Below are 71,784 nucleotides of genomic sequence, written 5' to 3' on the forward strand. Positions count from 1 at the left end.
CTATAAAAGGAATTCCAATGTCTCTATCTGGGTTGCCATTCTGAACAACGGTAACCCTTGCATGCTAGAAATTTCTGAAGAATAAATGCTCTTTGTCTTTGCATACTATCTGAGTCTGGGGTCTTCCTAAAATGATGTTCAGGCCATTACAATGGTGTCTGCAGTCTGTGGTAGGACCAATAAGTGATCCCCAGCAAAGAGCTTTTTAAATTTAGAGGAAATTCCTATGATCATCTTTAGAAAACTCCTCTACTCTGAAGAATCTTTGGCCTACTATGGGGCCTTCAGGGAAAATGAATATTTGACAATGAACCTCCTAATTATCATGTGATCTGAACTGTGTTCATAATCTGTCTTTTATGAGACTTTTGTTCAGTTTATATATTTTCACTTATTTTTAGATAGATGCTCTTTATCAACTATTTATATAAATTAGTTATTTGTAGAGTATATAAATAAATATAAAACAATTAAATAATAAATATTATTTCTAATTAGTTTATTGACAATAATTCATGAGTCATAGCAGAAATGTGCTGTTCACAAAGCAGTTAAAAAGTGTCTTACGTCGGGCAGTGGTGGCTCACGCCTTTAATCCCAGCACTTGGGAGGCAGAGGTAGGCATATTTCTGAGTCTGAGGCCAGCCTGGTCTACAGAGTCAGTTCCAGGAAAACCATGGCTACACAGAGAAACGCTGTTTTGAAAAACCAAAGAAAACAAACAAAACAAAACAAAACAAAACAAAACAAAATAAAAAGTGTCTTACATCTCACAAGACTTGCAATTCCCTTAATCTGTGTTTCAGGTTTGATAAGAAACACTAGAAAGTTTGTTTGTTTGTTTGTTTTTTTAATGTGGTCTCAGTTCCACTGATACAAATCCTGAGCCAACTATGTCTTAAGCCCTTAGTGAGAGCTATATTATTTGAAGCCATAGGTACAGAAGACCCATGTGATACCTGAAACTTATCCTGCTCAGTCTCCATCCCTAGTCCTCAGAGCAGCAGCTAGTCACATGTAGTCTGTTGTAGTCAGGGTTTGTATTCTGGTACAAAACGCTATGACCAGGAAGCAAGTTGGGGAGGAAAGGGTTTATTCAGCTTACACTTTCAGATTGCTGTTCATCACCAAAGAAGTCAGGACAGAAACTCACACAGGAAAGGAATTTGGAGGCAGGAGCTGAGGGAGAGTCCATGGAGGGTGCTGCTTACTGTATTGATTCCCTGCCTTGCTCAGCCTGCTTTCTTATAGAACCCAGGGCTACCAGTCCAGGGATGGCACCACCCACAATGGTCCCTCCCTCCCTGGATCACTAATTGAGTAAACACCTTACTGCTGGATCTCATGGAGGCATTTCCTCAAGGGAGGCTCCTTTCTCTGTGATAACTCCAGCTTGTGTCAAGTTGACACAAAACCAGCCAGTACATAGACTAATACACGTTCTAAGTACTTGCTTCAGACACTGCAGCCTTAACTTCTTCCTCATTTTCTTTCTTCTTTACTTTGAGTTTAGAAATCAGTTTATTGTATCTCTGGGACTGACAAATTAGGAGGAAAAACTTGAACAAGGTGAACCCAAGCACAAATTAGAATAGATATTCTACCGATAGAACTGTTCCTCATGTGGAAAAGTGCATGTACACAACCTGGTAGATTACATTACAAGACAAAATATGTTTTCTTTGTTTCCAATTTATTGGAGATAGATTTTTTTCTACATAATATATACTGACTTTGGTTACCCCTCCCTCTTTACCTCCCAATTCTTCCCCGCTTCCCCTCCCATCCATATCCACTCCCTTTCCTTCTCTCATGAGAAAACAAACATGCTTCTAAGGGATTAATATAATATAATAAATATAAGTAGTATAATATAAATATATTAATGTAATATAAAAAGTACCATGTTGGAGTTGGACAAGACAAACAAAAAAGGAAAATGATCAATAAAAGATAAAAGAAGTAGAGACCCACTCATGAACACTCAAGAATTCCATAAAAACACTAAAGTGGAGGCCATTACATATGTGCAAAGGCTTGGTGTGGTGTAGACCATGCAAGCCCTATAAATGCCGCCTCAGTCTCTGTGAGTTCATATGAGCTTTGATCAGGTTAGAGGGTTTAGTTTTCTTGGTTTCCTCCATTACTATATTTCTGTGCCTCCTTTTTTTGCAGGGTTTCCTGATCCCTGAGGGAAGGGATTGAGGGAAGGGACATTCCACTTAGGAGTGAGTGTTCTAAGATTTCTCACTCTCTTCATAATGTCTGGTTATAGCTTCTTTCTTTACATTCTTTACATAAATATTTGGAATAATAGTTCAAATTGTCTCACCCTGACACAACTGTCTTCATTTCTCAGGAGGAAATAAGAAAAAAATATTTTCCCTATGCATACAGCTTTTATTGTTTACATAACAAAATAGAGTACCAATACTGAGTAGAGTTGTGAGATACATAAATTATGTATGAAATACATAAATAGGAACAATCAGTGTACATGCAAAAATCTACCTCATAACTAAGATACAAAAAAACCTGGATACTTTAACAAAGAAAGACCTCAAAATAAACAGTGCAAGAAATCAGAAGTAGTGCCTCCTGCACATCCTCAGATATCAACAGGAGAACAGGCATTGCCAAACACTAATCTAACTGTATAATGTATAAAAATCACTATTTTCATGCACCACCAAAGGCCCTCCAATATAACACAGAAGTGATATTACCAGACATGCATCAAAGAATTTGTAAAACCAAAACAGGGACCTTCCATACCTTTAAAAACATTAAGTTTCTGTTTCCTAAACCTACTATATTCGGCAAACAATGTTTTTCTGCTTATGTTGAGCTTGTGACCCCACGATGTATGCGGGCCCCTTTGCCTTGCTGAACTCCTGAGTCTTCGATATATGATTGCCCCTTTGCCTTACAGAAATGAGTCTTTTAAGATGCCTTGGTTGTTCCCCTTCCATGTGACATATCCTTGCACTTCCTTTTATTGCATCCTTTCTAACAACCAAGTATCCCAACAGTTGATTTCTATCATACTTATTTACCCCACATGGAGTCTTGAGTCCCGAGTCCCCCCACTCTTTTGTCCTGGAGCTGACAACCAATTACCTCAACAATTTTTTTGTTTATTGTTTTCTTGGGGGGCCCACCTTTTTTTTTTAATCAACCCTATCCCTTCCCCCTAAAAGAGACATCAAAAGCCAGTGATAGGTTGCTTTCTGAAAATCCGACCTTGGGGGAGACAACTGGCTGGCCAGTTCTAAATAAAGCCTGCTTTAATCAAACAGTCCTGGAATTGATTTTTCTAAGTTTCTTACAAATTACATTGCCTTAAGCACTTGTTTTTGTACAAAGCTGCAGAGTATGTAGTTTTTGAAATGCACCCAGGAACAGTGATGTCCCATAACCATCCCCTGCAAGCAGAACAGTCTACCACTACTAAGTCCACTGCAGCCATATTGATGATGACTATCCATAGAAAGCATCACAAGTGTTTTAATACCTGTAAACATCCTTTCCTGACCAAAACTTTCAAAAATAATGTACATGAAGTGAGTTCATCATGTGTTTTTTTTTTCTCTGAGTTTGTTTGTGTAGTGGATCACATTGATGGATTTCTATATATTGAGCCATACCTGCATCCCTGGGATGAAGCCTACACGATCACTGTGAATGATTGTATTGATGGGTTCTTGGATTCAATTTGCAAGAATTTTATTGATTATTTTTGCATCGATATTCATGAGGGAAAATTGGTCTGAAGTGTTTTAGGTTTCAGTGTAACTATTGCTTCATAGAATACACTGGGTAGTGTTCCTTCTGTTTCTATCTTATAGGATAGTTTAAGAAGTATTGATATTATGTTTTCTTTGAAGGTCTGATAGAATTCTGAACTAAAGCCATCTATCTGGTCCCGGGCATTTTTTGGTTGGGAGACTTTTAATGACTGCTTCTATTTCTTTAGGGGTTATGGTACTGTTTAGATGGTTTATCTGATCCTGATTTAACTTTTGTGCCTGGTGTCTGAAAACTCATCTATTTCATCTAGATTTTCCGTTTTTGTTGAGTTGAGGCTTTTGTAGTAGGGTCTGATAATTTTTTGCATTTCCTCAGTTTCTGGTGTTGTCTCCCTTTTCATTTCTGATTTTGTTAATTTGGATACTCTCTCTGTGCTCTCTAGTTAGTTTGGTTTAGGATTTATCTATCTTGTTGATTTTCTAAAAGAACCAGTTCCTATTTTCCCATCAAACTGAACACAGGGACCCCAATGGAAGAGTTCAGGTAATTACTGAAGGAGCTGAATGGATTTGTAAACTCCTAGGAGGAACAAAAATATCAACTAATCTGGCCCCCCAGAAGTCCCAGGGACTAAACCACCAAGCACAGAGTACACATGGGGGCTCCATAGCTCCAGCTGAATATGTAGCAGAGGATTGCCTTATCTGGCATCAATGGGAGGTGTCTTAGTCAGGGTTTCTATTCCTGCACAAACACCATGACCAGAAGCAAATTGGGGAGAAAAGGGTTTATTCGATTTACACTTCCATACTGCTGTTTATCACCAAAGAAGTCAGGACTGGAACTCAAGCAGGTCAGAAAGCAGGAGCTGATGCAGAGGCCACGGAGGGATGTTCCTTACTGGCTTGCTTGCTCCTGGCTTGCTCAGCCTGCTCTCTTATAGAACCAAGACTACCAGCCCCAAGATGGTCCCACCCACAAGGGGCCTTTCCCCCTTGATCACTAATTGAGAAAATGCCTTACAGTTGGATCTCATGGAGGCATTTCCTCAACTGAAGCTCCTTTCTCTGTGATAACTCCAGCTGTGTCAAGTTGACACACAAAACCAGCCAGTATAGGAGGGGAGCCCATTGGTCCTGTGAAGGCTTCATGGCCCAGTGTAGTAGAATGTTAGGTCTCTGAGGGGGAGTGGGGGATTGGTGGTGGGGGAGAACCCTCATAAAGGCAGGGGATGGAGAGGTGATGGGGGTTTGTGGAGGGGAAACTGGGAAGGGGATAACATTTGAAATGTAAATAAATAAAATAACCATCCACTTAACAGTGAGTACATATCATTTGAGTTCTTTTGTGATTGTGTTACCTCACTCAGGATGATGCCCTCCAGGTCCATCCATTTGCCTAGGAATTTCATAAATTCATTCTTTTTAATAGCTGAGTAGTACTCCATTGTGTAAATGTACCACATTTTCTGTATCCATTCCTCTGTTGAGGGGCATCTGGGTTCTTTCCAGCTTCTGGCTATTATAAAGAAGGCTGCTATGAACATAGTGGAGCATGTGTCCTTCTTACCGGTTGGGACATCTTCTGGATATATGCCCAGGAGAGGTATTGCTGGATCCTCCAGTAGTACTATGTCCAATTTTCTGAGGAACTGCCAGACTGATTTCCAGAGTGGTTGTACAAGCTTGCAATCCCAACAATGGAGGAATGTTCCTCTTTCTCCACATCCTCGCCAGCATCTGCTGTCACCTGAATTTTTGATCTTAGCCATTCTGACTGGTGTGAGATGGAATCTCAGGGTTGTTTTGATTTGCATTTCTCTGATGATTAAGGATGCTGAGCATTTTTTCAGGTGCTTCTTAGCCATTCGGTATTCCTCAGGTGAGAATTCTTTGTTTAGCTCTGAGCCCCATTTTTTAATGGGGTTATTTGATTTTCTGGAGTCCACCTTCTTGAGTTCTTTATATATATTGGATATTAGTCCCCTATCTGATTTAGGATAGGTAAAGATCCTTTCCCAATCCGTTGGTGGCCTTTTTGTCTTATTGACTGTGTCTTTTGCCTTACAGAAGCTTTGCAGTTTCATGAGGTCCCATTTGTCAATTCTCGATCTTACAGCACAAGCCATTGCTGTTCTATTCAGGAATTTTCCCCTTGTGCCCATATCTATGTACTCACTGATAAGTGGATATTAGCCCAGAAACTTAGTATACCCAAGATATAAGATACAATTTGCAAAACACATGAAACTGAAGAAGAACGAAGACCAAAGTGTGGACACTTTGCCCCTTCTTAGAATTGGAAACAATCACCCATGGAAGGAGTACGCCAGGGCCAAAAAATGGGAATGGGTGGGTAGGGGAGTGGGGGGGAGGGTATGGGGGACTTTTTGGGATAGCAGTCTAAATGTAATTGAGGAAAACACGTAATAACAAAAAATATTTAAAAAAATAACCAATAAAATATGGAAAAATTAAAATAAAATAGTATATCTCTTCCAGAACCCAGCAATCCTACAACAGTAGGCACTAGAAATTCAATAAAGATAAACTACAATATAAAACTTAAAAATAGCTATTAGGAATACATTCAAGGATTTTTCACTCTGATGACTCTCTAAGGCAGGTCCACTCAGTAGCACACAGGCCACAGAAGCAGAAGAGCAGCTGGGAAAGGGTCCTATAGACCTACATCTGCATTTAGGAGGTGGGGCTATTCCACAGTCCTCTGTGCACCTTCCCTGCCAGAGGAGAGCTTGCCTCCAGGGAATGCTATGACCCAGGGACTCAGGGGAGATAGTCATTTTCTCTCCAGTGACACTCTAAGGAAGGTCCACTCAGGAGCACATAGGCCACAGGAGTGGCAGAACAGCTGGGACAAGGTCCTATAGGCCTACATCTGCACCTAGAAGGTAGGGCTGCTCTGCAGTCCCCTGTGCACTGTTCTTGCCAGGGGAAAGCTGGTCTCCTAGGAGAGCTGACACAGGCTTACAGATTCACAGGAGAAACAAGCTCAAACCGGAGACAGCAAGAATATCTAACACCAGAGATTACTAGATGGTGAAAGGCAAGCATAAGAATCGTGCCAACAGAAACCAATACTACTTGGCATCATCAGAATCCAGTACTCTGACCACAGCAAGTGCTGGAACCCCAAAACACTGGAAAAGCAAAATTCGGATTAGAAATCATAATTCATGATGCTGGTAGAGGATTGTAAGAAGGACATTAATAACTCCCTTAAAGAAATACAAGAGAACATAGCTAAACAAGTAGAAGCCCTTAAAGAGAAAACACAAAAATTCCTTAAAGAATTACAAGAGAACACAGGTAAACAGCTAGAAGCCCTTAAAGAGGAAACACAAAAAATCCCTTAAAGATTTACAGGGAAACACAACCAAACAGGTGAAGGAATTGAAAAAAAAAACATGCAGGATCTAAAAATGGAAGTAGAAACAATAAAGAAATCACAAAGGGAGACAAATCTGGAGATGGAAAACCTAGGAAAGAAATCAGGAGCCATAGATGCAAGCATCACCAACAGAATACATGAGATAGAAGAGACAATCTTAGGTGTTGAAGATTCCATAGCAAACACTGACACAAGAATCAATGAAAATGTTAAATGGAAAAATATCCTAACGCAAAACATCCAGGAAATCCGGGACACAATGAGAAGACCAAACCTAAAGATAATAGGTATAGATGAGAATGAAGATTTTCAATTTAAAAGGCCAGTAAATACTTTCAACAAAATTATAGAAGAAAACTTCCCTAACATAAAGGAAGAAATGCCCATGAACATACATGAAACCTACAGAACTCTAAATAGTTTGGACCAGAAAAGAAATTCCTCCCACCACATAATAATCAAGACACCAACTGCACAAAAATGGACAATTTTCTAGACAGATACCAAGTACCAAAGTTAAATCAGGATTAGAATAATGATATGAACAATCCCATATCCCCTAAAGAAATAGAAACACTCATCAATAGATTACTGACTAAAAAAAGCCCAGGACCAGATGGATTTTGTGCAGAGTTTAATCAGACCTTCAAAGAAAACCTACTTCCAATTTTCCTCAAACTATTCTACAAAAGACAAACAGAAGGGACTCTATCCAGTTTGCTCTATGAAGCCACAATTACTCTTATACCTAAACCACACGAAGACCTAACAAAGAAAGAGAACTTCAGACCAATTTCCCTTATGAATATCAATCCAAAAGTACTCAGTAAAATTCTCGCAAACCAAATCCAAGAACACATCAAAACCATCATCCATCATGATCAAGTGGCTTCATCCCAGGGATACAGGGATGGTTCAACATATGGAAATCCATCAATGTAATCCACTATATAAACAAATTCAAAGAAAAAAAAACACATGATCATCTCATTAGATGCTGAGAAATCATTTGATAAAATCCCAAACCCCTTCATGATAAAAGCCTTTTAAAGATCAGGAATTCAAGGCCCATACCTAAACATAATAAAAGCAATATACAGGTAACCAGTAGCCAACATCAAATTAAATGGAGAGAAACTCGAAACAATCCCACTAAAATTAGGGACTTGAGAAGGCTGCCCACTCTCTCCCTACCTGTTCAATATAGTACTTCAAGTTCTAGCCAGAGCAATTAGACAACAAAAGGAGATCAAAGGGATACAAATTGGAAAGAAAGAAGTCAAAATATCACTATTTGTAGATGATATGATAGTATATATAAGTGACCCTAAAAATTTCACCAGAGAACTAAACTTGATAAACAACTTCAGTGAAGTAGCTGGATATAAAATTAACTTAAACAAATCAGTGGCCTTTCTCTACACAAAGAATAAACAGGCTGAGAAAGAAATTAGGGAAACAACACCCTTCACAATAGTCACAAATAATATAAAATACCTTGATGTGACTCTAAATAACTAAGTCAAAGATCTGTATGATAGGAACTTTAAGTCTCTGAAGAAAGAAATCGAAGAAGATCTCAGAAGATGGAAAGATCTTCGACGCTCATGGAATAGCAGGATTAATATAGTAAAAATGGCTATCTTGCCGAAAGCTATCTACAGATTCAATGCAATCCCCATCAAAATTCCAACTCAATTCTTCACAGAGTTAGAAAGGGCAATTTGCAAATTCATCTGGAATAACAAAAAACCTAGGATAGCAAAAACTATTCTCAACAATAAAAGAACCTCTGGTGGAATCACTATGTCTGACCTCGAGCTCTACTACAGAGCAATTGTGATAAAAAAAACTGCATGGTTACTGGTACAGCAGCAGACAGGTAGGTCAATGGAATAGAATTGAAGACCCAGAAATGAACGCACACACCTATTTGATCTTTGGTCATTTGATCTTTTTGATCTTTTTTTCCCCCATGTGTTTACTAAATTTATTTATTTTTATAGTTTGTTTTTACAATGCTGGGTATAAAACCCTAGAGGGAAATTCTGAACTCTGTCCTTCTCCCACCAGTCTCATACAGCTCCAGGATTATCCTCTTACACTAGAACTGGTTAATCTCGAACCACAGTGCCTCTCAGCTCATTAGGAAAATTCCTTGACATATTGTGATGGATCATATAAGAGGAGCAGGAAAGTCTGTCTTCCTTTTTAGCCTCACACATGGAATATCTCTGCCCAAGTTTTCCCTGGCATCAGAAACTCAACCAGTGATGCTTCTTTTTTTTTTTTTAAGTGTATTTTTTTAAATTAGGTATTTTCCTCGTTTACATTTTCAATGCTATCCCAAAGGTCCCCCATACCCACCCCCCCCAATCCCCTACCCACCCCCTCCCCCTTTTTGGCCCTGGCGTTCCCCTGTACTGGGGCATATAAAGTTTGCAAGTCCAATGGGCCTCTCCTTGCAGTGATGGCCGACTAGGCCATCTTTTGATACATTTGCAGCTAAAGACAAGAGCTCCCGGGTACTGGTTAGTTCATATTGTTGTTCCACCTATAGGGTTGCAGTTCCCTTTAGCTCCTTGGGTAATTTCTCTAGCTCCTCCATTGGGGGCCGTGTGACCCATCCAATAGCTGACTGTGATCATCCACTTCTGTGTTTGCTAGGCCCCGGCATAGTCTCACAAGAGAGAGCTATATCTGGGTCCTTTCAGCAAAATCTTGCTAGTGTATGCAATGGTGTCAGCATTTGGAAGCTGATTATGGGATGGATCCCTGCATATGGCAATCACTAGATGATCCATCCTTTTGTCACAGCTCCAAATTTTGTCTCTGTAACTCCTTCTATGGGTGTTTTGTTCCCATTTCTAAGAAAGGGTAAAGTGTCCACACTTTGGTCTTCGTTCTTCGTGAATTTCATGCGTTTGGCAAGTTATATCTTATATCTTGGGTATCCTAAGTTTCTGGGCTAATATCCACTTATCAGTGAGTACATATTGTGCGAGTTCCTTTGTGATTGGGTTACTTCACTCAGGATGATACCCTCCTGGTCCATCCATTATCCTAGGAATTTCATAAATTCATTCTTTTTAATAGCTGAGTAGTATTCCATTGTGTAATTGTACCACATTTTCTGTATCCATTCCTCTGTTGAGGGGCATCTGGGTTCTTTCCAGCTTCTGGCTATTATAAACAAGGCAGCTATGAACATAGTGGAGCATGTGTTCTTCTTACCGGTTGGGACATCTTCTGGATATATGCCCAGGAGAGGTATTGCGGGATCTTCCGGTAGTACTATGTCCAAATTTCTGAGGAACTGCCTGACTGATTTCCAGAGTGGTTGTACAAGCTTGCAATCCCACCAACAATGGAGGAGTGTTCCCCTTTCTCCACATCCTCGCCAGCATCTGCTGTCACCTGAGTTTTTGATCTTAGCCATTCTGACTGGAGTGAAGTGGAATCTCAGTGTTGTTTTGATTTGCATTTCCCTGATGATTAAGGATGTTGAACATTTTTTTCAGGTGCTTCTCTGCCATTCGGTATTCCTCAGGTGAGAATTCTTCGTTCAGCTCTGAGCCCCATTTTTTAATGGGGTTATTTGATTTTCTGGAGTCCACCTTCTTGAGTTCTTTATATATATTGGATATTAGTCCCCTATCCGATTTGGGATAGGTAAAGATCCTTTCCCAATCTGTTGGTGGCCTTTTTGTCTTATTGACGGTGTCTTTTGCTTTGCAGAAGCTTTGCAATTTTATGAGGTCCCATTTATCAATTCTTGATCTTACAGCACAAGCCATTGCTGTTCTATTCAGGAATTTTTCCCCTGTACCCATATCTTCGAGGCTTTTCCCTACTTTCTCCTCTATAAGTTTCAGTGTCTCTGGTTTTATGTGGAGTTCCTTAATCCACTTAGATTTGACCTTAGTACAAGGAGATAGAAATGGATCAATTCGCATTCTTCTACATGATAACCGCCAGTTGTGCCAGCACCATTTGTTGAAAATGCTGTCTTTTTTCCACTGGATGGTTTTAGCTCCCTTGTCAAAGATCAAGTGACCAGAGGTGTGTGGATTCATCTCTGGGTCTTCAATTCTGTTCCATTGGTCTACTTGTCTGTCACTATACCAGTACCATGCAGTTTTGATCACAATTGCTCTGTAGTACAGTTTTAGGTAAAGCATGGTGATTCCACCAGAGGTTCTTTTATCCTTGAGAAGAGTTTTTGCTATCCTAGGTTTTTTGTTATTCCAGATGAATCTGCCGATTGCCCATTCTAGTTCGTTGAAGAATTGAGTTGGAATTTTGATGGGGATTGCATTGAATCTGTAGATTGCTTTTGGCAAGATGGCCATTTTTACAATGTTGATCCTGCCAATCCATGAGCATGGGAGATCTTTCCATCTTCTGAGATCTTCTTCAATTTCTTTCTTCAGAGACTTGAAGTTCTTATCATACAGATCTTTCACTTTTTTTTTAGTAATAAACATAGCAGCCAAATTCCATTTATTTTCTCAGCAAATATTCCCAAGGAACAGCACAAATGGCAGCCACATAATCTGAACAGTTGATATTTTCATGTTGGTTGATTCAACCTTTTATATCAAAGAAAAAGAGGGAGGGAGGGAGGGATGGAGGGAAAATGTAAGGTGAAGTTTGAAGTTTGTATATTAATAATTTTAGGCATAACCCCCCAAAAAATATGCAAGAATTTCAATAGCAACATTCATGTCATTAGTTGGAACTGCACAGAAGTGATACAAGAAATAAGAAGGTAAGACATAGATGATAGAAACAGAGATGATTTCATAGTTCTTAGAATTGGAGTCTAGAAGGTGTGGCATTCTATACTGCTGAACTTGACATTGAGACTTTAGGGAACAGCCCATTCCTTGCTTCTAGGGCTTTGTAACTTCCTTGGTTTTGACCAAATTACATCTCTCTTTTTCTGTCTTCACACTATTGCCTGTATTTCTTTATATGATACTGCCAGTGGATTTAGGGAACACCCAAATGATCCATAATAAACACTTCTTGATATTCTTAAGTTAATCATACTTGTGAAAACCTTTATCTAAGTAAGGTCACATGCACAGGTCCTAGGGACATGGACGCATACCTTTGAAGGCCACCAATCCACTCACAACCTCCCATTGAAACCCATTTGATTTTGGGCAAATCTTACTAGGCTAGCTTTGCTGTTTTGAAGAGCAACTAGATATCCTTACTATTTTTAGATGATATTTTCCCTATACCATTCTTCCTAGCCAAAGCATGACTAGATTTTTCAATCAAATTGGATGGTTCTAATCATCAGGGTCATTTGATCTTTGACAAAGGAGCTAAAACCATCCAGTGGAAATAAGACAGCCTTTTCAACAAACAATGCTAGCTCAACTTGCGGTTATCATGTAGAAGAATGCGAATTGATCAATTCTTATCTTTTTGTACAAAGCTCAAGTCTAAGTGGATCCAGGAACTCCACATAAAACCAGAGACACTGAAAGTTATAGAAGAGAAAGTGGGGAAAAGCCTCGAAGATATGTTCACAGAGCAAATATTCCTGAACTTTTGTTCAGCAATGTCTTGTGTTGTAAGATCATAGGTGGAACAACAATATGAACTAACCAGTAGCCCCTGGAGCTTGTGTCTCTAGCTGCATATGTATCAGAAGATAGCCTAGTAGGCCATCAGTGGAAAGAGAGGCCCATTGGTCATGCAAACTATATATGCCTCAGTACAGGGTAATGCCAGGGCCAAGAAGTGGGAGTGGGTGGGTGGAGGAGTGGGTGGAGGAGGTTGTGGGGGACTTTTGGGATAGCATTGGAAATGTAAATGAAATAAACACCTAATAAAAAGTATATTAAAAAAAGAATAGACAGATGGCTCCTCATTAATTTGCAAAGCTTCTATACGGTAAAGGACACTGTCAATAAGATAAAAAGACCACCAACTGAAAATATCTTTACCAATCCTAAATCTGAAAGGGGACTAATATCCAATATATATAAAGAACCCAATAAGTTGGACTCCAGAAATCAAATAACCCTATTGAAAATGGGGTACAGAGCTAAACAAAAAAATTCTCAACTGAGAAATACCGAAGGGTTGAGAAGCACCTGAAAATATGTTCAACATCCTTAATCATCAGGGAAATGCATTCAAAACAACCCTGAGATCCCATCTCACACCAGTCTGTATGGCTAATATAAAAAATTCAGGTAACATCAGATGCTGGTGAGGATATGGAGAATGATGAACACCTGTCCATTACTGGTGGGATTGCAAGCTTGTACAACCACTCTGGAAATCAGTTCGGTAGTTCCTGAAACTATAGAAGGATCCAGCAATACCACACCTGGGCATAGCCAGATGTTCCAACTTGTAATAAGGACACATGCTCCACTATGTTTATAGCAGCCTTATTTATAATAGCCAGAAGCTGGAAAGAACTCAGATGTCCTTCAACAGAGGAATGGATACAGAAAATGTGGTACATTTACACAATGGAGTACTAACTCAGCTGTTAAGAAAATGAATTTATAGCTTTGCGGAGAGGCAGTATCCTAGCCAATCAGGTTTATCTGAGGTACGATTATTGCTAATTGAAAAAATGAATTTTTGAAATTCTTAGGCAAATGGATGGTTTTGGAGGATATCATCTTGAGTGAAGTAACCCAATCTCAAAACAACACACATGATATGCACTCACTGATAAGTAGATAGTGCCCAGACACTTAGAATACCAAAGATACAATTTGCAAAACACATGAAACTCAAGAAGAAGGAAGACCAAAGTGTGGATACTTCGTTCCTTCTTTGAAGGGGGAACAAAATATCCATGGAAGGAGTTACAGAGACCAAGTGTGGAGCTGAGACTTAAGGAAGGACCATCCAGAGACTGCCCCACAGATAATATTGCAATGCCAACAAGATTTTACTGACAGAACTCTGATAGAGTTGTCTCCCGTGAGGCTATGCCAGTGCCTGTCAAATACAGACGTGGATGCTCACAGTCATGTATTGGATGAAACACAGGGTCCCCAATGAAGGAGATAGGGAAAGTACCTAAGGAGCTGAAGGAGTCAGTAGCCCTATAGGAGGAACAAAAATATGAACTTATTCGTACCCGTAGAGCTCATGTCTCTGACTGCATATGTAGCAGAGGATGGCCTAGTCGGCCATCAATGGGAAGAGAGGCCCTTGGTTTTGTTAAGATTCTATGCCCCAGTATTTGGTAAAGCCAGGGCCAGGAAGTGAGAGTGGGTGAGTTCGGGAGCAGGGGGATGGGGGAGGGTATAGGGGATTTTTGGAGAGGACACTAGCATTTGAAATGTAAATGAAGAATTATCTAATAAGAGTAATTTACAAATAGAATATATAAGATTTGCCATATTTCAAAGCAAGAAGGTTTACAATATACAGCAATAAAATAAAGATAAAATACAAAACAAAACAAAACAGAAAACTAGAAGTTTAGTAAAGTTCTTCCTAACATTTTAGTGACAATCTTCTAAAACCTTTGAATCTCAATTGTAAATTTTATGGGGAAGCACAAAAATAATTAGTCCAAAAGTTTCTTGGACTGAATAATGGTAAAGTATCACATTCACTTATATCACCTTGTATTACAGGGACACAATGACAACATCAGCATATCAGTCCAAATAACCTATGAACTTAAGGAATGGAATTCAAGTCTCAGAAATAGACACACATAACCCAAGTCTTCCAATGTTTAATAGTGCTGTTAAAAGCAAGTCTTATAAACATGACAATCCCTTCAACAAATGGTGCTGGGAAAGTACGATTTCTACTTGTAAATGATAGAAATAAGTTGTGTAGATCTCACTGTGAACACACAATCAAGTGATAGTTCAACAGGAGCAAAGACCTTAGTGTAATAGCCAAGACTTTAAACTACTGCGCAGTAATGGAAGAACACCCCAAGATCAAGCAGAGCTGGACTATCTGAAAGGGACGATAACAATGGATATCACTGCAGAAAAGGCCACAGTTGATGGCAAAACATTAATGAGCTTCTGTACAGCCAAGATGACAATCAACAGACCGAAGACACAGCATGCAAAATGGGAAAATTCTTTGCTAGCAATTGTAAATTGTAAGAATAGTAGTACCCCACAATACAACTTCAAGAGGTAAGCCTTGAGATAATCAGCTGCTCAAAATATTGGCTATTTTCCACTTCCTGGGGGCAGCCAAAGCAAGAGCAACAGCAACAGCAACAGCTTATAATGTCTTGGGAGTTTCTTGAAATCCTTACCAAGAAGTCCAACAAAGACTCCTCGATCTGGTGTTTTGGATTTTTGTTAGATTATCTTGGCTCTTGGAGGGAACACTGTCAGTCCAGATGGTAAATTTTTACTTAAACTATATATATGTATACACCAGCTTATTTGTACCATAGCTATTTTTTAGATAATATTTAACTTCTTTTGACTTTTTCAGATATCCTTTCTTTTACTTAACCTTCCTCCTCCTTTTCTATCTCCGTCTCTCTCCCTAGTTTGACCCCTCTGCTTTTCTATTTCCCTCTTCAGATACTGACACAAAGATATTGATCTCTCTTTTACTAGTCTCCTCTTTCTTTTTCCTCCCAAACCCTAACCAACAATGGTATCTTTATCTTTTTCTGATCCCTACAGTTACTCTAGGTCATTTAAATACATTGGAAGATTTAGAGCTTCTCTCTTTGATGAGAGAGAAAACACATCTATATTTCTGGGTCTGTGTTACCTCAGTCATTATGGTCTTTTCTAGTTCCATTTATTTACTTGCAAAACTCAATATTTCAACTTTTTAAAGTTAAATATTTTGAAGTCACCATGCACTTCAGACAAAAGGTCCCAAGGCCCCTAACCTGACACTGACCATAGTGCCACTTTTCTGAGCACTAGCTTTCATGGCACAAGAAGGGAATGTACAAGTTTACAAATGAGGCAAGCAACAAGCAGGCTTATCTGCTGTGATACCCTATAATATGGCATGATGGCAAGATAATCCTGAGAGTGCATTAGTAGAACACATATATTGGGGATGCCTAGCTGCTCCCTAATTGAACCTAAGATCCACTCAAGAAGAAGGAAACCATGCTTTGTACTGGACACTTAGTCAACTACCCAAGGCTGGGGAAGCAATGGATAAGGGGAGAATCTGAAATCGTAATTTACTAAGCCAGCATGATTACTAACTACATTTTAATAATTATCCTATACCACAGATCCAAACAGTCCTATAAGTGTATCTTTTTATCCCTCATCGAGGGAACTTTTCTCTGCAAAAGACAGGGAGTATTATAGGATACTGCAATCAATGTGCAGAGTTTTGAATCCTACTCCCAGCTGGCATACGTCTAAAACAATACTTGCTCTTAAGGATCAGAGATCATTGCAGAACAGGGGGATGAAAGAAAGTAAGAAGTAGAGAAACAGGGATTTTTTTGAGACTGTTTCCAAGAAATGTCAAATGTTATATCCATAAAATTTCACTAATTTAGCCGCCTAAACATGACCTAAAAAGCATGACAGTAGTAGACATGGCAAAGTAAATGCAGAAAAGACACTGAAGATTGAATCCCACACAAAGTATTACAGCAACAAACGAATGTGGAGAGCAGGAAAAATAGTCTTTCCAAAGGAAAATCATATCAACTAGTTATTTAATTAGAAATGGTGAGTTTTGAAAACAAACATATAAGTAATATACAAATTGAGCAAGTTTTATGTATATATTTATGAATACACATATATTGTTGTATATAACAACAAATAATGAAAATGATGATAAATTACAAAGAGCAGGGGAGTGTGTTGGAAATTTGGAGGAAGGAAAGGGAAGAGAGAAGTGTTATAGTTACACTATAATTTTAATAAAAATATAATCTTTAAATATGGCCAATGAACTGATGAGTTATCTGAGAAGGTTTGTAAATAGTTAAAAAAGTTCAGTGTCCTTAGCAAATTCAAACTCCTTTGAGCCTCCTACCAGAGTGACTGTGGTTATTGTCAGGCAATCAAAGGGCAGGACATGTGACAAGTCTGAGGGAAAGAGTCAGTGTTCACTGCTATTGGGACTGTAGCCTGCAGCCACTGGGAATTCAGTGTGCAGGTTTCTCAAGCAACAAAATGACAACTGAAATACAGTTTAGGAAGCCATAAGATGTTGTGTCAACATACCTGATACATTCTTATATCTGTGTGTAGTGCTGCACTGTTCACAACATCTAAGACACAGGAACAATTTAGTCCCCAGATGGTGAATGAATAAAGAAAATGCAATGCATTTACTCAATAGATTATCGTCCAGACTTTAAAAAAATACATAATGACATTTATAGGAAAGTCATAGAAGTTTATTGTGTTGAGAAAATAAAACCAGAGTATTAAAGACTAAAAGCATGAGTATTATGATATGTTGGACTTGGATTTAAGTGTGTGTGTGTGTGTGTGTGTGTGTGTGTGTGTGCGTGTGCGTGTGTGTGTGTGTGTGTGTGTGTGTGTGTGTGTGTGTGTGAAGGTGGCACAGGTGGGTCAAGACAGAGAAGGGAGACACTGAAAGAGAAGACAGGTGTCATCAATTTAGGAGACCAAGAAAAGGATTTGTGGGTGGTGGATATGCTCACACTTTAGGCCATAAAAGTAAGAATAATTTATTAAAAATCCTGGGGTAGGACAGAGGGCTGGGTAATAGGTACAGTCCAGCCTAAAGTGCAAGATATTGTGCCAAGACTGAGGAAATTTCTGGTTTTGGAGATGTATTTGTTCAATACTTTTCTGGCATGCAACTGGCACCACGAGGAAAGCAGTGTTGACTGACCTGTAAACAGCTTTGGGGAGCTAGCAAGAACAGGTGTGCAAAGAATTCAGTTCTGTATTCTTTGCCAGAAACGTGTATTCTGTGTAAAGGAGGACAATCCTTGATAACATTCTATCCCAGAGAGGATCTGTAGCAAATATACTGATGTGACTCACTATTGTTTAATTTTACAGGTAGTCACAGTTAATCATCTAAGCAAAAGAATGAGCTCAGGAGGTTTGAACACTTCTGGGAATATGATGACTTTTAAGGTTTGTACTGAAGCAATATGCAGCAAGAGATGGCTGTGTACTATTTTGCATGACTGGGCTCTGTTGGGTTGTGAAAGGGTCACTGGAACATAGACTACACTCCAGTGACTACATCATCCTGTAAATGGATCCTATGTGGTCACAGTATTTGGTACAGAACTGTGGTATGTCCATAGAAAACGATTTTCATGGCTGAGGAACAGGGCAGAGGGGCAGTAAGAGACACCTCTGCACTAATCTTCTTTCCAGTTGCCAGTTATACTTTGTGAATTCATGGGAATTAGCAATTGGGAATCCGAAAAAATTCAATATAGGCTTTCAAATCATTGATAAAAGTAGGCACTAACATCCTGGAACAAGTCCAACCATCCACACCAACTCCAGCAGAATCTGTGTGACGAGATTTACAGACTGAGGTGAATACTTCAAACGAAGGAGGCCTTCTGGAACTGGTTGTGGAACTCTTGCCTGGCACAAAATATTGATCTGTAGTTGTCATGGCAATTTATCTCTTTTGTTATCTCTTACTCTTTTTCTTATTTATCACATGTTCCTGGTAGCCTGGGCTACAATCTTAGGTGAGAATAATGGGTAAGGCACCATCCCTTGAGATGGGGGTCACTAACATGACTTTATCTCTGGGAAAACCAATGCTTTACTTCATAAATCATTTACAAAATTATATCATAGTATTATGATAGATAAAAACTTTCCAAACAATAAAATTTCATATGGCTACATGTGTGTCATTGGAAGTAGGCTTTGGTATATGGATAAGAAAGCCTTAAATAAAAAGAATAAAAATAGTTTAAATTTATGCATTGAAGATTTATAAAAAAACCCAGGCATTAGATGTTAAAAATAATTGTTCATAAAGATTTATTAACCTACTCTTGGAAATATGCCACTAGCCTTTGATGACCGCTCCACTGAATATGTCCTTTCAGAGTGGTAACATTAGGATGATTTCTATTAATAATGATGTTACTTGTTCTGTTTATGATTCACTGAATACATCTTTTCAGAGTTGTAATGCTTGCTTGATTTTTGTGCTTTACTGTTCCAAATAACAATGGTATTTGTGATTGCTTCATTGAACATATCTTCTAAGAGTTTTAATATATATATTTTTTTAATGTATAAAACCCCCTGCTTGAGAGCTGCAAAATACACTCAGATTCAAACTGCCTCTGTGTTTGTTTCTGGTTTTCACTGCCGAATCCTGACCCACCTAGCTTTGAGGACCCTCATTCAAGGGAGCCCCATACCCAACTGGGGTGGTTAATGGCATCAACAAAAAAAGGAAACCTGACTCCCATAATGAGAGAACCATGCATTCTTTCTGTTAGAACACCATGCCTTATACCCGTGTTTATACACATAAAAACTTACTGAAGCAAAATGGGAAAGAAGCAGAATACTAATTTAATATCTAGCTTTAATTTTAAGGCGTCATGGTATATATTCATTTTACTAAAGTGAAAATTAAAGATTGTTATGAGAATCATTTAAACAATTTAGGGCTTGGGCAAAAACTGGTAGTTTATTTATTTATTTTTAAATTAGGTATTTTCTTCATTTACATTACAAATGCTATCCCAAAAGTTCCCCAGGCCCTCCCCCGCGACTCCCCTACCCACCCAGTCCCACTTCTTGGCCCTGGCATCCCCCTGTACTGAGGCATATAAAGTTTGTAAGACCAAGGGACCTCTCTTCTCAATGATGGCCGACTAGGCCATCTTCTGATAGATATGCAGCTAGAGACATGAGCTCCGGGGGTACTGGTTAGTTCATATTGTTGTTCCACCTATAGGGTTGCAGACCCCTTTAGCTCCTTGGGTACTTTCTCTAGCTCCTCCATTGGGGGCCCTGTGTTCCATCCAATACCTAACTGTGAGCATCCACTTCTGTGTTTGCCAGGCCAAAGAACTCACATGATATGTACTCACTGATAAGAGGATATTAGCCCAGAAACTTAGACTACCCAAGATACAAGATACAATTTGCAAAACATATGAAACTCAAGAAGAACGAAGAACAAAATGTGAACACTATGCCCCTTCTTAGAATTGGGAACAAAACATCCATGGAAGGAGTTTCAGAGACAAAGTTTGGAGCTGAGACGAAAGGATGGACCATCTAGAGACTGCCAAAACTAGTAGTTTTATTGCATGAATGTGCCTCAGAGTTTACACCACAGTGTTAATCTTACATGAATTCAATGTTACACTACACAAAGCAGGTGCTGGAAGCTGTGATGGGATGCCTCCTGCTGTTGAGCCTCTCCAGCATCATTCCTCTCATACCAGGAGACAGAAGACTTCCAAGGCAATGGCAGAGTGCTTGCTTCACTTCTAGCCTATGCTATTGTTACCAGTCAAGCCACAGCTGTTACTCTGGCTGGAATAAAAGCACACATCACATTAATTAGAACGGCTGCAGCACAGTGGCTTTGTCACAATACTACCCTGACATATATTGCCTTCATGTTCACCATGTTCAATGCCAAAATACAGTATATCAATCATGAAGAAAAGGTTGTCAGCCACAACACAGTAAAAACTCTCCTCACATTTCAAAGAGCTGAACACTTAGTCAAACAGTGAACTGCATGTTGTTTCACACCTGAAGCAAGTGAGGACTTCAGTTCCTTCTCAGCTTTCTGTGGGCAGCTGAGGGTGGGAGTGTGACTCTGTCATACCTGAGCCCTTCCAGGTGTCAGATAGCTGTTCTTTCCCAAATCTTCATATTCAGGCAAATCAGGAGCCATTTCTCCTCTATTCAGTGAGTTTCCATAGCAATTTGTCTTGAATTCTTCTGGAGTCTTTATAAATAAGCAAACAATACATTAAAACCAAGAGACTAACTGTAAGGAAATGGAGTGAAGAAACAGAATTAACAATCAGTGTCTCACTCACCAAGTCACTAAATTGATTCAGGCCCATGTAGAAGCTGGTCTTGCCCTGCTCATAGTCTGCATTGTGTGCCTCAATTTTCTTCTTATTCTCCTCCCACACGAGTCTTCTGTGTCTTTCTTCATTCTGAAAATGAGTACAACAGATAGCATTTCTCATCTTAACACCACACACAAGCTGAGGAAATGGTATGTAGAGAAAGAGGAGCCATAGTATGTGGTCTCATGACACTGTTGTCAGCCATTCTCCTCACCCAGAGGGTCATCAAAGCTGCCCACCTTGGGTTCATAATGCATGTCTTTAGGCAAGTCCTTAGTGATGGCTTGTCTTTACGGCCATATTTATGCCCACAGACTCCCAACAGCAAGAGTCCTTCTTTCTGAGATCCCTCTAGACTGTGCCCATTTTACCAACCAGATTGTAGGCTTTTGCAAATTTCGTCTTCCATTCTTTCCACTCATTATCCAAACTTGGATCAGGGGGTGGAGCAGCTGACATCATTCCCAAGCAGAGGATGAGCAGGAAGACAGCACTATTTGGGTTCCCAAAACATAGACAAGTTGTTGTCCAATACTATGGTCAGACCCAAAAGGTAAACACAAGTAATATCATACACACTGTCTAAGCTCTATTTAGCAATATATATGTATGTGCATATACGTATGTAATAACAATGAGTGAAAAAAGAGGACAGAATTTAAAAAGTATCAGAAAAGGCATGTCTGAGAATGTGAGGCAGAAAAAGGAGGAGAACAAAAATGTAATCCTATTAGTATCATAAAAAACTAAGAGACAGACAAAGAAGAAAACAAAGCAAAAACAAAACAGTGAATAAAACTTACAAAATAGGAGATGTCTCAGGTAACCAGAGTAGAGCTGTGAGGAAATTTGCTGAAAATGAGTTAGTAGGTAGGGGGTCTGTGTACCTTGCTTTTCTCTGCTCTCACCTGAAGTGCTGCAGCTTCTGTTCACAGATAGAAACCATCATTTTGTTGTCCACGGTCTCTGAAGAGCAACTGACAGAGGAGGCTGGTGGTACTTGAGGAGAGCAGCCTGTGGCTCCGCCTTTTCCTTCCTGGAGCACTGCTAGCTCTTTCCTGAAGCCTCTGCCTGGCCCACAGAGCAGACGTCACAAGCCAGCTTCGCTAGTGAGTTATTACAGACAGGAAAACATCTAGAGACTGATCAGACCCAAGGAACAGGCTGAGTCATACAGCAAGGATGCGACTTTTCTGAGAATGCCAAGACTCACAGGATGTCTGGTGTTTTATAGATAACAATTGTTAGAGAACACAATTATGGCAGGATGAAGTCAGTGGGGAGAGCTACAGTGTCTCACAGCAGTACTTCAGATTCTGCATCTGTAGATAGAGCATCAAGCAGTGTGTACCTGTCGGTGTCTGTCTTGCTTAAAATACAGCCTAAGACTGACAGAAGCACCTTGAGAGGATGAAACAACCACTCATAAACAGAGAAGTCTGAAACACTTATCACTTCCCCTGAACATCAGTGTCTCAGCTCAGGGATTCACAGTGTTTAGGAAAAGTGCTAGAATTGCCCAAACCAAACAAAAGATGCCTGAAGCATATGTGGCCTGCAGGGTTTGATGGGACAACTGAAGTGTTTGACTGGACATGCAGGGGTTTCACTGGACATGAGGATATTCCTGTGTGAACTTCTCTGTGACTCTGACAAGCACTGTTGAGCCTATGATTACAAAGCAGATTTAACAAAAGTCAGAAAAGACTGCAGTGTCTTTGGCTGAGAAAATACAGAGGATACAAATTTCTACATGTGATCAGAAGTTTGTTTCCATTTTGATATAACATATGAAAGGGTAAATCAGTAGATGTATGGCCATTTTCCTCTGATGTTCTCCAGAGTTGTACCAAATTCTTGTCTGCCTCATAATTGAGATTTGATGATTTTTGGATGTTTGTTACAGGCAGAATTGGACGGATAGATGAATACTTTCCTAAAACATGCATAGACTTCCCCATGTCAAACTGGATAATCTAAGTTGAGAATTGTTATACACAGATAGCAGCAACTCAGCTTAGTTCTACATTACAATTAAAATGATAGAAATCTCTTCATATTTGTGGTCAAGGTATAGTAGTCTTTGGTTCACGTTTTCTGCTACATTCTTTAAGATACTCATGGAACATTCTTCAAAACTGACCATATCCTTGGACATAAATCAATTCTCAACTGATGTACAAAAAATTAAAATAACACCTCCATCCTTTCTGAGCACCATGGAGTAGCACAGGATATCAAAAGCAATGGAAAGCTTATAAACACCTGGAAATGAAAAAATTCATAGTGAATGAAAATGGGTCAAGATAGACATCAAAAAGAGATCAAAACATTGTTAGACTTAAATTAATTACATGACATAGTCAAAGTTATGGGACACAAATGAAGGTGGGTTTAAGAGATCTAAGCTCATATCCCTAAGTGCTTACATAAAAATTTGAGTGATCTTATTTTGCAGAGTTTTCCCCGTCCAATCATATTAGGGCAGTGGGAGGCTTGTGATTGGACAGGAAAAGGGAGGCAGAGGGAGGAGTTGAGGATACAGGGGTGGGGGGGGGGGGGAGTCTGAGGAGGAAAGGGAGAACCAGAATGGAGGCTGACGTGGTGTTATCAAAAGGTTAGAATAATTATGTTAAAGCTTTATGATTATCATTTGGCTCTGAAGTTACTGTATTGGCATCTTGTAAATTTTGTCTTTATTGGTACATAAATCGGATCGGCTAATTAAACATTAAGAGTCTTGATTCTAGTGGGTAATTAGATGTTGAGATGGCTAAAAAGGGGTGCATGGGGCATTGCATAAAAGCTATAGGGACTTGGGGTGAGGCTCCAAGAGATGGCCTGATGAGAGCCTTGAGAGACTTAAGACACCATCTTTATAAACAGCAAGAATTCTGCTATGTTTTGTAATATTTGATAATAATTTAATTATAAATACTATTCATTATTCTCAAGTTAATGATTGTAAACTTATTAAAATATATAGTAAAAGTTAGGCAACTCAGGAATGCTATAAGAAAAATATTTTTCCCCAGAAAAGAACTCAAAAATTGGCTATTTGATAACAAAAACTCAGATCTGAAAACATACACACAATTACCATTATACTGACTTTAGCACCTTGCTTTTACATACTTTGGAATACATAAAACAACAATTAATTTAAAAAGGAGGCAGTTAATTTGGGAGAGAGAAAGAAGAGGTATATGGGAGAGTTTGTGGGGAGGAAAGGAGAGGGGTAAATGATGTAATTAGAATCTCATAGAATTCGAAAAACCAAAAAAAAAAGTAGAAAAAAAGAATCTCATAAAATGAAGTAGAAAGAGTTCTCCTGCACAGGTGCAGAGATGTCTAACAGATTAAGGAGCCATCACTTTACAGAGAATGCAAACAATTTTAATCTATCATATTAATGTGAATTAAGATCATTGAATTCCTGAAATTTTTAATTAGACTTTCAGACAATTGTTGAGAGAGTACACTTAAAACCTGAGGAACAAAACATAATAAAGGATGGAATACTGATTCTATATTGAAACGACCACTCACACTCTTCTCTGAACACCAGCACACAGTTAATTATGCCTTCACACAGAACTATGTCTTATCCACCTAACAATTTGCCTTCACAAAACCTGAAAGAAACCAGAACACTGCCTTTTGAATAGTTTTATTTTAAAGATATAGACTTGCATCTTCTTTTTAAATTTTAAATTTAAAAATGATTCTGAAGGTCATTTATATAAATGAGTTGAGAGCATGGATTAAGGTAATGGTAAGGTTTTATTAGTGTGAACATGTTTTGGATTTCATATCATAGTATATATTTAAGGGACTTGAGTGCAGGATCCCACTTGTCAGGGGATACTGAATTGGGGAAGTCCCTGCTGTTTTTGCTTGCCCTTGCCCCAGTTCAGATCTTCTTTTTCACCATCAGGCAGTTCATATGTTGGGGCAGAGATTTCTTAGACAATGGCACAGTGGCTGTTTCGCTCGTTGCCTAACTTCATACTGCTGTCCATGTTACTGTGGCTGGAAGGAAAGCACATGTTGCATCAATTAGAAAAAAATGTAGCTCAGTGGCTTTATCATAGTATCTCCTGGAATGTCCGCCCTTCAAGGGCACTAGCCATGTCTAAAGCTCAGTAAGCAGTACATGTACCATGAGCAAGAAGGGAAGGTAGTCACCTACAACCACATATCAACTCCAGCCACATTGTATGGAGCAGAACACTTAGACAGTGGACTGCATGTTGTCCCATAGCTGATATAAATGAGGGCTTCAGTTCCTTCTTGGCTTCCATGTGGGAATGTGACACTGTCATACCTGATTTGGTACAAAAAACCCATCGCCACTCTCTGTGTAATCCTCAAATTCAGGGTCATCAACAACTGGCTGTGGTTTGTTTTCCTCCTCTTCAAACATTGGGTGTAAAACAGTAGTCATTATTTTCATGAGTTCTTCATCAGTCTTCATGGGAAAAGCAAATAAAAAGTTGAAAACTAACAGACTAACTGTAAAGTTCTGAAGTGAAGAAATAGTTAAACTGTACAAGTCAAACTTACTAGCTGACCGGAGGCACTCATTTCTATGTTGGAGCCTTCCGTCTCCTGGTCATTTTCGCTACTGTGAAGTTTGTTAGTCTTCATAAACTTACTCCACACTGCTTTTATGAGAACTTCTTTATCCTAGAAATGAACACAAGTGACAGCATTTCCTTCATACTAACTCTACACTCAAGCAGAACAAGTAGATTTACAGTGAGAGGTGAAGAGGAGTCATGGGGAGGGATCACTGTACACTATAACTAGCCTTTCTGTGCACTCTGCATTTTGGAAATGTTGGTCTCCTTGTATTCATAGTACACAATTTTAAGGATCTCCTTGGTTGACCACTAAGACCTCTTCTATGCCTATATACTCCTAGTAGCAAGCACTATTCTCCTTGAGATCTCTTTGGACAGTTCCCATGTGACCAACCAGCCTGCCAGTTTCCTCATATGTTACCTTCTGCTCTTGCAGTTCAGCATCCAACTGCGCTTCAGGGACTATAGCAGCTGAGGCCACTCCCAGGCATAGGATGACTAGGAAGATTGTAGGAGTCATGTCTCAAGTACCTAGAGGAAAAAGGATAAATCTCTGTCTAAGTATTTCAAAGTTACTATTTTTTTAACTGAGAAATTAAGGCATTAATTAAGGATCAAGACTGTCACTGGAAAGAGAGGCCCATTGGACACGCAAACTTTATATGCCCCAGTACAGGGGAATGCCAGGGCCAAAAAGGGGGAGTGGGTGGGTAGGGGAGTGGGGGTGGATGGCTATGGGGGACTTTTGGTATAGCATTGGAAATGTAAATGAGCTAAATACCTAATAAAAAATGGAAAAAAAAAGGATCAAGACTGTTTGAAATATTTCAAGTATTTATCTAAACAATGTGGAAAAGTCTAAGGATGTGGTTTATTTGCAGAAAATATATCGAGGTATTTGTTAGTAGCTGTTCATGGTTCTAGTGATGGAAATAGCTAAGTAGTGTGAGTTTCAGTTTTCAGACAGATGTTCATGTACATCAAGATTCTAAAAGCTATTGCTGTAATCGAGGACTTAAGGCAGATCTCGTCTAGGATTTATAAAGACTAATGAGACTTCAAAAGGTGAAGGACACTGAACATCATCTTCCTCCCTTTTACACAGCATGAACTACCATATGTCTTGGACTCTCCCCTCTTGAATGATAACAGTCTAGTCTGTGCTTCCTGGAGAAGGCAGGAATGACAGGATCTGCTGATCCATCTGACACACCACTGTCACTGTAGCTCCCGAGTCTCTACTCACTGCCAGAGAGAAAATGGTCTACTCAAGGTCATGCAGTCAGGTATAAAGTAGACACTCCCAGGATTCTCAGGTCAAGATTTTCTAGGTCTTCTGCTTAATTCCCCTAGAAGACACCAAGTCAGGAGCATGCTGCCTGGTGTTCCTTCTGCAGGAATGGATTTAAATTGTGTTGGTATGGAAAAAAGTAATCCTAACTGGGAAGTACTGGGCATGGTTGCCATTTTTCAGGGCACCAACTGGAACTCCCTGTAACAAGGCTCAGACTTATACTCAAAGGGATCTAGCACAAAGTTGTATGCCCGAGGGGCCTGTTTTTTCTTTGGCTCTTCCATTCATCCTCCTTGTTTCTCTACACCAAGGCTCCTGATGGTCAGATTTTCTCTTGTGCCTCATTCTCCAGGGAGTTCCTCCAGGGCACTCCTCAAGTCCTCAATCTGCTTTGGCCTTACCTGTGATGTCCAAAGCTGTGCTGGGCACTCCAGTGGTTCAGCTCTTCAGAGGTCCTTGGAGATCCAGAATCTAGCTGAGCCGCACACCATTCAGTCTTTAAATCCCTAATTTCTGGCTACTAAGCACCACCCATAAGTACTAATGCTTTTATGATTGGTTGTGTTGATGACACCATTGGCCCTGGGCTATAGGACTCCAGGCATTTACGAAATTGAAGGATGAAGTGTGGATTGCTGCATTGGACTATGGGAGAGATTTGCATGAGTCAGTTTTAGAGGAAGGTTGGAAATGAACATTGAGGTCCTTGGCTCATTAGTACCCCAATGCTGTGCTTTGTGGGCTGCTGAAAAAGAAATGGTTCTAGGTAACTTTGAGTGGCTTTTTAGTTCAACTATGGTTTTGACGTGGAGCATCAAACACCCTGGAGCAGTATGAGTCAGCATATTCAAGTCTAATGTCTCTTGGAAATACAGACCCCAGGATCCTTCTCTGATATCTGGTTTGGATCCAGGTAGATCTCACAAAAATACTTAGGGAAGGTGCTAGATAAATGGCTTTGCAGTTAAGAGCACTTACTGACCTTGTAGAAGACCTGAATTTAGTTCCCAGGACCCACTTGGAGCTCCCAACTGTCTTTAACTAAAATTTTAGGGAATACACTGTCCTATTGTTTTGCCTCTTTGAGCACTAGACTCTCAAGTGAAACAGGTAAAGCGCACATAAACGTAAAACAGAGTTAAATAAAAGTTGTTTAGAAAAGGTGGAAATAGCTGAGGAAGAGAGTGTCCCCATGAGAAGACCAGCAGTCTTAACTGAACTGGACCCCTGAGATCTCTCAGATACTGAGCTACCAAACGGATAGCATATGCCAACTGATATGAGGCCCCTGGCACATACACAGCAGAGGACTGCCTGAACTGGCCTAAGTGAAAGAAGATGCACCTAGCTGTGAAGAGATTTGAGGCCCCACAGAGTTGGGAGGTCTGGTTTGGTGAGGGTGGGGTGGTGGGGACATCCTCTTGGAGATGAGGGGAAGAGGTAGGGAATGGGGACTGGTCATGGGGCAGGCCAGGAGGGGAATGAAGACTGGACTATAAAAGAGGATTAAATATAATGCTACTACTACTACTACTACTAATAATAATGATGATGATGATGATGATGATAATGATGATAGTGATAATAAAAAGACAATAGTTAGGGTAAGCCTGTCTTGATACAAAGAATAGATAGTCAAGGGCAAATCCTTCGGTAGGACAGGGGTTGAAAGGCTTAGATGAAGGCCTTCTAAGATGCTTTCCCTGCTGATGCTTCCTTCTAGTCTCCTCGCTCAGAGTTATTTTATTCTTTCATCCCTTTAGTGATTGAGTTGTGGTATATGAATCATTTACTAAAAGGCTTTGCTGACAAATGGGTGAGGGAAAATGAGAAATATGGAAATTTCTTCAGTTGCTCTTTCTGGGTTTTCCTTATGGAAATCCCATGTTCATCTTGAGGTTTAAGTTAGGACACTTCTTAAACTTCAATGTTAAAATGTAAAACAAGAAGAATGTAAGAGTGTTTCAGGTAGAAGAAAACACAGGTACATAAACATAACCACTAATTACTATGATCCAAGATTTACATAAAGAAGAACATGGCCCATCAAATCAACTATGTAGAGCTAATGTGGGCTCACAGAGAAAGAAGCAGCACACAGGGCATCGGACCTTCTGTGTGTAAGTTATGGCTGTTACCTTGGTGTTCTTGAAAGACTCTCAACAGTGGAAGCAAGTGTATCTCTGACTCCTTTGCCTGTTTTGGAGACATTTCTCCTCCTTTTGGGGTGACTTGTCCAGTCTCAATACAAAGGTTTTGGGCTTGTCTTACCGTGCTGTTTTTTCTTGTCTGGTTATCATCTCTTGGTGGCCTGATCTTTTTTGAAGGGAAATGGAGAATAAGCAGACCTAGGGCAGAGGGAAGGTAGAGAGAAACTGGGAGAAATGAGGAGAAGAATAATTGTGGTGGAATATATTATTTGAGAGAAGAATCTATTTTCTATTAACAAAAAAGGTTCAGAAATGTTCCGAACCATTGTGATTTTCTCAAAACCATAAAACACCTATGTATGTATGTATGTATGTATGTATATATATATATATATATATATATATATATATATATATATATATATATATATACACCACACATATTCATTATAGAAATCCTTTTCAGGAAATACAATTATCTTGCTACTTCCACAATGTTTTCAATGAATATTTTTACTATTCACTAAAAACTTAATCAAAATTTACATATTTCATACATATCATTATTTACAGATTGTTTTGATTGAGACTTGTTTGCGCACCACCCAGAGTGTTGTTTGACCTCTCACTCTCATTCTGTGACACATGCATTGGATGAAAGTTCCCATTTTAAGTATTGTAGGTAAGGCGTTTAGTGACACTAGCACCTTAGAAGCCCCTTAAAACATATAAACAGTGGGCCTGAAAAATAATTCTTGCAAGGTAAAGGCATCTTCCACAAAGCCTGGTGGCCTGAAGTTAAGTGACTCAATGGTGGAAGTAAACCACTGAGTCCTGTGTGCTGTCTTCTGACCTCCACACACATGCCCTCCCCAAATTCCAAATACATACATACACATACTCATGTATGTGCATGTACACACACACACACACACACACACACACACACATGGAGGAAATATACCACTGAATGTGGGCTTTGAGCATTTGAAAGCCATGTACTCATTTCTAGTGTGCCCTATGATTCTTGTTTGTGTTCTAAGATATAAGCTCTCAGTCACTGCTCCAGATGTCATGTTTGCCACTATCTCCCACGATACTTCCCTTCTTATGAACCCATTGGAATCATATGCCAAGATAAATCCTTCCTTCTATAAGCTGCCTTGGTCATGGTGTTTTATCACATCAACAGAATAGTAACTGATGCACATAGAAACACCAATTATTTTTCTGTATAATATTTCATGAACATTTAACACCACTTTTTTCTGTATACTATTTCACGAACATTTGGTTGCTTTCCATGTAAGTGGAGAAAGAAGATATAATGCCCTTCTCCCCTTCACTACCAAATATGCATAAAGTCTAAATTTGATCCAAAGAATTTGTAATGCAAGAAAAAACAGTGATGGATGTTTAAGCTCGAGAGAGAAAGACACTTGTTGTAAGTTATTGGGATACCTGTTTAAACAAAATTTTTAAGTTATACTTATATAATCTTAATTAAGGTCTCTAAATATAGTTGGAAGCCTGTCTATGCAAGTCTTTGTATCATCCTATTTCAGCCAACAATTCTATTATGTCAGTTTAGCATAAACTTCTGTCCTTACCATCTGCTAGTCCTCCCTACGTGATCAAGAGTCTCTTTCTCCACCTATGCCCTAGGTTATGTCTCCTCACATGGCCAACAGCAAGATTCCTGTATGTCTGTTTTCTCATAATCTCCTTCTTAACAATTTTCAATCTACTGAGGAACAGTCTACTCCCTGCAATAAAATTTACATATCCATCTACACATGACATTAAACATTCTCTTCTCTTTCTGTAGGACTCCATACAAATGACTTCTGTAGCTATAGCCTACTCTTTGAGTATAGCTTACCTAGATATTTTAAATAAGTAATTATTCAATTCCTATATTTATTTTATTAAGAAATTATGACCTAATTCCTCTTAAAGAATAGTTCACTACCCTTTCTTTTGCCTGTAATTCACTAGAGAATCAGACACTTTAATAAAAAAGGTCATGTTCCGGGTGATCCTGAAACCTCAATTCCTATAACTTCAAGAGTTGTGGTCTTCCCCTGGTTCCTCATGATCCTAGAATTGTGTTTGGAAAGCAAATGATATTGTTAGATGGAAGGTTGACAGTGAAGACACTAAAATTCAACTTATATTTCAGAAGCCTGCAGGACAAATGCTCTGTGCTTTTTCTATGAGCAGGAGGACAAAACCTATTGTACTTGATGGAGCACCAGCAACATGTCAAAGAAATGATTACAGTTAAGCTAAGAATATCAAACTATTAAGTTTATTGGGTTGATTACTTAAGCTTGGATGAAGGGCTATTTCCCAGAGAATGAGAGAATCTAAGTAGCCATATACCATCCAAAAATCCCACAGCATCTTAGGTAATAACCTAAAGAATTGCATCCCTGGAACTTCCTCCAAAACTTGGGGAATAAGAGATATTTACAAGGTTCAGAAAACTTCTGAAACTTACAAAATTCACAAGGCCCTTCCCTAGGGTTTTAAAAGCCATAATCAGCTCAAGTTACAAGTTCATTCGATAATATCCTAAAATAAATGGAGGTGATCCTAATACTGGAGAATATAAAGTACCAACAGGCAAAACTCTTGTCACCAAATTGGGCTTCTAGTACTGGAACTAGGTTGCATTTAGTTGAGATGTTGGCTAATGGTGTTCCATGAAAATAGCTAAAAACTCAAGGTGTTGCAAAGACAGTCTTCACAAACTGACAGCAGGGTCCCATTGCTGAGGGTAACACCCACATAACTCATTGAATATGGAGAAGTCAAACTGGTGTCCACAGTAGCCTTCATTCCCACTTTCTAGTATTCTTGTTGATGGAAGGTATTCTGCAGGCTACCAAAAGAGGCACAGAAACACCACCTAAGCCACAAAACCTTTGATATACAATCTGTTATGCCTGCAAAATATGCTCAGGCAATTGTGGAACAGTATTTGAGGGAACAGCCAACCAATGTTCCAGTCCATGAGATGAAACCCATATCCAGTACTGCTTGGAAGACCAATAACAAGAGACCAGATAGACCAGAGACCTAGGGTAAAATAAAAATTTACTGGTCTTAAAAATGTATCAACAAAATGTCTCCTAAAGGTATTCCAATATACTCATAGATCAGCACCTTATTCAGTCTGCACAGGGGAAGCTTCCTACTGCAGCAGACAGGAATTATTGCAGACCAATGGCTCAGACCAATGGTAGATATTACACAGAAAATCTTTGGAAAGAAAACGCAGCTCTAAATGGGATGTCTCTATCAAATTCCTCCCCTAGAGCTCTGGGAACCCATAGGAGAGGAGGTTAAAAAGAGTGCAAGATCCTGGAGAGATTGAGACACCAGGAGAACAAGTCCCTCTGAATCAGCTAAGCAAGGCTCATATGAATTCCCAGACATTGACGGGGAAAGGTGTTAATAACGCGTTCTCACGACCGGCCAGGAAAGACGCAACAAACCAGAATCTTCTGCGGCAAAGCTTTATTGCTTACATCTTCAGGAGCCAGAGTGCAAGAGAGCAAGCAAGAGAGCAAGCCCGCAAGAAGCAAGAGAGCAAGCCAGCAAATGGCGAAACCCCATCCCTTTTTAAGGAGAATTATCCTCCACCTAGGATGTATTACTCCCTGATTGGCTGCAGCCCATCGGCCCAGTTGTCATCACGGGAAAGGCAGAACACATGGTGGGAAAACTGCCCCTGCATGTGTGCAGACTATGTTTACCACTTAGAACACAGCTGTCAGTGCCATCTTATAATGGCAAATGTGAGGGCGGCTCCTCACAGATCCCCCTTTTCTTTTAATAAGAGCAATAGGCCACCCATATTAATGAGAGTGGAGATAGAGGTCAAATCCCCAGTGTGCAGGTAAAGGAGCCGTACACATAACCTCCTCCCAGGCTCATCACCCAGAGGGGTCCTGGTCTGGTCCCGTGTTGTTTTTCCTGGGGGAAGGACACTTGAACACTCAACCTTCTTGAAAGATGACATGTCTCCCTAGAATAGGCTCATATGTGCCGCAGAGCCTTTCTACTGCAGTGCTTAGCCTTGCAACTCTCTCGGGCTGCTGAAGCACACTCACTCTATCCCGTGCAATGAGACTAGCCTCATGGGAATATAAGAGCTGAGTGGCCAGCGACCTATTGCCTAAGCATAGATAACCATATATCAGGGGGAGCACCATGTTCTAGAGCTGCAAGCGCCTGGGCAATAACCACCTTGTCTCTCCTAGTTTGGGCCTTAAGCTTACAGACCAACCAAAGAAGCAACACTAATCCACAGCAAAGTGTATCTCCACATAATCCCACCCCCATCCATTCTTTAAAGAAGGAAAATGCTGAGGAGATCCAATTGGGTAATCCTTTGATCAGGGACAGGTCCAAGCGCGTGGAGTTGACCTGAAGTCTCAATTCCCGAAGGATCTGTTCAAATTCAGCCATCCAATTCTGTAACATATACTGAAAAAGACTTTTTGACAAATTAGCTGCCCTAGTAAATTTAACATACTGAATGGAAATAACGCACAATCCCGGAAACTTTTGTTCACATCCCTGCTGAGTTATTTGTCATAATACATCTAGTTGTATCTGGACAAGATCTATGAGTTGATTAACCAGCATGAGACCTCTCTGTACTGGGCCAAATAAGTTCATTTGCTCATTAATGGCTCTGAGGTCATGGAGCAGTCTCCACTTTCCTGACTTTTTCTTAATTACAAAAATTGGAGTATTCCAAGGTGAGGTAGAGGGTTCAATATGGCCTAATTTTAATTGTTCCTCTACCAGTTGAATCACAGCTTCTATTTTTTCAGAGGATAGGTGCCATTGAGGAACCCACACTGGGTCCCCTGTTTTCCATGGTATGGGTCGTGCTGCCCCAATGGCCGCTAAGGAAAACCCAGACCCTGTCTGTCTTGGTTTCCATTAGGTGAGATGGGCTCTATCCTTCCCTGTTCTTGATGTCCTAACCCTTTTCCTTCTTTATAACCCATCTTTGCCATGATATTTTTTGCTTTAGCTGAATACCCTCCCGATGGGGCGTTTTTATTGGACAAAATAAGGCCCAAATGCTGCATAATATCCCTTCCCCAGAGGTTAACCGGGAGTGGGAGCACATAAGGTATGAATTTCCCTTGCTGCCCTTCAGAGGATTCCCACGTCAAGGCAACAGAGCTTATAGTGGGACATGATTGATATCCTAGGCCCTGTAATGAATGAAATGACTCTGTGGTGGGCCATGCTTTGGGCCACCAATGTGTAGAAATTATACTTTTATCTGCTCCGGTATCAAGGATGCCTTCAAACTCTTTTCCGTTAATCTTAAGGCGGAGCTTAGGTCTATCATTTAAAGATACAACCAAATAGGCAGAATCATTTCTGGAGGAGCCCATTTTCTTTATCTCAGGTCCTGCAGATTTCTCCCTGGTATTATCAGGGAGGAGCAGCAGCTGAGCTATCCTATCTCCTTTACTAATAGAAAAAACGCCTTTAGGGCTTGAGCACAGGACCTGTATTTCAGGGGAATGTTGACAATCCATAACTCCAGGGTGGACTACTAAGCCCTGCAAGGTGAGTGAACCCCGGCCGAGAATAAGGCCCATGGTTCCCGGGGGCAAGGATGGTATAGGCTCCACTGGCACCGGCTGAATACTCATTTGAGGCATTAGTAGGAAGTCGGAGGCGGCACGCAGGTCCACCCTTGTGGGTCTTCCTGGGTCGCCTCTCTGACTGCTTCCTGGGTCCTGACAAACCGGTTCCCATATCTTTGAGGGCCCTGGGACCGAGGGCCCGATGACCCGTTTTTTGGCACATAAGCTGATTGACTATCAGGTGGGGGAAGGACTCTGCCCTTTATATCCCTCACAGAGCGACACTGGTCAGCTCTATGATAACCCTTGCCACACTTAGAGCAAAGAGTGAGAGTCCCTCCCTGTTTACCTGGAGCTCTGCAATCTTTCTTAAGATGCCCAGGCTTCCTGCAGTTAAAACATGTCCTCCGATCATTTCTGCCCATGGAGCGTTTTTGGGATTGAAGGATGGCGGCCGCTAAGCCTGCATTGGTGAGAGGTCCCCCAAGCTCTCGACAGACCCTGAGCCAGTCTTGTAAACCTTTGTTCTTTCTTGGGGCTATGGCTGCTCGGCACTCCTTTGTGGCTTGCTCATAGATTAGCTGTTCTATCAGAGGCGCAGCTTGCTCTGACTCTCCAAAAATACGCTCTGCTGCCTCTGTCATTCTGGCCACAAAATCTGAGAAGGATTCCTGAGGTCCCTGGATTATCTTTGTTAACTGACCAGTGGTTTCACCTGCTCGAGAGAGCGCCTTCCAGGCCCTAATAGCCGTGGAAGAAATCTGGGCATAAGCTCCCCAATGGTAGTTTGTCTGATCAGCAGAATAAGCTCCCTGACCCGTTAACAAGTCAAAAGTCCAATCTCTCTGCTCTGGAGTCAAAGCAGCTGCGTTTGCTCGGGCCTGCGCTTGTGCAGCTTCATGCCAAAGAGCTCTCCATTCCATATATTTGCCCATACTAGGGAGAGCGGCTTTTACAACCGTTTGCCAATCACCAGGAGTCATAGCGTGATTCGCAAGCCTTTCCACTTGTGCTATAGTGAAATTAGCACTGACTCCATAGTTACGGACCGACTCGGCAAGCTCTTTAATCTGTATATACGCTACCGGAGCGTGGACACGCCCACCCTCGGCTCCTTCAAAGACCGGAAATGCCTGTTGTATTTTCCTTTGTTCCTCCTTTGGAATGAACGAGTCTGTGCATTGCCTCTCTGTCCATTGCCTCTCTGCGCAGGGCTGATGCACTACGCAGGGCGGGGGCTCAGCATAGGGTGGAGGTGCACTATGACCTTGAAGCCGACTGCCAAGAGGCCAAGCAGCAAGCTGGCCTTTGCCAGCCGCTTTTGGCTTCCTTAACTGATTAGCTAGCACTTTACCTGGCTGGTACCCTTTTTTCTCATAATGAGCTGCTTCTTCCTCCCAGTCTGTTTCCTCAGAGGAGAATTCTTCATCTGCTTCAGAGCTACTAAGAGCTGGCTCCCCGAGCCCATCCAGCGATGAGCACAGGCTCCTTTTCCTAGAGACCTCCGCTAATTGATCTTTCTTCTTTTCCCTTTTTCCTCTTTTTCTTCTAATCTCTCTCCAGGTATTCCTACCTGACCTTAACTTTTCCTCAGGTTCAAGACCCTTGGAAAGGCCTGTATACTTATTTTGTGCACCATGTTTTCTCTTTGCTCCTACTCTCTCTCCCCGCTTTACTTCTGATAGCTTGTCCTGAATTTCATCTAGAATCCGCCCTGCCTTAACCACTTGATAACATGTGAAAAGGAACAAAAGGGCTTTTAACACTAGAAAAAGTTCAAGGCCAAACATACCTTATAAAGCTATTTTCCACTTTACTTCTGATAGACTGTCTTGAATTTCCTTAGAAAGTTCAAGGCCAGGCTTACCTCGTAAAGCTATACTTACGGATACTCTCGTTCCCCAGCTGAAAAGTTCTGAATTCATGCAGTTGAATCCTTCTTAACAGTCTGCTTTACGGGAACCTTTATTACCGCGACCCGCAGTTCTGGTTCTGGAATGAGGGATCTTCCTTGCGCCAGTCCCGAGTTTTTTCTCGTATTTTTTCGTCCCGGATTTTTTCTCGTCCCGGAATTTCTCGTCCCGGAATTTCTCGTCCCGGAATTTCTCGTCCCAGGTCTTCTCGTCCCGTCCCGGGTTTCAGCACCAATTGTTAATAACGCGTTCTCACGACCGGCCAGGAAAGACGCAACAAACCAGAATCTTCTGCGGCAAAGCTTTATTGCTTACATCTTCAGGAGCCAGAGTGCAAGAGAGCAAGCAAGAGAGCAAGCCCGCAAGAAGCAAGAGAGCAAGCCAGCAAATGGCGAAACCCCATCCCTTTTTAAGGAGAATTATCCTCCACCTAGGATGTATTACTCCCTGATTGGCTGCAGCCCATCGGCCCAGTTGTCATCACGGGAAAGGCAGAACACATGGTGGGAAAACTGCCCCTGCATGTGTGCAGACTATGTTTACCACTTAGAACACAGCTGTCAGTGCCATCTTATAATGGCAAATGTGAGGGCGGCTCCTCACAGAAAGGACAGGACCCACATGGGTATGCACCAGGTCTTTTGAGTATTTACGATAGCTTTCAGCTTACTATTTCTATGGGACTTCTCATTGTATGAATGAGTCATTCTCTGATTTTTGTGGTTGCTTTTGGGACTCTTTTCCCTCTGTTGTATTGCCTTGTCCAGCCTCGATGTGATCACTTTTATCTATTATATTTTAATTCTGTTTTGTTACTATCTGTTAAAACCCTGTTCTTTTGTAATGAAAGATAGAAATGAAGTATATCTGCAGGGGAACTGAGGAGGACAGGAAACTTGGAGAAGTAGAGGAAGGGAAAACTATAATCAGGATATGTTGTATGCAGAAAGAATAATTTCAATAAAAGAAAAACAGTAAATTAAAAACTAAAAAACAAAAGTCAATGTGAGTTTTTATTGTGACTTCAATATTTTGGGGGTGTTGTTTTACTTTCAAAGCTATTACCATTAAAACTTCAAGGTATTATTACTTTAATATCACATTTATCCAAATCGTGACTGTATAAAAATATTATGCTTAAATGTATTAATGTGCTTTAATGTAACTTTTACATTTTAAGGTTACTATGAATTAAATTATATATAAGTTATATGAAAATACATGACACATGGGTTTATAAAGCTCTTGGAAACTCTGTGCTTCTGTTTCAAATGTAGAAACACAAGTATAGTATCTTATCCATGAACTACACTGTATCATTTAATGACACCATGGATTATTTGACATTCACATCAGTGACCCAAAACAGCTGTTCAATTGTATTTAAGACCCACTCAGGAGGAGAGAAACCATGCCTGCTACTGGGAATCTAGGCAGCTTCTTGGGGGCTGGTATGGTCCTGGCCCTTAGAAAACAACCTACTGGGTTGGAAAGATGCTTCAGCCATTAAAGGCTAGGCTCACAACCAAAGACCAGCATAATTCCTTACTATATTTCAAATCTTATCCTTATACCCCAGATAAGTGCAGCTACCAACTCTCACCAAAGAAGTCTCTATTTACAGCAAATGGAGACCATCACAGACAACTACAATGCAGAGATCAATAGATTGTGGGAACTCGCAGCCCCAAAAGATATAACTGCATCACATTTCCTGCACATATAGCCCAGACAACACTACAGAAGACGGGACTGAAAAATTAAAAGAGCCAGACTACCAGGATGTCTGCTGTGAAGCAGTCTTCCCTAGAGATTGCTCAATAAGCAATAGTGGAAAAATAGCAATATCAATAGAAATGTTAATGTAGAAGGGAAAATTTCCCACGGTCTCATTATAGATGAAGATCTACAGGCAACTAATGACTGCTTGGAGAATGAGTACTAACCCATCCTTGGGATGAAACCCCTTATTGTTTGTTCAATGCAAAGTGATCAGCCTTGAAACCATACACACGCTAACAACAGAAAATATCTCAGTGGTATATTTATATGTGTGTATATATTATGTATGTATTCAGTATATGCGCAAATATACATATACACACATAATATGTGTACACACATATACATATCAATTATAATAAAACATAAATAGACTATCAAGTTGAGGGAAGATGGGAGGGGATCTATGGAGGTAACTGGGTGGGGCTGATGTAAGGAAATAGGTGTGGGGGAGAAAGTGATGTAATTTTATTTCAATTAACAACACTTTTTTAAAAAGATAAAGCCTAACACTGGTAGAGAAGGTGAGGGTGAGTCAGCCCTGAGGGCATGAGAACAGAAGAGATTTATGGTGTGGCTTCTGGAGAGTTGGCAGGCTGACCAAGTCAGCAACCCCTCAAAAAAAAATCAAACATAGATCAGACATAGAGAGCTTTGAGTAGACCCACACTGCAACATCTACCCTATCTATGAATTGCTAGAGCATGTGAAAGGGCTGGTCCTGCAGATGCAAACCTGGAGGATCTCCATGACATAGGGCAACAATAGGATATTCAAGAAGAGTCCCTGTGAGGATCCAATATTGATGGTATAGCAGAAGCCAGAGACCTCAATCCAGACCAGTCACTCACTGCAGCGAACATTTGCAAATAAAGGTATGGGGACAAAAGGCTATACTGTGTGGCTGTGGCACACTACAGCAGCTTCCAAGGTAAGACCTGAAACTGGATCTCACCAGAGAGACAAGTAGGGGTAAAATGGAAGACACAACAAATCACAAGAAATGTGAAGGCAGGACCCAGTCTACACATCAAATATGGTCCTGATATGAGATCACAATGCAGAGATTGTGTTGACAGGAAATTACTTCTTATCTTTTGGCCATCACTCAACACATTACTGAAATGAGGTATTTTCTAGCAGGTCATACTAGTCAATAAATAACTCCTGCTCTTTTCAACAACTTTCCAAAGATTTTGTATAAAGTCCACCAAGAAAATTGTCTTAAGATCCCTCACTTATTCCTTAGGTGAGTATTTTGCTCTATACAATACAATAAAGCATCTTTCAATTTAAAAAGTATATTCTTTGACATTGTTATAAATATAATACTCAATTATTCTGTTTATTTTTTACTTTCCATTACCTTTTCTCCTTCACCTCTTGGTTCTACTTAAATCCAAATCCTTCTTATGAAAAAGTCTTATTAAAAACATATATTTTTACTTTGTTACGTTTGTGTGTGTGTGTGTGTGTGTGTGTGTGTGTGTGTGTGTGTGTGTGACAGCCCAATTATGGAGGTCAGAGGAAAACCAGTGGGAATTGTTTCTCTTCTTTTATCACATGGATCTCATGGAACAATTCAGATGGTCAGACTAAGCAGTAAGTAATTTTATCAACTGAGCATGCAACCAATCCTATTATTATCATTATTTGTAATATTAATACAATATTAATGCTAACATTAATATTAGACTCATTGGGCTTAAATAAAGTTTCTTGCATGAGCGTGAGTGAGGGAAGTTATATACTAGAGCATGGGCAACTCAGTCTTTCCTTAATCTTTGAGGAAAATTACCTCCCCAATACAAGCACCCAGTGATTGCTCTAGTCCATGTATCCAATTCCATTGATCTATGTGTCTTGCTTTGGTGTCAGTACCAGGCTCTTTTTATTACCATGGCTATGTAGTATATGTTCTAATCAGGGATGATGATACCTCCAGCAGCAATTTTCCCCCTCTCAATTTCCTTGTTTATCCAAGGTCTTTTGTGTTTCAGTATTAACTTTAATATTTTTATGTCTATGTAGAGTGACACTGGAATTTTAATTGGTGCATCCTAGAAGTCATATATTGCTTTTAGTAGGGTGGTGTGATTGTTTGTATATATTCAGCTTAGAGAGTGGAATTATTAGAAGGTGTGGCCCTGTTGGAGTAGGTGTGGCTTTGCTGAAGTACGTGAGTCATTGTGAGGGTGGGCTTTAAGACCCTCCTCCTGGATATCTGGAAGCTAGTATTGTGCTTGTAGCCTTCAAATGAAGATGTAGAACTCTCAGCTCCTCCTGCATCATGCCTGCCTGAACACTGCCATGTTCCTGATGATAATGGACTGAACCTGTAAGCCAGCCCCAATTAAATGTTGTCCTTTTTAAGACTTGCTTTGGTCATGGGGTCTGTTAACAACAGTAAAACCCTAACTAAGACAAATGGTGATTTTTGCAGAGTTAATCTCAGCAATACATGAACATGGGGAGTCTTTCATCTTTCAGAGTCTTCAATTTGTTTCTTCAGTAACTCAGAGATTTCTTTTTCTTGCTTGACTAAGCTTGTTTCATTACATTTGTTTGTTTTTGAACTCACTGTGAATTGGAGGACTAAAGCCTTTCTCTGATTTCTTTCTCAGTCTGCTTCCATTATTATAAAGACAGGGTACTGATCTGAGTTTCTTCATTTTGTTTCCTGCAGATGTTTGTCATCTAGGAGTTTTCTGGTGAAAATATTCTGCAAATACAGAAACTTTGATTCCTTGGTTTTTCTTTTTATATGCGCCATTTTTGTCATCCTCTCAACCTGTATGTTGGGCAAGACTTCAAGCACCATACTGAATAGGAGTGAAGGCAGTGGGAATCTTTGCCTTGTAATAGGGATGGTACCAGTTTTTCTATATATGTTGATTTGTTATATATAGCTATTTTAATGTTGAGTTATATCCCCATCATTCTGTTTGCTTTGGGTCTTTATCACAAACGATGGTGGATTTTGCCAAAGGCTTTTTCTGTGTCAGTTGAAATGATCAAGTCATTCCAATCTTTAAACACATTTATGTTATTAACTTTACTTATTTATTTGCATATTTTTAACAACCCCTGCATCACTAGATTGAAGCCAACTTAATCACGATTAATGTTCATTTTGACATGTTCTTGAATTCATTTTGTAATTATTTTATTGAGAACTTTGTGTCTATCAGAGTTGTTATTCTACAATGTGTGTGTGTGTGTGTGTGTGTGTGTGTGTGTGTGTGTGTGTTTGGTTGGTTTCATTATTTGTGTGATATTGTAATATTGGTTTTATAACATATTTGGACACATGTTCCCTTGTATATTTCATGGGATAATTTTATTTTAATTATATTTTTATTTATTCTCTGAGAATTTTATATATGGTGTACTTTAATCATTCAGTCCACACTCCCCTAATCCAATGCCTTTCAGGACCCCAGCACATCCTCCCTCTTCCCAGTTTTATGTCTTCTTAAATCTTGGTACCCTACTGACTTCCCATCTTCAAACCCTTTACTCCTGACTCCTAGAATTTTTCTCAGGCAGTGTCAAGAACCTGGAAGCACTGAGTAGGTGAACATCTCTGTGGCCTGTTATCTCTTACCACTCTCCAGTCTTCTCTACTACCAACCCAGTGGAAGAGCCAGAGCCAATAGTTCATAAGAGATTGGTGAGGCTCTTAAAGTTTTAACCTACCTTTTCATGTAGTTAAAATCCATTTGTCACAACTCTGTGAATATATGTACACCAGCTAAATTTTACTACAACACTCACCAGCTTCCACACTCCAATGAATAAGAAAGTAGGGTCACTGAGCAGGATAGAATAATAAATTCTGATCTCTTGCTCACCATAAAACAATGTCTATATGATGACCTGCTCACACTGTATCTGTACTCACGTACCATCCATGTAGCTCCTTACATATGACTAAGTCCATATTCTCTTCTCATATCTCTTTCTCATCCCTGAATGTAAATGTTCTTTATTTTGCTGTCTTCCCAATGTAGACATACAGGCATCAGCTCCAAAAGATGACCACCAAACTCTACCCCATACAGAATTGTATCCCCTGTGAGTAACTCAAGTTATGAGGAGAAACTGGTCAGAATACAACGGCAGCATTGGTTTGGGTACTGACAAAGAAGACTAATCTGCAGGGGTCTATACATCACCATCTGCCACTTGGAATTTCCATGACCCATGAGACTGAACCCCGAGGGAAAGAACTCTGTGAGGCCAAAGTGAAGAATCTTATCAACAGGAAATGGGATAGCTGAAAGGAAAAGAAACCTTGTGGTAAGGACACACCTGTCGTGTTGAGTCAGAACAACCCAGGTGTGCTTAGACAGAGATAAGGAGTTATTGAGCCTTCTCTAAGAGCCTATACAGTTTCATCTGCCTATACAGTTATACAGTTTCTTTCTTTGCTTCTTCCTTTCTTTCTACTGAATCACTACTTTTATTTAATACCCATGTCATCAGTTTTGCCAGTTATCTCAATATTGTCCTTTATTGAAGTTTTTTCTTCTTTATATTTGTATTAATTATTCTGATTATTTACATTTCAAATGTTATCCCTCTTCCTAGTTTCCCCTCCACAAACTTCCTACTCCATTTTGCTAAGAGGTGTACCCCCCCACCACTCTCACCTCATCCCTCTAGTATGCCCCTTCTCTGGGGCACCAAGCCTCCAAAGGACCAAGTTCATCCTCTCCCACTGAGGCCAGACAAGGCTAATATGTAGTGGAAGCTACAGACTAGCCCATGTATGCTCTTTGGTTGGTAGCTTAGTCTCTGGAATCTCTGAGGGGTCTGGTTAGTTGATACTGTTGTTCTTCCTATGGGGCTGCAATCCCTTACAGCTCCTTCAATTCTTCCCCTAACTCTTCCATAAGGGTCTCTGAGCTCAGTCCAATAGTTGGCTGTATCTTTATTTCTCTCAGTCAGATGTTGGTAGAGCCTCTCAGAGGACAGGCTCCTGTCTGCAAGCACAACATGGCATCAGTAATAGTGTTGGGTTTGGTATTTGTAGAAGGAATAGATCCCAAGTTGAAGTGGTCTCTGGATGGCTTTTCCTTAAGTCTCTGCCCCATTTTTTGTACCTGCATTTCCTTTAGACAGGAACAATTCTGGGTCAAAAATTTTGAGATGGGGTAGGTGGTCCTGTCCCTCAACTAGAGGCTATGTCTACCTATTTGAGGTGGTCTCTTCATTTTCTATACGCCACTGTTGGGCATTTCCTATACATTTTCACGTACATTTTCTGCTCTTTTTCCTGCATACCAATATCACATGTCAATTACAGGCAGTGAAAAAATCACTCATTAGGTATATGCCCCCAAGTAAACCTTTTTTCTCTAGAGATGAAAGCAAATTTATAACTCACAGTAATAACAATAACTAGAGTGTCTATGCTTTTACAATTTTGAATTCCAAAATCTTACAGAGCCAAAAAGTAAACTTCTTTTTATGCAAAGCCAGATGTAATATTCATCAAACCCTGAATAGGCTAAATAGGTGCTTAATAGCACTAGGATATCATTGAAGCTCTAAATCCATGGCTAGGCAAGAGACATTTCTACAAGACTGAAGAGGCTATTCCTGAGGGGTTCTATTTTAGGTTATGCTTCTTCAGGTGATGGAGGTTTCCATATGAGAAACATATCTATAATTTCTTATTTTTAAAAGATTTGGATTTTCTGTCATCTTCCCATGTTCAGTGTACTTTACCTCACATCAAAAAAAGTTCCACAGTTAGCAAGGGGAACCCTTCATTTCTGGTGGGAGTGCAAACTTGAACAACCACTTTGGAAATCAATGTGGCATTTTCTCAGAAAACTTGGAATAGTTCTATCTCAAGACTCAGCTATACCACTCCTGGGCATATACCCAAAAAATGTTCCAATGTCTCACAAAGACACTTGCTCAGCTATGTTCATAGCAGCTTTATTAGTAATAGCCAGAAACTGGAAATAAGCTCAGTTGGATGTCCCTCAACTGAAGAATGGAAAAAGAATACAATGGCATACTATTCAGCTATTACAAACAAATCATGAATTTTGCAGGCAAAGACTAGAACTTGAGTGAGATATCCTAGTCCCAAAAGAACATGCATGATATGTACTCACTTGTAAGTGGATATTAACCTTAAAATACAGGTACCATATTACACTTCCCAAACTCAAAGAAGCTGAGAAAGGAGACCCTAAGTGAGGAAGCTGGGGTCTCACTTAGAATGGGGGAATAAAATAGTCATAAGAGGGAACTTGGAATGATGGGGGATAAGGAGGGGAATGGGGTGTTCAGCATCAGGTGTAGGAAAGGACAGATAGATGGCTAGATGGCCATGAAATGAATGGAAATCTGCAACTGACAGGGGTGAGGAGGTGAAGAGTATCTCCAGGATGAGTCAGAGATCTGGAATAAGAGAGGTGCCAAGAGTCAATGGGAGTGACCTTAGCTGTGACTCACTACATTGGGGCTATGTAACTTAAAGAGGCCACCTGTAGCCAGTCAGGAACCCCTGTAGAGCCATAGAGACACCAAACCACTTACACAACTTTCAACTCAATATTTATCGTATCTACTAGAAATACAGTTACAGGGGAAGGAACAGAGATCGAGGGAATGGCCAGCCAATAATCCTGCCCAACTTGAGACTCATCCCATTGTGAGCACCAACCCCTGAGAGTATTAATGATAGGTTGTTATGCTTGCAGACGGGAGCATCTTGTCCTCTGAGTGGATCCACTCAGCAGCTGACTCAGATACAGACACCCATAGCCAAACAGTGGATGGAATCTGGGGATTCTTATGGAAGAATAGGAGGAAGGATTATGAGCCCTGAAGGGGATATGAACTCCACCAGAAGACTAACCTGGACCCTTGTGGTGGTTTGGTGAGCATGGGGAGGTGAGAGGGGACAGGGGATTTTTGGAGGGGAAACTAGGAAAGGGGATAACATTTGAAATGTAAATAAATAAAATATCTAATAAAAAGGAAAAAAAAGACAGAGTGTGGATGGTGGAACACATGTGCTACAAAAGAAGAAGGGCAACATCAGAGTGACAAATCGCCAGCAGGAGTGGGACAGCCGGAGTGTGATGTGCTGTGGTGTAGGGAAAGGGTCATCCAAAACCAGATGCTCAAAGGGACATGGGAACCCACTATATTATAAACACATTTAAAGATAGTTAAAAAAGAATTTGGATGGAATTTCTAGACCCAACTGGCCCCGATGCTGCTGTTCCCAGAAGACGGAGGTGGTGCAGCACCCTTGGAGTTGTGGGTAAAGAACTGCCAAAGGTATAAAAGTTACGGTCATGGTCATTGCTTGGCCACTGGAACTTGTTGAGCAGATTGTTTCTTAGGAAACCTCACAATTAGTTGCTGAATATCCAGAAACTCTCCTAGAAATGACCTCACTGCTGACACAGGACCAAAAGTTGCTGTGCAAGCAGCTGGCAGGGAAAAGGCAGCAGTGGTCTTTCCAGCTTTGGACCTTGCACATTCCATTCCTACTTTCCAGGCAGCATGTGCTTCTGGAACAACAGTGGGGTGGAGCCTAGGTGGGAGGAGCAAGGGTTGATGGGAGTGCGGGGTGCATGTGACATAATACACTACGTTCATGTGTAAAACTGAGGAGTGGGCTGATGAGGAAGGATGGAGGTATGACTAGAACGCTCTATACACAAGCATAACATGAAGAGGACGTTTGATAAGGGAAATAAGGGCCAAGTAGGACACAAGGCATCATGTACCCATATAAAATCCTCAAATAATAAGTTAACTGCAAAGGAAATTTAAAAACATGAAATATCATCACCAAAATTTTCCTTAGAAATGAAGAGGTTCATATTGAAACTGACAAAAAAAAAAAAAATCCCTGGCCAATTGACAGGAAGAAAATAGGACCTTTGTCTTCCAACTGGAAGGAACTGAGTCTTGTCAAGGAGAATGGACTGAGACGTGAGTCTTTTTCTGGAGGCTCCAAATGGAACTTAGTCTCATAGATACCTGCATCATCTTTGGGAGACCTTGAGCTGAGGTTCTAGGATGCTGTGGTAGAGTCCAGAGATGAAAACCTGTGAGGTAAGGAGTGTGTGTTGTTTTAGCTTCTAGAGACAGAAGTTTATTTTTTTAAAAGGCTTTTTTTGGTAGGCCTTTTTAAAAGATTTAAGCAAATTTTCATACTAATGAGATGGATGTGCTCAAGTGTTCCATTTTAGAATTAATCCAGGCTTTGGACACGGTACCTCGGTGTGTCAGTATGGCTGTGGGTGGCCAAGCCTGATGATCTGAGGTTGATTTCAGGACCCACTTAGTAGAAAGGGAAAACCAACTCTCGAAAATTGATTTGACTTTCACCACCCTGTTGTGGATGAAGGCACGACTAATACACACATGCAAACACCCACACATATGCACAATAAATATCATAAAATTAACTTTGAGGAAAGTCTGTCTATTTGATATTTTAGGATGTAGACCAACTTCAATATTCTGCCCTAATGTCAAGCCATGAAGAGAGGAAGAAGGTTTTTGTTTTGTTCTTTTGGTTTCCTTCTTTCTTCTTTTGTTTCTTTCTTTCTTCCTTCCTTCCTTCCTTCCTTCCTTCCTTCCTTCCTTCCTTCCTTCCTTCCTTCCTTCCTTCCTTCCTTCCTTTCTCTCTCTCTCTCTCTCTCTCTCTCTCTCTTTCTTTTTTTGTGTGAAACTTAAGACCATTATTCAAACAGAAGATTTAAAAATAAATATTCTAGTACACCCAATCTGAAAACCACTAACAGAACGCTTCCTTGTTGAGGTAGTATGGTAGGACTAGATGGAAATGGTTTTTGCTTTCTGTAATTAAATCGTGTTTCCATAAGCTAAGAAATATGTTCACATTCAGTGACAGCCCTGATGCTCAGGAGACAAACAGCTCCACCCTGAGCACAGCACAGCTGTGTTCCTCCCGGCAACATTCCCACATCTTGTGCTAGGACTGCATGTACCATTTGAACAGCACGTAGTGTTTTCAGGACCAAGGAAGGAGTGAACGAAATTCAACACCTGTGAACTTTTCCAGCAACACTTGGTGCTCATTTATATGTCATCATTTTGAATTGTTTAGGTCATTTTACAGCCAGAAGACTTTAATGTTGAGAAACTTCTCATGTGATGAGTCATGACCCAGAATTTAAGAACAGAAAAGATTTGGAGAGAAATGATACAGCCAAGACTGCTTGTGTGAAGGACAGAATAAGAAACTGAAGGACAGAATTAATGATGATAATAATGATGATGATGATGATAACAATAACAGTCTTTGTCGCAGTGAGAAACAGAGAACAAGCTTCAGAAATCCAGAGTAGAAGGGTACAAGAAAAGAGGAAAAACAGTTGTACAAAATAAAGCAAGCAGAACTTAGGGTGAACTGCTCTGTCCTTTGGTAGTGTGTGCCACTTCCACAAGTAAATCACAGACAACCACTCAATTCTGTGGGAGCCTGTGTAAGAAAACTGTGAATATATGGTGATCTATGGATGGAAGGGAGTGCAGAATGCTGGTCCCACTAGGTGGCCTTCTAAAAAGAATTACATGAAGTATGATAAGTGGATGCCCTTAAAAGCCAGGACACGAAGTGGTATTTTGTTGTTGTTTTTATGTTTGTTTGTTTGTTTGTTTGTTTGTTTTTGGTCAACAAGGAAGAGAAGAAAAGAAACAAGATAATTAATAACAATATAAATAATTCTAAACCAATTCACTGATCAAGCTTCTATTATAAATCTAATCAGAGCTTAAAAATCTCAAATGATACTAGTACTAAATGGTGCCTAACTTGTTAGTGATTTTGCACTGCAGTTAAGGTAGGAGAATTCAAACTGTCTGACTTACCTGCAAGTAGTATTCACACTGATAAGGCTTCTCTCCACTGTGAGTTCTTTTGTGCTTTTTCATGTGATATTTCTGTATGAATCTCATAGCATATTCATCACAGCGAAATGGTTTTCACCTAGTACGTGATTAAAAAAAAACATTGTAAAATCATGGACTGTTTTGCCAAAAGAAATTTTTAACATAAACCAAAAGTCTGCCATTAAAAAAAGCCAGGACATGAAAGGAATGCCCTGGCATTTCCACATTATCTTTGTGGAAAGGAAAAGGCTCAGGAGGAATGTCTTTTACATGACTAAAGTTAATACTCACAAGACATAACACCATGTGTATTCCCGAACAGTACCTTTGTTTGCTAAAGCTACCCACAGACATCTTTCTCATGTATTGCTTGCTTCAGTCCTAACATGAGAACTGCTTGTTTCTACTGCTCATGTGCTCCAATACCTCCAGCTCCATCATTCCCTCATTCAGATCTGTAGCATTTCCTTTGATCTGTGGAGACTCAGTCTCACTGGTTGAGGTGGGTGGGCACAGTTGTACCTTCAAAGCCAGCCTGTGCCCTCATGAGCCTTGAATCCATTGCAGATTTTTCCAAGACTGTGATACCTCAAATTGTTTTGTCAGGCCAGAGAGCGATGGGGAGCTCACATTTCAGAGAGAATTTATTATTTAAAGGTGGACGTTCTTAGGATCCTGAGATCAGGGTACTTTGCTGTGTAAACTGTCTCAATTTGCCCTGCCACAGTCGCTGGGTAAGTGAAATTCTAGAGCAGTCATTCTCAATCCATGAGAATAGCAATTGTCCCCTTTGAGGAGTGAATGTTCCTTTCACAGGAGTTGTATAAGACCATCGGGAAACACAGGTATTACGTTTTGATTCATAACAGTAGCAAATTCACAGTTATGAAAAGAACAACAAAAATAATCTTATGTTTTGGGGTCACCACAGCAAATGGACCTGTGTTAAAGTGTTGCAGCATTAGGAAGGCTGAGAATCACTGTATTAGAGAACCCAGGAAGACTAGACAGACACAGGCTGGAGGATTTGGGGAGAAGAGGAGAAGAATGCCCTTAGGTTTGGACATTCTCAGGGAGAAAATAAAATAAAAAGCGTGTCTCAGTGCTGAGCCTGAGCCAGGTGTGGCTATGAAGCCTCCTGTTACCCTTAGTGGCTGTAGACAGTATCCTGAGGTGCTAGGGCTGCTCATGATATCTGTAGCAGCACCCTGCTAGTGGCGTGCTTATTCCGTGGTACGCCTTGGAAGTCCGTAGCCATGGACCTTGTACTAATTTGCATTCTGTGGATCTCTCACTGCACTGGGAAAAAAGATCTCAGCCATCCCAGGGAGAGGGAATCTGGGAAATTCTCCAAGTGTGAGGGAATTCGCAGTCCTATGCAAACCTAGCTGTGGCCAGTAGAGGGCTCTCATCTGCAAGAAAGAAAATTATCTCTGGATGACATCAGACCCTAGTCCAACACAGACATCAGCAACAGACATCTGCAAGCTCTGCTGACCATCACCTGATCATGTAGTCTGCATTCTTGTCTCCAGGGACTCAAAAAAACATTTTACAACTCCAATTTTGTGCTTTTATCCCTGGTATTTTGGTTTCTCGCACTTCCTATACAGTTATAAGAGATACACACACACACACACACACACACACACACACACACACACACACATGTATATGTGATATATGTATATATATATATATCCTCTGCATGCTTTCTGTCCCCTTTGATCTACATTTTGCAGTGGCTTTTGAGAAAATGCTATTATATTTCTTTTTTAAAAAAGATTTATTTACTTATTTAATGTGAGCACATGGTTGTCTTTATTTTTTATTAGATAATTTCTTCATTTACGTTTCAAATGCTATCCCCCAAAGCCCCCTATACTCTCCCCTCACCCTGCTCCCAAACCCATACACACCTACTTACTGGCCCTGGCTTTCCCCTGTACTGGGGCATATAATCTTCGCAAGAGCAAGAGCCTCCCCTCTCATTGATGGCCAACTAGGCCATCCTCAGCTATATATGCAGCTAGAGACACAGCTCTGGGAGGTACTGGTTAGTTCATATTGTTGTTCCTCCTATAGGGTTGCAGACCACTTTAGCATCTTGGGTACTTTCTCTAGCTCCTTCATTATTATTAGATGGCCCTGTGCTCCATCTAATAGATGACTGTGAGAATCCACTTCTGTATTTGCTAGGCACTGGCATAGTCTGACAAGAGAAATAGAGAGAGAGAGAGAGAGAGAGAGAGAGAGAGAGAGAGAGAGAGAGAGAGAGAGAGCTATCTCAGGGTTCTGTCAGCAAAATCTTTCTGGCATATGCAATAGTTTCTGGGTTTGGTGGTTGTATATGGGATGAATCCCCGGGAGGGGCATTCTCTGAATGGTCCTTCCTTCTGTCTCAGCTCAGAACTTTGTTTCTGTAACTCCTTCCATGGATATTTGTTCCCCATTCTAAGAAGGAGTGAAGTATCCACACTTGGGTCTTCCTTTTTGATTTTCATGTGTCTTGCAAATTGGATCTTGGATATTCTAAGTTTCTGAGCTAATATCCACTTTTCAGTGAGTGTATATCATGTGTGTTCATTTGTGACTGGGTTACCTCATTAAGGATAATATCCTCCAGATCCATCCATTTGCCTAAGAATTTCATGAATTCATTGTTTTTAATAGCTGAGTAGTACTCCATTGTGTAAATGCACCACATTTTCTGTATCCATTCCTCTGTTGAGGGACATCTGGTTCTTCCAGTTTCTGGCTATTATAAATAAGCCTGCTATGAACATAGTGGAGCACGCGTCCTTATTACACGGTGGAATATTTTCTGGGTATAAGCCCAGGAGAGGAATTGCTGGATCTTCTGGGAGTACTACATCCAATTTTCTGAGGAAACATTAGACTGATTACCACAGTGGTTGTACAAGCTTGCAATCCCACCAGCAATGGAGGAGTGTTCCTCTTTCTCTACATCCTCACCAGCATCTGCTGTCACATGAATTTTTGATCTTAGCCATTCTGACTTGTGTGAGGTGGAATGTCAGGGTTGTTTTGACTTGCATTTTCCTAATGATTAAGAATGTTGAACATTTTTTTCAGGTGCTTTTCAGCCCTTCTGTATTTCTCAGGTGAGAATTCTTGTGTTTAGCTCTGTGCCCCATTTTTTAATGGGGTTATTTGATTTTCTGGAGTCCATCTTCTTGAGTTCTTTATATATATTGGATATTAGTCCCCTATCTGACTTAGGATTGGTAAAGATCCTTTCCCAATCAGTTGGTGGCCTTTTTTGTCTTATTGACAGTGTCTTTTGCGTTACAGAAGCTTTGCAATTTTATGAGGTCCCATTTGTCAATTCTCTTTCTTACAGCACAAGACATTGCTGTCCTATTCAGGAATTTTTCTCCTGTGCTCATATCTTTGAGGCATTTCCCCACTTTCTCCTCTATAAGTTTCTCCTATTTCAGTTTCAGAGTCTCTGGTTTTATGTGGAGTGTTTTGGTCCACTTAGACTTGACCTTAGTACAAGGAGATAAGAATGGATCTATTCGCATTCTTCTACATGACAACTGCCAGTTGTGTCAGCACTATTTGTTGAAAATGCTGTCTTTTTTTTCCACCGGATGGTTTTAGATCTCTTGTTAAAGATCAAGTGACCATGGGTGTGTGGGTTCATTTCTGGGTCTTCGATTCTATTCCATAGGTCTACATGTCTGTTGCTGTACCAGTACCATGCAATTTTTAGCACAAGTGTTCTGTAGTACAGCTTGAGGTCAGGTATGGTGATTCCACCAGAGGTTCTTTTATTGTTGAGAATAGTTTTTGCTATCCTAGGTTTTTTGTTATTCCAGAGGAATTTGCAGATTGCCCTTTCTAATTCACTGAAGGATTGAGTTGGAATTTTGATGGAGATTGCATTGAATCTGTAGATTGCTTTTGGCAAGATAGCCATATTTACTATATTGATCCTGCCAGTCCATGAGCATGGGAGATCTTTCCATATTCTGAGATCTTCTTTGATTTCTTTCTTCAGAGTCTTGAAGTTCTTACCATACAGATCTTTCACTTCTTAGTTAGAGTCACACAAAGGTATTTTATATTATTTGTGACTATTGTTTTTTTCCTTTTTTAATTAATTTAGGTATTTTCTTCATTTACATTTCCAATGCTACCTTGAAAGCCCCCCAAACCCTCCCCACTCCCCTCCCCCCCCAAACTCCCACTTCATGGCCCTGGTGTTCCCCTATACTGAGGGATATTAAGTTTGCAAGACCAATGGTCCTCTCTTTCAATTGATGGCCGACTAGGTCATCTTCTGATACATATGCAGCTAGAGACACAAGCTCTGGGGGGTACTGGTTAGTTCATATTGTTGTTCCACCTATAGGGTTGCAGACCCCTTTAGCTCCTTGGGTACTTTCTCTAGCTCCTCCATTGGGGGCTCTGTGATCCATCCAATAGCTGACTCTGAGCATCCTCTTCTGTGTTTGCTAGGCCCCGGCTTAGCCTCACAAGAGACAGCTATATCAGGGTTCTTTCAGTGAATTCTTGCTAGTGTGTGCAATGGTGTCAGCTTGGGGGCTGATTATGGGATGGATCCCCGGGTATGGCAGTCTCTAGATGGTCCATCCTTTCATCACAGCTGCAATCTTTATCTCTGTAACTCCTTCCATGGATATTTTGTTCCCAAGTCTAAGAAGGAGCAAAGTGTCCACACTTTTGTCTTAGTTCTTCTTGAGTTTCATGTGTTTTACAAATTTTATCTTGTATCTTGGGTCTTCTAAGTGTCTGGGATAATATCCACTTATCAGTGAGCACATATCATGTGAGTTCTTTTGTGATTGGGTTACCTCACTCAGGATGATGCCCTCCAGGTCCATCCATTTGCCTAGGAATTTCATAAATTCATTCTTTTTAATAGCTGAGTAGTACTCCATTGTGTAAATGTACCACATTTTCTATATCCATTCTTCTGCTGAGGAGCATCTAGGTTCTTTCCAGCTTCTGGCTATTTCAAATAAGGCTGCTATGAACATAGTGGAGCATGTGTCCTTCTTACTGGTTGGATCATATTCTGGATATATGCCCAGGAGAGTTACTGCGGGATCCTTCTGTAGTACTATGTCCAATTTTCTGAGGAACCACCAGATTGATTTCCAGAGTGGTTGTACAAGCTTGCAATTCCACCAACAATGGAGGAGTGTTCCTCTTTCTCCATATCCTCGCCAGCCTTTGCTGTCACCTGAATTTTTGATCTTAAACATTCTGGCTGGTGTGAGGTGGAATCTCAGGGTTGTTTTGATTTGCATTTCCCTGATGATTAAGGATGCTGAACATTTTTTTTTTTTTAGGTGCTTCTTAGCCATTCAGTATTCCTCAGGTGACAATTCTTTGTTCAGCTCTGAGCCCCATTTTTTAATGAGGTTATTTGATTTTCTGGAGTTTACCTTCTTGAGTTCTTTACATATATGGATATTAGTCCCATATCTGATTTAAGTAAGGTAGAGATCCTTACACAATATGTTGGTGGCCTTTTTTGTCTTATTGACGATGTCTTATGTCTTACATAAGCTTTGCAGTTTTATGAGGTCCCATTTGTCGAATCTCAATCTTACAGCACAAGCCATTGCTGTTCGATTCAGGAATTTTCCCCTTGTGCCCATATCTTCTAGGTTTTTCCCCACTTTCTCCTCTATAAGTTTCACTGTCTGTGGTTTTATGTGGAGTTCCTTGATCCATTTAGATTTGACCTTAGTACAGGGAGATAGGAATGGATCAATTCGCATTCTTCTACAAGATAACCGCCAGTTGTGCCAGCACCATTTGTTGAAAATGCTGTCTTTTTTTCCACTCCATGGTTTTAGCTCCCTTGTCAAAGATCAAGTGGCCATAGGTGTGTGGGGTCATTTCTGGGTCTTCAATTCTATTTCATTGGTCTACTTGTCTGTTGCTATACCAGTACCATGCAGTTTTTATCACTATTTATCTGTAGTACAGCTTTAGGTCAGGCATGGTGATTCCGCCAGAGGTTCTTTTATCCTTGAGGAGAGTTTTTGCTATCCTAGGTTTTTTGTTATTCCAGATGAATTTGCAGATTGCCCTTTCTAATTCGTTGAAGAATTGAGTTGGAATTTTGATGGGGATTGCATTGAATCTGTAGATTGCTTTTGCAAGATAGCCATTTTTTTACTATATTGATCCTCCCCATCCATGAACATGGGAGATCTTTCCATTTTCTGAGATCTTCTTTAATTTCTTTCTCCAAAGACTTGACATTCTTATCATATAAATCTGTCACTTCCTTAGTTAGAGTCACACAAAGGTATTTTATAATATTTGTGACTATTGAGAAGGGTGTTGTTTCCCTAATTTCTTTCTCAGCCTGTTTATCCTTTGTGTACAGAAAGGCCATTGACTTGTTTGAGTTAATTTTATATCCAGTTACTTCACTGAAGCTGTTTACCAGGTTTAGGAGTTCTCTGGTGGAATTTTTAGGGTCATTCATATATACTATCATATCATCTGCAAAAAGTGATATTTGACTTTTTCCTTTCCAATTTGTATCCCCTTGAACTCCTTTTGTTGTCGAATTGCTCTGGCTAGGACTTCAAGTACAATGTTGAATATGTAGGGAGAAAGTGGACAGCCTTGTCTAGTCCCTGATTTTAGTGGGATTGCTTCCAGCTTCTCACAATTTACTTTGATGTTGGCTACTGGTTTGCTATAGATTGGTTTTAACATGTTTAGTTATGGGCCTTGAATTCCTGATCTTTCCAAGACCTTTATCATGAATGGATGTTGGATTTTGTCAAATGCTTTCTCTGAATCTAACGAGATGATCATTTGGCTTTTGTCTCTGAGTTTGTTTATATAGTAGATTATGTTGATGGATTTTTATATATTAAACCATTCCTGCATCCCTGGAATGAAACCTACTTGGTTAGTATGGATGATTGTTTGATGTGTTCTTGTATTCGTTAGTGAGATTTTATTGAGTAGTTTTGTATCAATATTCATAAGGGAAACTGGTCTGAAATTCTCTATCTTTGTTGGGTCTTTCTGTGTTTTAGGTATCAGAGTAATTGTGGCTTCATAGAATGAATTAGGTAGAGTACCTTCTGCTTGTATTTTGTGGAATAATTTTTGAAGAAGTTGAATTAGATCTTCTTTGAAGGTCTGATAGAACTCTGCACTAAACCCATGTGGTCCTGCGCTTTTTTTTTTTTTTTTTTTGGTTGGGGGACCATTAATTAATACTTCTATTTCTTTAGGGGATATGGGACTGTTTAGATCATTATCCTGATCCTGATCTGGTATCTGTCTAGAAATTTGTCCATTTCATCCAGGTTTTCCAGTTTTGTTAAATATAGCCTTTTGTAGAAGGATTTGATGGTGTTTTAGATTTCTTTTGGATCTGTTGTTATGTCTCCCTTTTCATTTCTGAGTTTGTTAATTAGGATGCTGTCCCTGTGCCCTCTGGTGAGTCTGGCTAAGGGTTTATCTATCTTGTTGATTTTTCTCAAAGAACCAGCTCCTTGCTTGCTTGATTCTTTCAATAGTTCTTCTTGTTTCCACTTGGTTTAATCCACCCCCCTCCCCCTGAGTTTGATTATTTCCTGCTGTCTACTCCTCTTTGGTGAATTTTCTTCCTTTTATTCTAGAGCTTTTAGGTGTGTTGTCAAGCTGCTAGTGTGTGGTCTCTCTAGTTTCTTTTTGCAGGCACTCAGAGCTATGAGTTTTCCTCTTAGAAATGCATTTTTGTGTCCCTTCAGTTTGGGTATGTTGTGGATTCATTTTCATTAAACTCTAAAAGGTCTTTTATTTCTTTCTTTATTCCTTCCTTGACCAAGGTATCATAGAGAAGAGTGCTTTTCATTTTTCACATAAATGTTGGCTTTCCGTTATTTATGTTGTTATTGAAGATGTTCCTTAGTCCATGGTGATATGATAGGATGCATGGGACAATTTCAATATTTTTGTATCTGTTGTGGCCTGTTTTGTGACCAATAATATGGTCAATTTTGGAGAAGGTTCTATGAGGTGCTGAGAAGAAGTTATATCCTTTTGTTTTAGGATAAAATGTTGTGTAGATATCTGTTAAGTCCATTTGTTCCATAACTTCCGTTAGTTTCACTGTGTCCCTGTTTAGTTTCTGTTTCCACGATCTGTCCATTGATGAAAGTGGTGTGTTGAAGTCTCCCACTATTATCGTGTGAGGTGCAATGTTTCCTTTCAGCTTTACTAAAGTTTCTTTAATGAATGTGGCTGCCCTTGCATTTGGAGCATAGATATTCAGAATTGAGAGTTCCTCTGGAAAGATTTTACCTTTGATGAGTATGAAGTGTCCCTCTTTGTTGTTTTTGATAACTTTGGGTTGGAAGTCGATTTTATTTGATATTACAATGGTTACTCCAGCTTGTTTCTTCAGACCATTTGCTTGGAAATTTGTTTTCCCAGCCTTTCATTCTGAGGTAGTGTCTGTGTTTTTCCCTGAGATGGGTTTCCTGTAAGCAGCAGAATGTTGGGTTCTGTTTGTGTAGCCAGTCTGTTAGTATGTCTTTTTATTCGGGAATTTAGTCCATTGATATTAAGAGATATTAAGGAAAAGTAATTGTTGCTTCCTATTATTTTTGTTGTTAGAGTTGGCATTCTGATATTGTGGCTTTCTTCTTTTAGGTTTGTTGAAGGATTATTTTCTTGCTTTTTCTAGGGAATGGTTTTATCCTTATATTGTTTTTTTTTTTTCTGTTATTATCCTTTGAAGGGCTGGATTTGTGGAAAGACAATGTGTGAATTTGGTTTTGTCATCGAGTACTTTGGTTTCTCCATCTATGTTAATTGAAAGTTTGGCTGGGTATAGTAGCCTGGGCTGGCATTTGTGTTCTCGTAGTGTCTGTATAACATCTTTCCTGGACCTTCTGGCTTTCATAGTCTCCAGTGAAAAGTCTGGTGTAATTCTGATAAGCCTTCCTTCATATGTTACTTGACATTTTTCCCCTTACTGCTTTTAATATTCTATGTTTATTTAGTGTATTTGTCGTTCTGATTATTATGTGTCTGGAGGAATTTCTTTTCTGGTCCAGTCTATTTGGAGTTCTGGAGGAATTTCTTTTCTGGTCCAGTCTATTTGGAGTTCTGTAGGCTTCTGGTATGTTCATGGGCATCTCTTTCTTTGGGTTTGGGAAGTTTTATTCTATAATTTTGTTGTAGATATTTGCTGGCCCTTTAAGTTGAAAATCTTCATTCATTAGAGAACCCAGGAAGACCAGACAGACACAGGCTGGAGGATTTGGGGAGAAGAGGAGAAGAATGCCCTTAGGTTTGGACATTCTCAGGGAGAAAATAAAATAAATAGCGTGTCTCAGTGCTGAGCCTGAGCCAGGTGTGACTATGAAGCCTCCTGTTACCGTTGGTGGATGTAGACAGTATCCTGAGGTGCTAGGGCTGCTCATGATATCTGTAGCAGCACCCTGCTAGTGGCGTGCTTATTCCGTGGTACGCCTTGGAAGTCCATAGCCATGGACCTTGTACTAATCTGCATTCTGTGGATCTCTCACTGCACTGGGAAAAAAGATCTCAGCCATCCCATGGAAAGGGAATCTGGGAAATTCTCCAAGTGTGAGGGAATTCGCAGTCCTATGCAAACCTAGCTGTGGCCAGTAGAGGGCTCTCATCTGTAAGAAAGAAAATTATCTCTGGATGACATCAGACCCTAGTCCAACACAGACATCAGCAACAGACATCTGCAAGCTCTGCTGACCATCACCTGATCATGTAGTCTGCATTCTTGTCTCCAGGGACTCAAAAAAACATTTTACAACTCCAACTTTGTGCTTTTATCCCTGGTATTTTGGTTTCTCGCACTTCCTATACAGTTATAAGAGATACACATACAAACACACACACACACACACACACACACACACACACACACACACATGTATATGTGATATATGTATATATATATATATATATATATATATATATATATCCTCTGCATGCCTTCTGTCCCCTTTGATCTACATTTTGCTGTGGCTTTTGAGAAAATGCTATTATATTTCTTTTTTAAAAAAGATTTATTTATTTATTTAATGTGAGCACATGGTTGTCTTTATTTTTTATTAGATAATTTCTTCATTTACGTTTCAAATGCTATCCCCCAAAGCCCCCTATACTCTCCCCTCACCCTGCTCCCAAACCCATACACACCTACTTACTGGCCCTGGCTTTCCCCTGTACTGGGGCATATAATCTTCGCAAGAGCAAGAGCCTCCCCTCTCATTGATGGCCAACTAGGCCATCCTCAGCTATATATGCAGCTAGAGACACAGCTCTGGGAGGTACTGGTTAGTTCATATTGTTGTTCCTCCTATAGGGTTGCAGACCACTTTAGCATCTTGGGTACTTTCTCTAGCTCCTTCATTATTATTAGATGGCCCTGTGCTCCATCTAATAGATGACTGTGAGAATCCACTTCTGTATTTGCTAGGCACTGGCATAGTCTGACAAGAGAAATAGAGAGAGAGAGAGAGAGAGAGAGAGAGAGAGAGAGAGAGAGAGAGAGAGAGAGAGCTATCTCAGGGTTCTGTCAGCAAAATCTTTCTGGCATATGCAATAGTTTCTGGGTTTGGTGGTTGTATATGGGATGAATCCCTGGGAGGGGCATTCTCTGAATGGTCCTTCCTTCTGTCTCAGCTCGGAACTTTGTTTCTGTAACTCCTTCCATGGATATTTGTTCCCCATTCTAAGAAGGAGTGAAGTATCCACACTTGGGTCTTCCTTTTTGATTTTCGTGTGTCTTGCAAATTGGATCTTGGATATTCTAAGTTTCTGAGCTAATATCCACTTATCAGTGAGTGTATATCATGTGTGTTCATTTGTGACTGGGTTACCTCATTAAGGACAATATCCTACAGATCCATCCATTTGCCTAAGAATTTCATGAATTCATTGTTTTTAATAGCTGAGTAGTACTCCATTGTGTAAATGCACCACACTTTCTGTATCCATTCCTCTGTTGAGGGACATCTGGTTCTTCCAGTTTCTGGCTATTATAAATAAGCCTGCTATGAACATAGTGGAGCACGCGTCCTTATTACACGGTGGAATATTTTCTGGGTATAAGCCCAGGAGAGGAATTGCTGGATCTTCTGGGAGTACTACATCCAATTTTCTGAGGAAACATTAGACTGATTACCACAGTGGTTGTACAAGCTTGCAATCCCACCAGCAATGGAGGAGTGTTCCTCTTTCTCTACATCCTCACCAGCATCTGCTGTTACATGAATTTTTGATCTTAGCCATTCTGACTTGTGTGAGGTGGAATCTCAGGGTTGTTTTGACTTGCATTTTCCTAATGATTAAGAATGTTGAACATTTTTTTCAGGTGCTTTTCAGCCCTTCTGTATTCCTCAGGTGAGAATTCTTGTGTTTAGCTCTGTGCCCCATTTTTTAATGGGGTTATTTGATTTTCTGGAGTCCATCTTCTTGAGTTCTTTATATATATTGGATATTAGTCCCCTATCTGACTTAGGATTGGTAAAGATCCTTTCCCAATCAGTTGGTGGCCTTTTTTTTTTTTCCATTTTTTATTAGGTATTTAACTCATTTACATTTCCAATGCTATACCAAAAGTCCCCCATATCCACCCACCCCCACTCCCCTGCCCACCCACTCCCCCTTTTTGGCCCTGGTATTCCCCTGTACTGGGGCATATAAAGTTTGCAAGTCCAATGGGCCTCTCTTTCCAGTGATGGCCGACTAGGCCATCTTTTGATATATATGCAGCTAGAGTCAAGAGCTCCGGGGTACTGGTTAGCTCATAATGTTGTTCCACCTATAGGGTTGCAGATCCCTTTAGCTCCTTGGCTACTTTCTCTAGCTCCTCCATTGGGAGCCCTATGATCCATCCATTAGCTGACTGTGAGCATCCACTTCTGTGTTTGCTGGGCCCCGGCATAGTCTCACAAGAGACAGCTACATCTGCGTCCTTTCAATAAAATCTTGCTAGTGTATGCAATGGTGTCAGCGTTTGGATGCTGATTATGGGGTGGATCCCTGGCTATGGCAGTCTCTACATGGTCCATCCTTTCATCTCAGCTCCAAACTCCGTCTCTGTAACTCCTTCCATGGGTGTTTTGTTCCCAAATCTAAGGAGGGGCATAGTGTCCACACTTCAGTCTTCATTCTCCTTGAGTTTCATGTGTTTAGCAAATTATATCTTATATCTTGGGTATCCTAGGTTTGGGGCTAATATCCACTTATCAGTGAATACATATTGTGTGAGTTTCTTTGTGAATGTGTTACCTCACTCAGGATGATGCCCTCCAGGTCCATCCATTTGGCTAGGAATTTCATAAATTCATTCTTTTTAATAGCTGAGTAGTACTCCATTGTGTAGATGTACCACATTTTCTGTATCCATTCCTCTGTTGAGGGGCATCTAGGTTCTTTCCAGCTTCTGGCTATTATAAATAAGGCTGCTATGAACATAGTGGAGCATGTGTCCTTCTTACCTGTTGGGGCATCTTCTGGATATATGCCCAGGAGAGGTATTGCTGGATCCTCCGGTAGTACTATGTCCAGTTTTCTGAGGAACCGCCAGACTGATTTCCAGAGTGGTTGTACAAGCCTGCACTCCCACCAACAATGGAGGAGTGTTCCTCTTTCTCCACATCCTCGCCAGCATCTGCTGTCACCTGAATTTTTGATCTTAGCCATTCTGACTGGTGTGAGGTGGAATCTCAGGGTTGTTTTGATTTGCATTTCCCTGATGATTAAGGATGTTGAACATTTTTTCAAGTGCTTCTCTGCCATTCGGTATTCCTCAGGTGAGAATTCTTTGTTCAGTTCTGAGCCCCATTTTTTAATGGGGTTATTTGATTTTCTGAAGTCCACCTTCTTGAGTTCTTTATATATGTTGGATATTAGTCCCCTATCTGATTTAGGATAGGTAAAGATCCTTTCCCAATCTGTTGGTGGTCTTTTTGTCTTATTGACGGTGTCTTTTGCCTTGCAGAAACTTTGGAGTTTCATTAGGTCCCATTTGTCGATTCTCGATCTTACAGCACAAGCCATTGCTGTTCTGTTCAGGAATTTTTCCCCTGTGCCCATATCTTCAAGGCTTTTCCCCACTTTCTCCTCTATAAGTTTCAGTGTCTCTGGTTTTATGTGAAGTTCCTTGATCCACTTAGATTTGACCTTAGTACAAGGAGATAAGTATGGATCGATTCGCATTCTTCTACACGATAACAACCAGTTGTGCCAGCACCAATTGTTGAAAATGCTGTCTTTCTTCCACTGGATGGTTTTAGCTCCCTTGTCGAAGATCAAGTGACCATAGGTGTGTGGGTTCATTTCTGGATCTTCAATTCTATTCCATTGGTCTACTTGTCTGTCTCTATACCAGTACCATGCAGTTTTTATCACAACTGCTCTGTAGTAAAGCTTTAGGTCTGGCATGGTGATTCCGCCAGAAGTTCTTTTATCCTTGAGAAGACTTTTTGCTATCCTAGGTTTTTTGTTATTCCAGACAAATTTGCAAATTGCTCCTTCCAATTCGTTGAAGAATTGAGTTGGAATTTTGATGGGGATTGCATTGAATCTGTAGATTGCTTTTGGCAAGATAGCCATTTTGACAATGTTGATCCTGCCAATCCATGAGCATGGGAGATCTTTCCATCTTCTGAGATCTTCTTTAATTTCTTTCTTCAGAGATTTGAAGTTTTTATCATACAGATCTTTCACCTCCTTAGTTAGAGTCACGCCAAGATATTTTATATTATTTGTGACTATTGAGAAGGGTGTTGTTTCCCTAATTTCTTTCTCAGCCTGTTTATTCTTTGTATAGAGAAAGGCCATTGACTTGTTTGAGTTTATTTTATATCCAGCTACTTCACCGAAGCTGTTTATCAGGTTTAGGAGTTCTCTTTTAGAATTTTTAGGTTCACTTATATATACTATCATATCATCTGCAAAAAGTGATATTTTGACTTCCTCTTTTCCAATTTGTATCCCCTTGATCTCCTTTTGTTGTCGAATTGCTCTGGCTAATACTTCAAGTACTATGTTGAAAAGGTAGGGAGAAAGTGGGCAGCCTTGTCTAGTCCCTGATTTTAGTGGGATTGCTTCCAGCTTCTCTCCATTTACTTTGATGTTGGCTACTGGTTTGCTGTAGATTGCTTTTATCATGTTTAGGTATGGGCCTTGAATTCCTGATCTTTCCAAAACTTTTATCATGAATGGGTGTTGGATCTTGTCAAATGCTTTTTCTGCATCTAACGAGATGATCATGTGGTTTTTGTCTTTGAGTTTGTTTATATAATGGATTACATTGATGGATTTTCGTATATTAAACCATCCCTGCATCCCTGGAATAAAACCTACTTGGTCAGGATGGATGATTGCTTTAATGTGTTCTTGGATTCGGTTAGCGAGAATTTTATTGAGGATTTTTGCATCGATATTCATAAGAGAAATTGGTCTGAAGTTCTCTATCTTTGTTGGATCTTTCTGTGGTTTAGGTATCAGAGTAATAGTGGCTTCATAAAATGAGTTGGGTAGAGTACCTTCTACTTCTATTTTGTGAAATAGTTTGTGCAGAATTGGAATTAGATCTTCTTTGAAGGTCTGATAGAACTCTGCACTAAACCCATCTGGTCCTGGGCTTTTTTTGGTTGGGAGACTATTAATAACTGCTTCTATTTCTTTAGGTGATATGGGACTGTTTAGATGGTCAACTTGATCCTGATTCAACTTTGGTACCTGGTATCTGTCCAGAAATTTGTCCATTTCGTCGAGGTTTTCCAGTTTTGTTGAGTATAGCCTTTTGTAGAAGGATCTGATGGTGTTTTGGATTTCTTCAGGATCTGTTGTTATGTCTCCCTTTTCATTTCTGATTTTGTTAATTAGGATTTTGTCCCTGTGCCCTTTAGTGAGTCTAGCTAAGGGTTTATCTATCTTGTTGATTTTCTCAAAGAACCAACTCCTCGTTTGGTTAATTCTTTGAATAGTTCTTCTTGTTTCCACTTGGTTGATTTCACCCCTGAGTTTGATTATTTCCTGCCGTCTACTCCTCTTGGGTGAATTTGCTTCCTTTTTTTCTAGGGCTTTTAGATGTGTTGTCAAGCTGCTAGTATGTGCTGTCTCCCGTTTCTTCTTGGAGGCACTCAGCGCTATGAGTTTCCCTCTTAGAAATGCTTTCATTGTGTCCCATAGGTTTGGGTACGTTGTGGCTTCATTTTCATTAAACTCTAAAAAGTCTTTAATTTCTTTCTTTATTCCTTCCTTGACCAAGGTATCATTGAGAAGAGTGTTATTCAGTTTCCACGTGAATGTTGGCTTTCCATTATTTATGTTGTTATTGAAGATCAGTCTTAGGCCATGGTGGTCTGATAGGATACATGGGACAATTTCAATATTTTTGTATCTATTGAGGCCTGTTTTGTGACCAATTATATGGTCAATTTTGGAGAAGGTCCCGTGAGGTGCTGAGAAGAAGGTATATCCTTTTGTTTTAGGATAAAATGTTCTGTAGATATCTGTCAGGTCCATTTGTTTCATAACTTCTGTTAGTTTCACTGTGTCCCTGTTTAGTTTCTGTTTCCACGATCTGTCCTTTGAAGAAAGTGGTGTGTTGAAGTCTCCCACTATTATTGTGTGAGGTGCAATGTATGCTTTGAGCTTTACTAAAGTGTCTCTAATGAATGTGGCTGCCCTTGCATTTGGTGCGTAGATATTCAGAATTGAGAGTTCCTCTTGGAGGATTTTACCTTTGATGAGTATGAAGTGTCCCTCCTTGTCTTTTTTGATAACTTTGGGTTGGAAGTCGATTTTATCCGATATTAAAATGGCTACTCCAGCTTGTTTCTTCAGTCCATTTGCTTGGAAAATTGTTTTCCAGCCTTTCACTCTGAGGTAGTGTCTGTCTTTTTCCCTGAGATGGGTTTCCTGTAAGCAGCAGAATGTTGGGTCCTGTTTGTGTAGCCAGTCTGTTAGTCTGTCTTTTTATTGGGGAATTGAGTCCATTGATATTAAGAGATATTAAGGAAAAGTAATTGTTGCTCCCTTTTATTTTTGTTGTTAGAGTTGGCATTCTGTTCTTGTGGCTGTCTTCTTTTTGGTTTGTTGAATGATTACTTTCTTGGTTGTTCTAGGGCGTGATTTCCGTCCTTGTATTGCTTCTTTTCTGTTATTATCCTTTGAAGGGCTGGATTCGTGGAAAGATATTGTGTGAACTTGGTTTTGTCGTGGAATACTTTGGTTTCTCCATCTATGGTAATTGAGAGTTTGGCCGGGTATAGTAGCCTGGGCTGGCATTTGTGTTCTCTTAGTGTCTGTATAACATCTGTCCAGGCTCTTCTGGCTTTCATAGTCTCTGGTGAAAAGTCTGGTGTAATTCTGATAGGCCTTCCTTTATATGTTACTTGACCTTTCTCCCTTACTGCTTTTAATATTCTATCTTTATTTAGTGCATTTGTTGTTCTGATTATTATGTGTCGGGAGGAATTTCTTTTCTGGTCCAGTCTATTTGGAGTTCTGTATGCTTCTTGTATGATCGTGGGCATCTCTTTTTTTATGTTTGGGAAGTTTTCTTCTATTATTTTGTTGAAGATATTAGCTGGCCCTTTAAGTTGAAAATCTTCATCTCATCAATTCCTATTATCCGTAGGTTTGGTCTTCTCATTGTGTCCTGGATTACCTGGATGTTTTGAGTTAGGATCCTTTTGCATTTTGTATTTTCTTTGACTGTTGTGTCGATGTTCTCTATGGAATCTTCTGCACCTGAGATTCTCTCTTCCATTTCTTGTATTCTGTTGCTGATGCTCGCATCTATGGTTCCAGATCTCTTTCCTAGGGTTTCTATCTCCAGCGTTGCCTCGCTTTGGGTTTTCTTTATTGTGTCTACTTCCCCTTTTAGTTCTAGTATGGTTTTGTTCATTTCCATCACCTGTTTGGCTGTGTTTTCCTGCTTTTCTTTAAGAGCCTGTAACTCTTTAGCAGTGCTCTCCTGTAAATCTTTAAGTGACTTATGAAAGTCCTTCTTGATGTCCTCTATCATCATCATGAGAAATGTTTTTAAATCTGGGTCTAGATTTTCGGTTGTGTTGGGGTGCCCAGGACTAGGTGGGGTGGGAGTGCTGCGTTCTGATGATGGTGAGTGGTCTTGATTTCTGTTAGTAGGATTCTTACGTTTGCCTTTCGCCATCTGGTAATCTCTGAAGCTAGCTGTTTTAGTTGTCACTGTTAAGAGCTTGTTCTTCAGGTGACTCTGTTAGCCTCTATGAGCAGACCTGGAGGGTAGCACTCTCCTTAGTTTCAGTGGGCAGAGTATTCTCTGCAGGCAAGCTCTCTTCTTACAAGGCAGGTACCCAGATATCTGGTGTTCGAACCAGACTCCTGGCAGAAGTTGTGTTCCACTCACTAGAGGTCTTAGGATCACGTGTGGAATCCTGTGTGGGCCCTTGCGGGTGTCAGGCGACTCAGCTGGCAAGGTAGCTGGGGCTCGAGTGGAGTGGAAGGGGTTTGTGCCCCAGATCAAGCCCGGGTAGCCTGCTTCCCTATGTACCGCAGTCTCAAGTTCCGTGCGATTGGATTGGGGCAGGCACTGTGATCCACTCACCAGAGGTCTTAGGGTCCCGTGGGGAGTCCCGTGTGGACCCTTGCGGGTGTTGGGCAAGACTCTGCTGGCAAGGTAGCCCGGGGCTCGAGTCTCGAGTCGAGCGGAAGGGACTTGTGCCCCAGATCAGGCCCGGGTAGCCTGCTTCCCTATGTACTGCAGTCTCGAGTTCCGCGCGATTGGATTGGGGCAGGCACTGTGATCCACTCACCAGAGGTCTTAGGGTCCCGTGGGGAGTCCTGTGTGGACCCTTGCGGGTGTTGGGCAAGACTCTGCTGGCAAGGTAGCCCGGGGCTCGAGTCACGAGTCGAGCGGAAGGGCTGGTGGCCTTTTTTGTCTTATTGACAGTGTCTTTTGCGTTACAGAAGCTTTGCAATTTTATGAGGTCCCATTTGTCATTTCTCTTTCTTACAGCACAAGACATTGCTGTCCTATTCAGGAATTTTTCTCCTGTGCTCATATCTTTGAGGCATTTCCCCACTTTCTCCTCTATAAGTTTCTCCTATTTCAGTTTCAGAGTCTCTGGTTTTATGTGGAGTTTTTTGGTCCACTTAGACTTGACCTTAGTACAAGGAGATAAGAATGGATCTATTCGCATTCTTCTACATGACAACTGCCAGTTGTGTCAGCACTATTTGTTGAAAATGCTGTCTTTTTTTCCACCGGATGGTTTTAGATCTCTTGTTAAAGATCAAGTGACCATGGGTGGGTGGGTTCATTTCTGGGTCTTCGATTCTATTCCATAGGTCTACATGTCTGTTGCTGTACCCCTACCATGCAATTTTTAGCACAAGTGTTCTGTAGTACAGCTTGAGGTCAGGTATGGTGATTCCACCAGAGGTTCTTTTATTGTTGAGAATAGTTTTTGCTATCCTAGTTTTTTTGTTATTCCAGAGGAATTTGCAGATTGCCCTTTCTAATTCACTGAAGGATTGAGTTGGAATTTTGATGGAGATTGCATTGAATCTGTAGATTGCTTTTGGCAAGATAGCCATATTTACTATATTGATCCTGCCAGTCCATGAGCATGGGAGATCTTTCCATCTTCTGAGATCTTCTTTGATTTCTTTCTTCAGAGACTTGAAGTTCTTACCATACAGATCTTTCACTTCTTAGTTAGAGTCACGCAAAGGTATTTTATATTATTTGTGACTATTGTTTTTTTCCTTTTTTTATTAATTTAGGTATTTTCTTCATTTACATTTCCAATGCTACCTTGAAAGCCCCGCAAACCCTCCCCACTCCCCTCCCCCCCCCAAACTCCCACTTCATGGCCCTGGTGTTCCCCTATACTGAGGGATATTAAGTTTGCAAGACCAATGGTCCTCTCTTTCAATTGATGGCCGACTAGGTCATCTTCTGATACATATGCAGCTAGAGACACAAGCTCTGGGGGGTACTGGTTAGTTCATATTGTTGTTCCACCTATAGGGTTGCAGACCCCTTTAGCTCCTTGGGTACTTTCTCTAGCTCCTCCATTGGGGGCTCTGTGATCCATCCAATAGCTGACTCTGAGCATCCTCTTCTGTGTTTGCTAGGCCCCGGCTTAGCCTCACAAGAGACAGCTATATCAGGGTTCTTTCAGTGAATTCTTGCTAGTGTGTGCAATGGTGTCAGCTTGGGGGCTGATTATGGGATGGATCCCCGGGTATGGCAGTCTCTAGATGGTCCATCCTTTCGTCTCAGCTCCAATCTTTGTCTCTGTAACTCCTTCCATGGATGTTTTGTTCCCAAGTCTAAGAAGGAGCAAAGTGTCCACACTTTTGTCTTAGTTCTTCTTGAGTTTCATGTGTTTTACAAATTTTATCTTGTATCTTGGGTCTTCTAAGTGTCTGGGATAATATCCACTTATCAGTGAGCACATATCATGTGAGTTCTTTTGTGATTGGGTTACCTCACTCAGGATGATGCCCTCCAGGTCCATCCATTTGCCTAGGAATTTCATAAATTCATTCTTTTTAATAGCTGAGTAGTACTCCATTGTGTAAATGTACCACATTTTCTATATCCATTCTTCTGCTGAGGAGCATCTAGGTTCTTTCCAGCTTCTGGCTATTTCAAATAAGGCTGCTATGAACATAGTGGAGCATGTGTCCTTCTTACTGGTTGGATCATCTTCTGGATATATGCCCAGGAGAGTTACTGCGGGATCCTCTGGTAGTACTATGTCCAATTTTCTGAGGAACCACCAGATTGATTTCCAGAGTGGTTGTACAAGCTTGCAATTCCACCAACAATGGAGGAGTGTTCCTCTTTCTCCATATCCTCGCCAGCCTCCAATGTCACCTGAATTTTTGATCTTAAACATTCTGGCTGGTGTGAGGTGGAATCTCAGGGTTGTTTTATTTGCATTTCCCTGATGATTGAGGATGCTGAACATTTTTTTTTCAGGTGCTTCTTAGCCATTCAGTATTCCTCAGGTGACAATTCTTTGTTCAGCTCTGAACCCCATTTTTTAATGAGGTTATTTGATTTTCTGGAGTTTACCTTCTTGAGTTCTTTACATATATGGATATTAGTCCCATATCTGATTTAAGTAAGGTAGAGATCCTTACACAATATGTTGGTGGCCTCTTTGTCTTATTGACGATGTCTTATGCCTTACATAAGCTTTGCAGTTTTATGAGGTCCCATTTGTCGAATCTCGATCTTACAGCACAAGCCATTGCTGTTCGATTCAGGAATTTTCCCCTTGTGCCCATATCTTCTAGGTTTTTCCCCACTTTCTCCTCTATAAGTTTCACTGTCTGTGGTTTTATGTGGAGTTCCTTGATCCATTTAGATTTGACCTTATTACAGGGAGATAGGAATGGATCAATTCGCATTCTTCTACAAGATAACCGCCAGTTGTGCCAGCACCATTTGTTGAAAATGCTGTCTTTTTTTTCCACTCCATGGTTTTAGCTCCCTTGTCAAAGATCAAATGGCCATAGGTGTGTGGGGTCATTTCTGGGTCTTCAATTCTACTTCATTGGTCTACTTGTCTGTTGCTATACTAGTACCATGCAGTTTTTATCACTATTGATCTTTAGTACAGCTTTAGGTCAGGCATGGTGATTCCGCCAGAGGTTCTTTTATCCTTGAGGAGAGTTTTTGCTATCCTAGGTTTTTTGTTATTCCAGATGAATTTGCAGATTGCCCTTTCTAATTCGTTGAAGAATTGAGTTGGAATTTTGATGGGGATTGCACTGAATCTGTAGATTGCTTTTGCAAGATAGCCATTTTTTACTATATTGATCCTCCCCATCCATGAACATGGGAGATCTTTCCATTTTCTGAGATCTTCTTTAATTTCTTTCTCCAAAGACTTGACATTCTTATCATATAAATCTGTCACTTCCTTAGTTAGAGTCACACAAAGGTATTTTATAATATTTGTGACTATTGAGAAGGGTGTTGTTTCCCTAATTTCTTTCTCAGCCTGTTTATCCTTTGTGTACAGAAAGGCCATTGACTTGTTTGAGTTAATTTTATATCCAGTTACTTCACTGAAGCTGTTTATCAGGTTTAGGAGTTCTCTGGTGGAATTTTTAGGGTCATTCATATATACTATCATATCATCTGCAAAAAGTGATATTTTGACTTTTTTCTTTCCAATTTGTATCCCCTTGAACTCCTTTTGTTGTCGAATTGCTCTGGCTAGGACTTCAAGTACAATGTTGAATATGTAGGGAGAAAGTGGACAGCCTTGTCTAGTCCCTGATTTTAGTGGGATTGCTTCCAGCTTCTCACAATTTACTTTGATGTTGGCTACTGGTTTGCTATAGATTGGTTTTAACATGTTTAGTTATGGGCCTTGAATTCCTGATCTTTCCAAGACATTTATCATGAATGGATGTTGGATTTTGTCAAATGCTTTCTCTGAATCTAACGAGATGATCATTTGGCTTTTGTCTCTGAGTTTGTTTATATAGTAGATTATGTTGATGGATTTCCATATATAAAACCATTCCTGCATCCCTGGAATAAAACCTACTTGGTTAGTATGGATGATTGTTTGATGTGTTCTTGTATTCGTTAGTGAGATTTTATTGAGTATTTTTGTATCAATATTCATAAGGGAAATTGGTCTGAAATTCTCTATCTTTGTTGGGTCTTTCTGTGTTTTAGGTATCAGAGTAATTGTGGCTTCATAGAATGAATTAGGTAGAGTACCTTCTGCTTGTATTTTGTGGAATAATTTTTGAAGAAGTTGAATTAGATCTTCTTTGAAGGTCTGATAGAACTCTGCACTAAACCCATGTAGTCCTGCGCTTTTTTTTTTTTTTTTGGTTGGGGGACCATTAATTAATACTTCTATTCCTTTAGGGGATATGGGACTGTTTAGATCATTATCCTGATCCTGATCTGGTATCTGTCTAGAAATTTGTCCATTTCATGCAGGTTTTCCAGTTTTGTTAAATATAGGGTTTTGTAGAAGGATTAGATGGCGATTTGGATGTCTTTTGGATCTGTTGTTATGTCTCCCTTTTCATTTCTGAGTTTGTTAATTAGGATGCTGTCCCTGTGCCCTCTGGTGAGTCTGGCTAAGGGTTTATCTATCTTGTTGATTTTTCTCAAAGAACCAGCTCCTTGCTTGCTTGATTCTTTCAATAGTTCTTCTTGTTTCCACTTGGTTTATTCCCCCCCCACCCCCCCTGAGTTTGATTATTTCCTGCTGTCTACTCCTCTCGGGTGAATTTGCTTCCTTTCATTCTAGAGCTTTTAGGTGTGTTGTCAAGCTGCTAGTGTGTGGTCTCTCTAGTTTCTTTTTGCAGGCACTCAGAGCTATGAATTTTCCTCTTAGAAATGCATTTTTGTGTCCCTTAAGTTTGGGTATGTTGTGGATTCATTTTCATTAAACTCTAAAAGGTCTTTAATTTCTTTCTTTATTCCTTCCTTGACCAAGGTATCATTGAGAAGAGTGCTTTTCAGTTTTCACATGAATGTTGGCTTTCCGTTATTTATGTTGTTATTGAAGATCTTCCTTAGTCCATGGTGATATGGTAGGATGCATGGGACAATTTCAATATTTTTGTATCTGTTGTGGCCTGTTTTGTGACCAAGTATATGGTCAATTTTGGAGAAGGTTCTATGAGGTGCTGAGAAGAAGTTATATCCTTTTGTTTTAGGATAAAATGTTGTGTAGATATCTGTTAAGTCCATTTGTTTCATAACTTCCGTTAGTTTCACTGTGTCCCTGTTTAGTTTCTGTTTCCACGATCTGTCCATTGATGAAAGTGGTGTGTTGAAGTCTCCCACTATTATCGTGTGAGGTGCAATGTTTCCTTTCAGCTTTACTAAAGTTTCTTTAATGAATGTGGCTGCCCTTGCATTTGGAGCATAGATATTCAGAATTGAGAGTTCCTCTGGAAAGATTTTACCTTTGATGAGTATGAAGTGTCCCTCTTTGTTGTTTTTGATAACTTTGGGTTGGAAGTCGATTTTATTTGATACTAGAATGGTTACTCCAGCTTGTTTCTTCAGACCATTTGCTTGGAAATTTGTTTTCCAGCCTTTAACTCTGAGGTAGTGTCTGTCTTTTTCCCTGAGATGGGTTTCCTGTAAGCAGCAGAATGTTGGGTCCTGTTTGTGTAGCCATTCTGTTAGTATGTCTTTTCATTCGGGAATTTAGTCCATTGATATTAAGAGATATTAAGGAAAAGTAATTGTTGCTTCCTATTATTTTTGTTGTTAGAGTTGGCATTCTGTTCTTGTGGCTTTCTTCTTTTAGGTTTGT

The 71,784-nt window shown here is 40.2% G+C and overlaps 2 protein-coding genes and 2 long non-coding RNA genes across 6 annotated transcripts; 1 reads left to right on the forward strand and 3 right to left on the reverse strand.

Annotated features, from left to right (window-relative positions):
• Positions 1 to 19,771: 19,771 nt before the first annotated feature.
• On the reverse strand, positions 19,772 to 22,242 carry Ctla2a (cytotoxic T lymphocyte-associated protein 2 alpha). Of its 2 annotated transcripts, none has more exons than NM_007796.2 (5): positions 22,108 to 22,242; positions 21,575 to 21,692; positions 21,164 to 21,286; positions 20,947 to 21,069; positions 19,772 to 20,645 (listed from the first exon to the last, which is right to left on the reverse strand). In NM_007796.2, exons 1-5 carry the CDS (start codon positions 22,146 to 22,148, stop codon positions 20,637 to 20,639), a joined length of 414 nt encoding a protein of 137 aa, NP_031822.2. In that variant the 5' UTR covers positions 22,149 to 22,242; the 3' UTR covers positions 19,772 to 20,636. The 2 variants fall into 2 exon arrangements, with proteins under 2 accessions (NP_031822.2, NP_001139271.1); NM_001145799.1 differs by having other exon boundaries at positions 22,087 to 22,183.
• Positions 22,243 to 24,108: 1,866 nt separating this feature from the next.
• Positions 24,109 to 27,553, reverse strand: Tpbpa (trophoblast specific protein alpha). The gene is made up of 5 exons (NM_009411.5): positions 27,481 to 27,553; positions 26,207 to 26,316; positions 25,766 to 25,888; positions 25,527 to 25,670; positions 24,109 to 25,231 (listed from the first exon to the last, which is right to left on the reverse strand). The coding sequence occupies exons 2-5, from the start codon at positions 26,303 to 26,305 to the stop codon at positions 25,223 to 25,225; spliced, it is 375 nt and encodes a 124-aa protein (NP_033437.2). The 5' UTR covers positions 26,306 to 26,316; positions 27,481 to 27,553; the 3' UTR covers positions 24,109 to 25,222.
• A 1,684-nt stretch (positions 27,554 to 29,237) lies between these two features.
• On the reverse strand, positions 29,238 to 48,545 carry Gm40976. The gene is made up of 3 exons (XR_873564.1): positions 48,434 to 48,545; positions 46,574 to 46,641; positions 29,238 to 29,454 (listed from the first exon to the last, which is right to left on the reverse strand). It is a non-coding gene; the product is annotated as a predicted gene, 40976 (long non-coding RNA).
• Gm40975 lies at positions 39,716 to 45,473 on the forward strand. Of its 2 annotated transcripts, none has more exons than XR_873562.1 (3): positions 39,716 to 39,800; positions 42,565 to 42,853; positions 45,277 to 45,473. It is a non-coding gene; the product is annotated as a predicted gene, 40975 (long non-coding RNA). The 2 variants fall into 2 exon arrangements; XR_873563.1 differs by lacking the exon at positions 39,716 to 39,800 and adding an exon at positions 41,940 to 42,224.
• Positions 48,546 to 71,784: the final 23,239 nt, after the last annotated feature.

The sequence above is a fragment of the Mus musculus genome, chromosome 13, assembly GCF_000001635.26.
Source record: "Mus musculus strain C57BL/6J chromosome 13, GRCm38.p6 C57BL/6J".
Lineage (NCBI taxonomy): Eukaryota > Metazoa > Chordata > Mammalia > Rodentia > Muridae > Mus > Mus musculus.

What these genes read in the sequence shown, in the direction of transcription:
- Ctla2a (NM_007796.2), bottom strand. Translation starts at nt 22,148, where the DNA reads ATGATGGTTTCTATCTGTGAACAGAAGCTGCAGCACTTCAG. An exon ending in TTGCAAAAGCCTACAATCTG is followed by an intron (nt 21,287 to 21,574) that starts GTTGGTAAAATG and finishes ACTCATTTTCAG; the next exon opens with AATGAAGAAAGACACAGAAG. An exon ending in TGAATCAATTTAGTGACTTG is followed by an intron (nt 21,070 to 21,163) that starts GTGAGTGAGACA and finishes TTATTTATAAAG; the next exon opens with ACTCCAGAAGAATTCAAGAC.
- Tpbpa (NM_009411.5), bottom strand. Translation starts at nt 26,305, where the DNA reads ATGACTCCTACAATCTTCCTAGTCATCCTATGCCTGGGAGTGGCCTCA. An exon ending in CTGAACTGCAAGAGCAGAAG is followed by an intron (nt 25,889 to 26,206) that starts GTAACATATGAG and finishes GTTCATTTCTAG; the next exon opens with GATAAAGAAGTTCTCATAAA. An exon ending in TGAGTGCCTCCGGTCAGCTA is followed by an intron (nt 25,671 to 25,765) that starts GTAAGTTTGACT and finishes TTTCCCATGAAG; the next exon opens with ACTGATGAAGAACTCATGAA.